Below are 72,089 nucleotides of genomic sequence, written 5' to 3'. Positions count from 1 at the left end.
CTCCTTACATGGCAAGGAACATGCTTCAATATTTAGAGACACATGTTGATATTGCTCATTTTGTTGTTGCTTCACACTCTTGGAGGTAATTTGGTACGTTGCATTAATGTCTGAAACTTATCAGCAATGGTGAAGGAGGTTGGTCCAATTCTAATTTGATTTCTTGATGATGGTTTCTAAAGTCTGATGTCATACATGGAATAACCTTGTGTACAAAATATGGCACTCTTAACTGCTAATTCTGCTTTTTTAGAAAACAAACTATTGATTCAAAATGATAAAACTATCAGATGACTTGAATCCCAAGTTTGGATCACTTGAATGAATTGTTTATCACAATGATTGAGATTTTTAGATCCTTGAAACATATAAGGCTATACTAGTAGAAAGATGTCTACCTTTTCTTTTTTTCTTTTTTTTTCAAATAGTTCTTATTTGGTTTTCTGAGCTCATTACCTTGCTCCCACTTATAAGGTTACAATTAATCAACCTTTATCAACACTCAATAGTATGCTTGTGTGTATGTGTGAGGAATTCTGATATGTGGTTTATTCTCAATTGCTTGAACAGGGGAAACGTTACTCTAAAACATCAACATTTGAATAACTTGCAAACCACAGATGGCACATGTACCATGGGAAACATCTAAACTTAATTGGTTAGTTATATGTCATGAAATGATTGTTATTATCAAGCAGCCTTCAACTCGATTCCACCCATAGACATAATTCGTAGTAGAAATTCCACCCATATTTACAATAATGATTAATAACAACCTTTCTATCACTGGAAACATTTCTTTAATGGAGTTCACATATCAACAGATTTATTGGAATCAATTGATAGAAATAAGAACAGAGAAATAAACACACACAGAGTACAAGTACCTAACTCTTATTGTGAATGTTTCCACTAAGGTCCACATCAGTTGCAGAGGAGTGATTCATCCCTAAACACAGGAATATGCCATATAATCCACCCTCAAGTTGGGATGTGAGGCCACAAGGTTGAACAATGGCTATTGGTTGTGTCTCTCAACAATCCCTGATCCAAAATGGATCTGATAATAAATACAAATGGTTTATAAAAGTTCAGTACATGCAAGTAGTTGGAAAATAATTGAGGGTTGAAGAAAAAAAGAAAAAGAAAAAGAAAGGAGACCTTAGATTCCATTCCCAAGACAATACATTGGGAATCGACTTTTCAAAGTAACCACCTCACTTTATGAGGGTGATAAGGAGGGGGTGTGTTACATAGGGGGTGGCCTATTGTAGAAAGACCAAGTGCGATAAAGCCTGCAATTGGGTGGAAAATTGTTTTTCCTTAATCAATTAGCTAGTTTGCAATATTCAATCAAATAATTCTTTCATCAAAGTTCTAGAAATTATTTATATACTCTATTTATAAAATATGCATTGATGTGAAGGAACAATAAATGTTTCAATCTCTATTTTTGAGGTTCTTTGTATTTCCTATTAGTTATAAATATTAGCCTATGTTTACTATCTTTCCTTCAAGAACTATGGTTTGGTGAGAATTAGGTGATTGATTAAGATCAAGAGTTTACCAATTTCCTTGTGAATATGCTAGCATCTTGTTTAAACCATACTAGGTTACACTTGTAATATTAAACATGAGGAGGATTGAATGCTTCACATTGATTATTTTGTGTGCAATCCAAGGTATTAATCTTTGAAAGCCTATGAAATATTGAACCCATAATGAATTTGTTATAGACATTTTTGTGCCTTACAGCTATAAGCATGAAATGTCCATAATCCAAGGGATCCAAAGTCCCTAAACATGTTGTGCCTACCCCTAGAGGAACAAGGCTAACAAACCACAGCAATTCACAGAAGTTCTCCACCAGAAACTGCTCAAAAACAAGTCAATTCAGGATCAATTCAGAGGCTCCACTAGCTGCCTGCGTTGAAATGCAGAGGCTACACTGGCTAGTTGCATTGCAACGCAGGTGGAAGCACTACCAGGGTGCGCTGAGCGGGAAATGACAAATGGCAGGGATCCTTTGTGTGAGGTGTAAAGACTGTGGAAGCTTCCAGAATCTTCCTCCATGAAACTTGCCTTGATGAGTTCGACTAAGTGATGAGTAAGAGGCTCTTAGTCTCCAAGTGGAAGCAAGAACTGACAGAGGGAGAGGACACTAGTCAGATCTCAAGCTGACTCATCCTCTCTCCAAACATCTATATATGGATCTCTCCTCCATGAGATCCAGGAGGCTGGAATTTTGTGATTGCAAAGAATTGTTGTTGGTTTGAGATTGGAATCATTGGGTGCTTAATGCTTTGAAGGGAGGTGAAGAAAGGATTTCATTCGCTGGGAGGTAGATGCTGGATTGGAACTCTCTGGGTTGTATCTCCTCCTGAACCTTGTTATTCATCAATAAAGCTATCTTGGTTTCTCCTGTATACTGATGTATCTTTGATGTATGATTGCATTAGTATGTTTAGTTTATTTCTAATCCTGAACTAGTTATGAATATGAATCTATGTCTTTGTGTAGTGTTCCCTTCTTGTGATCTTGCAGGAACCTGTTGAAGGTGGGCGAGCGAGAAGGCAGGTAGCTGGGAACTCTCAAGGAGAAGAGAAACCGGATCGAGGGACAAACGGAAGACACCAGTTAGTCCATCCATCTCTCTTCATTCTTAATTCATAAAGGAAGAATACTAGAATAGTTGTTTCTGTTTGTTGCTAAGGCGTTGTCACACCTTAGGTGGATAGGATCGTCCTGCATAGGCATTATGCTGGTATGCAAAGACCAACTGCTCAGGCGATCCCATCGTATCCTGGGTATGCTTCACCTAACCTGAGCCAGCAGTTACCATTCATGGAAACTCTAGAGTTACCTGATTTACACCGGTTAACGAACGATCCAATTGCTTATGCCCCTTGGTGGCCAGCGATTCCACACAAACTTCCATCAGACATTCCTAAATTTAATGGAAATCCGGGTGAAGATCCATCGAATCACGTGATGACCTTTCATCTATGGTGTTCGTCAAACACCTTAAATGATGATTCGATAAGGCTTCACCTTTTTCAAAGGACGTTAACGGGTCCAGCGGCTAAATGGTATATTGAATTACCTAGAGCTTCGTTCGACAATTTCAGCACCTTAGCCACTACCTTTTTAACCCATTTTCAATTACCTATAAGGTATGAAACAGGAACGGAAATCCTTACCAACTTCAAACAGACAACGGCCACTCACATATCTGATCATATACATGAGTGGCGATGTCGTCGTAGGATGGTAAAAACATACGTTCCCGATCAGCTGTTAGCTGAATGGTTTATAAAGTCATTACTTCCTACCATTACGGAAGATGTGGCAAAGGGGGGGGTCGTAACGGAAGAGCAAGTTATCGCTCGTGCGCAATATCTGGACTTAGTCTATACTCAGTCTGGCACGCTCTATGACAAAATACCTGACGCCCCTAGACCGGAATTCTCAATTCCTCCTCCTCCTAAATCAAACAATGACTCTCACGCCGGTGATGGCGTGATTGGCACGACAAACGCGAAATCGACAAAGGCTACATCCAAGAAAGCCCGTAAGGTTTCAAATCAAAATGCAAAAGACGAAATTCTTGCTTCGGAAGTAAATGCCGTATCGACAGATAAGGGCAAAGAAACCAAACAACCAGGAAGCAAGAAGAAACAAAACAAAGGGAAGAAGAAGAAACAGGATGAGCCATCACCTGAAGAACCTTCTTCAAACCCTCCTGGAAATAGGAAATATCCATGCAGTATATGCGATGAGGATCATTGGACAAGGGAGTGTCCTTACAAAGCTGAGCTGAAGAAATTCTTTAAGAGTTCGAAAACCTCAGCAGTGTTAACTGATCCGTTTCCAAATCTAGGAACAAATCTGGTTGATAGTGGAGATGCTTCCCCGTCTCAAGTGCTAATGTTGTCGGTTTCAAAACAGCAAAATGATGCTTTGATCTCGACAAGGAACAAAGATTACGGGAATCCACAGCTATCGAACAACAAGTATAAAGATCAACCAAGTAGTTCGACAACAACCTCGACAGAAGTTGTAACGCCACCAATAATACCTGAATTAACAATAAAACCGCCAAAGGGAGTAGTACACAAGTCGACATTTAATCCTCGCGCTAGGGCAGCGCAGCATTATAACATAGTGGAAGATTTGGCCCAATTGCCATCCGCTATGTCGACTCTTGAAGTACTACAGAATTGCCCATCCCAAAGGCAGGCTTTGTTATCAGCTATCGGTGGGGTGGACCCAAGGGATTCCAATCTTGTATCCTTCGATCATAAAGGATACGATCCTCAGCTACCAGCTCAACTAGCTTTCCTTATTCAAGTGAAATCCCTCAACAAAACCATTCATCGAACGATTATTGATGAGGGGGCATCCACATGTATTATGTCGATGAGTTGCTGGAAAACATTAGGATCTCCAACCTTGTCGCGATCTTCAACAACATTAAAAGCATTTGATGGACGATCGTATACCCCATATAGTATCCTGAATAACTTAAAAATTGAACTAGGAGGGAAAACAGTAGAAATAGATGTCGAAGTCATTGATGGGAACCTTGACTACAACATCCTACTAGGAAGACCATGGATCTATGCCGTGGCAGCTGTCGTGTCGACCTATTTTAGAAAGATTGCATTCCCTTTCCAAGGAGGGATTATAATCGTCGACCAGCAAAACTTCCTCCCCAATGGTTCTCAAGTTACGGGAAGCATTCCAATGATCCATGGCAGCAACCATTTGCTTCAAAATATCGGAGTAGGCCTACTGAAAGACCCCACATTAATGGGAACTTTCACACTTCCACCTCCAATCTATATAGGAGAAGTAGCGTTGGTAGGAGCCTGCAACATGATATCTTCCGCACAAAAGATTTCAGAAGACGATATTGACATGGATCATGCAATGGTCTTACCCCCAAGCCCAACGGAGATATTGTAGCAGTCAATGTTCCTAGCTTGGGAGGCGAACCCAAATCAACGCTCATCGTGCGTTTGGGTAGATAGGTCTAGAGATTATGGTACCCCATTAGATCCTTGGTCGTGAGTGCATGGAACCGACGAAGGAATCATACAATCAATGTTGATTGAGGGGGCACCATGGAATGATAGCCACCATCGTTCCTTTCTTCCGGATTGTGAAGAAGATACTCATGATGACCTTTCTCACCCTTCAGTCTTTGAATTCCTATCAAATACTGTAAATACGGTGGATTCCGAGCGGAACCTATCCAATGTTGAAGAGAGTATAGCCATAAATATCTCAACCAAAACAGATGTTGTAGAGAATATTTATGTTGGCAAATGTTGTTCTCCTTCAGAACTGGAAATATATAACGCTCTTTTTCGCGAATTCAGAGATGTCTTTGCTTGGTCATATGATGAAATTCCAGGCATCGACTCGAGTATCGTTGAACATGAAATTAAGATGTATCCTGATGTCAAACCAGTAAGACAACGGCTTCGGCAAGTGCACCCCAAGAAAGCCGCTGCAATTAAGGTAGAAGTTGAAAAACTTCTCCATGCTGGTTTCATCTACCCGATTCCTCTAACCGATTGGGTATCGAATATTGTCCCTGTTATGAAAAAACAAGGGACAATTAGAGTGTGCGTCGATTATAGGGACGTAAATCAAGCTTGTCCAAAAGACAACTACCCTACACCCTTCATCGACCAGATAATTGATGAATGCGCCGGATGTGAAATCTTTTCATTTATGGATGGATTCTCCGGGTATAATCAAATAAATATCCGCCCACAGGACCAGTCAAAGACTGCATTCATTTTTCCGTGGGGCACATTCGCATATCGAAAATTACCCTTTGGTTTAAAGAACGTTGGGGCGACGTTTCAGAGGGAAATGAATTATGCCTTCCATGACATCAAGAACATCGTTCAACCATACCTAGATGACCTTCCGGCTCATTTGCGAAAGCGGACTGATCATCCGCAGCATTTAAGAGCGATATTTCTACGTTGCCGACACTACAAGATACGACTCAATCCACACAAATGTGTATTTTGCGTCAGCTCTGGTCGTTTACTTGGCTTTGTAGTCTCCAAGGATGGGATTTGTCTCGACCCCTGTAAGGTTCAGGCAATCATAAATTTGCCTCCACCTTCAAATTTGCTTCAGATTCAGAAACTCCAAGGGAAAGCAAACTTTCTGAGGAGGTTCATTCCAAATTACGCAGAGCTTGCTAAAGGTTATACTCGTCTTTTGAAAAAGGATGTACCTTTTGTCTGGGATCAGGTGGCGCAAGATTCCTTTGACGCTCTGAAAGATTCTCTATAAAAGCATCATTAATGTATGCCTCGGACTATCAAAGAGATTTTAACCTGTATCTGGCTGCAGCAGATACGACCATTGCGATGGTTTTAGTTCAAGAAGTTGATGGAATTGAACATCCTATATATTATTTAAGTAAAAACTTAAATGATACAGAAAGCAAATATTCGTACGTTGAAAAGCTAGCACTTGTTGTTGTTCAAGCGATACAAAGGTTTCGACATTATGTCCTCTTTCGGAAAACTACCGTTCTATCAGATTGCAACCCCATGACTTATATATTGTCGCGACAGTTGCTAGGGGGAAAATATTCAAAATGGATAGCAATCCTTCAAGAGTTTGATCTGGAATTTGTAAAATCCAAATCAAAGAAAGCTTTGGTTTTCGCAGAATTATTATGCGATCTCCCATCGTCGTCCAATGATGAAACATCCCAAGAATCAATCGTGGACGAAAGTTTGTTTCTGATATCCACAAGCGATGAGTGGTATTGAGATATAATCGTTTATCTCCAAACCCAAAAGTTCAGGCCTAACACCTCTCACTCAGAACAGAAACGTATCTGATACCAAGCAAAAGACTACATGATCGTCGGTGATACACTTTACCGTCGTGGTGTCGATACGGTTCTGAGAAGGTGCCTCACCCATGAGGAAGTCGAAAAAGCCCTGAATGAGTGTCATTCAGGCGCCTGTGGGGGGCATCAATCTGGATATGCTACAGCACAAAAAATATTACGAGCAGGATACTTCTGGCCAACCATGTTCAAAGATTGCATAACCGCAGTCAGAAGTTGCCATGCTTGTCAGATTTTTGATAGCAAAACCAAAAGACCTCCCGCTCCGCTACAGCTAATAATAGCTGTGGGGCCTTTCTCCAAATGGGGCATCGATTTCATGACATGTAACCCCACCTCGACCGGGGGGCATGGGTATATCATAGTCGCGGTTGACTATTTTACCAAATGGGCCAAGGCGATGCCTACATTAGATAATACTGGTGAAACAGCTGCCCTTTTCTTCTTCAATCATGTAGTCGCCAGATTCGGCGTACCACAGGCTATAGTCACAAATCATGGATCGCATTTTCGCAATCACATGATGGTCGAATTAGCTACCAAACTAGGGTTGTCTCACGACAGCTCTACCCCATATTATCCGCAAGCTAACGGACAAGTTGAAGCAATCAACAAAGTCCTGAAGCGCATGCTGCAAAGGATGATTGGGGTTCACAAAAGAAGATGGCACCTAATCATGTACTCAGCTTTGTGGGCCTACTGAACATCGGCAAGGAATGCAACTGGATTCACACCTTTCCAACTGGTGTATGGCCTGGAAGCAATCCTACCAATCCAGTGTGAAATCTCGTCTCTTAAACTCGCAATTGATCTCCTCCCCGGAACTTCAGAAGAAGAGGCTCGTTTCTTGGAGTTAATCCAATTGGATGAAACTCGTCGTGACGCCACGTTGGCTAACGAAGCCCACAAGAAACGAGTCAAGGCGCAGTTCGACAAGAATGTCAAACCCCGTGTCTTCTCAGAAGGTGATTTGGTCTTGCTTTACGACCAAGAATCCGATAAATTGGGAGTTGGTAAATTTAATTCTTTATGGATGGGCCCCTATATTTTTAAAAGGGTATTAGCAAAAGGAGCCTACGAGTTAATGGATTATGATGGAATTCCACTGGCGCAACCTCGTAACGGGTTGTACCTCAAGCGTTACTATGCCTAATAGTAACCTGTATGCTTTTGTTACATTTTTGCTTTCGCTAAAGTGTTTATTTTGGTTAAGTAATCCACTTTTTACATTTATTGCAGATGTCAAATCCATTGGAACCGTGTGTTGGATATGCTGACGGAGCGATTCGTAGTTCGCGGAACCTATCCTCCGCAGCCTGGGCCATTTTTGATCCAAGTGGCGAGTTAGTAAGTTTCAGAGGTGTATGTATTGGTCAATCAACGAATAACATCACTGAGTATAGCACGTTGATAGAACTACTCTCTGATGCCATCACCCATGGTATACGCCGACTAATCGTCAGGCTAGACTCACAACTCGTAATACTGCAACTCACTGGTATCTACTCTGTCCGAAATCCAGCTATTTATCGCATGTTCCTAAGGGTTAAAATTTTGGAAAGACAATTTGATCTTATTCAGTATCAACACATTTCTAGAAACTTAAACACATTAACCGACTCATTAGCAAACTATGTGTTGGATAGACATTTGCAAAATTGATAAAAAGAAAAGCATCATCAATGTTTCACATATGGATCACATAAACCAAAATAAAACTCCGAAAATAAAAAATATATATAGCTGTTTATGGTTTACATATAATGTTCTGTAACCAAGACAAAATCGGTCATATGACCCAAAAACTCAAAATGCTAGGGGGCACCCTAGTCTAATGATGCTCGTGATAGCAAGTCACGGCCTGTGCAATCATGCATAAGAGACGAGTCCATCGTCTGGGCACACCAGTAGTATGTCGCTGTAGCTGCAACGGCAACTCGTCAATCCTCACATCTGGAATACCGAGAGTAAGGCTCTCGACCTGCTCCTGCACAGTTGAAAGAGTCTCAGCCACATCAAGATCATGAAGAATAACTCTTCCGGCAGCCTCTCCTGTTGGGGCGACAGCTGGCACTCTCGGACGGGCTACTGGGCTAACAGGACCAACATCTGCATGTACACATGAGTTTGATTAAAGTCTTGATAGGATAAAGCACAAGAACATTATAAACAAAAACAATAAACAGTGATATGGTCAGAGATTTTACCAATAGCACCCCACTGCTCGCCAGCCGGCAGTACTAAATCTGGGTCACCCCGGAAATCCATGCCAGCATATGGATACTCGGCATAAGCCATCTCCTGACGATCGAACCACCTGAAGAAGGTAACAGAAAACGAAATCTGAGACTGGCTGGCATGCCTAGACATGTGGTCAACCCATCTCTGCATACGTGGTTCAGAAGGAGTAGGCAAGTCAAGTGCAATGTACTGAGGCTGCATCAGTGGTATCTTCTCCAAGGCAAAGGCGGTCAAAATAGAACCGAACCCAAAGTTCTTCAATCTTCCAGTCTTTACCTTGGTCAGCTGTTCTTTCATCACCACAAGTACTGCATCACACCAGTTGAACAATTTCGGTTGGAGGCATTCCAAGGCATGCTGCATATAGGACCTGTTGGCTACATGAAGAGACGCGCTCCCGGCCATCCTACCAAAAGTAAACAAGATAGCCCTGAGGGGCCTGTCGGTGACATCGCGGATGACGATCTTGCCATCTTTACTCGGCTGAGATCCTTCCCTACAATACTGGCGGACATAATCTCTCACAGAATCGCTCCCCCGGACTGAACCTGACAAAGAGATGGGGGCACCTCGCCTTGATAAACCAGTCAAGAAATAGATGTCCACCACTGTCAAGGGGATGGACTTGCCCCTAATCTGAAAAACTTGGTGGTCGGGATCCCAAGCATCGAGCAAATATTGCAGTAGGGTGATATGCTGTCTCATGCTAGAGATGCGGAAGAACTTCAGCAAGCCACAGTTCCTCAGCGCGTTCACGGTAATTGGATCATGTAGGGAAATCATGTCCTCTTCTTCATGCTCTCATTCTCACCATGTAAGGGTCATTTTGCTCAATGGTCCCTGCAAAACAAACAAGAGAAGGAGTAAGATCCTAATTTTGATGCAAAACAGGCAAAATTTTCATCAAAAAATGTGCAACAAGTTCCTCTTTTTCGCCCAACACACCTGCAGGAGTGATTCACCTGCGTTGAATGTCAAACTGCCTTCATACTGGCTGACATTCAGCGCAGGTTTCGCTAGGCACAGGGTGCGTTGATAGGAAAACGAGCCCATCAAACCCCAGGGGCTCAGAAAAACAGGTAAAGAGGCACAGAATGCAAAAAGGAAACCATGAAATGAAAGAGCTCGGGTTTAGCTCCTACCTAGTCCAGACGGTGCCGAGAATCGTCCACAGAATCTCCTGAAATCAGCTGATGAAAATCGAAGAGGAAGAGGCACCTCCAAAGCTCCAATAAACCAAGTGCAAATGAAATGGTAAAATGAGAGGTAAAAACACTTTTTAATTGTTTTTCACGTAGTTCAAAGTAAAATATTAGTGTTTTCAATCTCATTTTCAAGCAAATATTGTTTATTTCTAACTCGTTTGATGAAGCAGTCAAAGATACAATACTATCTGTTGAAAGAACAAAGCTATTTATGGTAAAAATCAAAAACAAGACCATCATCGAGCAGTTTTAGCACACAGTTCATGCTCGTTAAAAAATAAACGCAAGATTCGAGCAGTTTTAGCACACAGTTCATGCTCGTTAAAAAATAAACGCAAGATCCGAGCAGTTTTAGCACATAGTTCATGCTCGTTAAAAAATAAACATAAGATCGAGCAAATGTTTCCACCCGCGTTTAAGCTCGTTAAAAAATGAACTATTCCGGTAAATAACCACCGTGAATGTAATATCATCAGCCATTAAAGCCTTGGTCGTGTTTGCCCATCACCTCCACTTTTCCATTGGCCAATCATTCACCTCCATATGATTGTTTACCCATTTTGAGGAACAGCTGCGAAGAGTGATTTCACTAGCCATCCTTGTGACACTGCCATGATTTGGAAATTCCAATCCTTCCCTGGAATCAGCTGCTACCCTTTTTATCACTCGTTCCTCAAAAGACGAGTCTTCTTTAAGCTCTTTTCATCTGACTCGTGAAATATGAAAAGATTGCCGAGTTTTGGCCTTCCAGCTCGATAAAGTGACCGGAAGAGCTATCCCTCCTCTAGATTTTAATCTTTTTGGACCTGAGGGATTATTGCACAAAAAGATCGAGTGCTTGTTTTATTCGGCTCGTTAAAGATATCGAAAATCCATCCCTTCTGTATTGTTTTATACTTTTCCGGACTTAAGGGATTAGATGACGAAAAAGGACTTTTGGAGTTAACTTTACGTACCTTTTCAGACTCTCTAAAGATGAAAAGGACCGAGTTATCCTTGTCGTTAGACTCGTTAAATGCATGAAATAGCGACAAACTTGTCTTTAGACGAGAACGAGTTTCACTATCGCTAGGCTCGTTAAAACATAGCGATGGGCTTGCCCGAAGGGCAAGTTATAGAACAAGCATATGTTATCCTCCTCAAGCTTGACAAAAATAAAGAGGTACTGGTCAGCAATGACTGGGGAAAAATTGGGAGAAACTCAAGAAAACTTTGATGGTAGCAAGTCACTCTTGAACATGACACTTTTCCTCCGTACCACAATCGGGTTGGGTTGTTTCATTCACCAGTCACATCGCCATGGTCTCGCCATGCCATCCATATTTGGGGTAATGCTACCGATCCATCACATAAGTGTCGCCATATGTTCAAGAGAAGTCGTTCAGAGAAGTTACCTGTGTCCCATCCACTACCATACATTATACTCTTTCATGACCGCCACCCTGAATCATATGTCATCAGATCGTTTTCACCTCCATCAAAATCATTAACTCCGTTCCGTGTCATTGATGTGGGATTCATTAAGGCCCTCCTTTGACGGATCACTTCTTGTCGACATCAGCTCATTATCCAAGAAGTTGATCTAGGAACACCCCCTTCAGTACTTTGAAGCTTGCAATGCCTCAATGGCAAGTTTCTCACTTCCGGCGACGGGTACACATCAATGACCTTCGACCAAAAGATTTTGCGTGGTGTTCGACGCCAAGTCCTCTATTCACACCACGTGAATTGTACTGCAGTACCTTGAGGGTCATCTTCATTATCGGTGATTCCTCTCGTGCTTGTTAACAGTTTACATCATTGACTGGTAATCAAGCGATGTCTTTCCATGTTCGACTTCAGAGCAATTCTCACATGGATCGACTTGTACTTAGAGTGAAGATCGGATGAGATTGAAGACCCTGGATCTAGTTTCATCCATCCGAGCTGCGATATATATTCAGAAAATAAAGACATAGAAATGTACAGCTTTACAGCACAGATAATCATCCTACCAAAAGGATGATGGCTCTATCAGAATCATCAGTCTATCATCAGACGATTGTCTGTTATATGTACATGAAAATGAATTTATAAAGTTGAGCATGGGAATGCCCGCCTCAGCTAGATCGTGAAAAAAGTATGAAAATAATGTATTGTATTGTATTGTATTACAGGTCTCCTCCCAGCATTGAAAAAACTTCGGATCCTCCTAATAAAGCATTTCACCCGATAAACGGCCTCATACTTTAGGGGGCAACTGTTATAGACATTTTTGTGCCTTACAGCTATAAGCATGAAATGTCCATAATCCAAGGGATCCAAAGTCCCTAAACATGTTGTTCCTACCCCTAGAGGAACAAGGCTAACAAACCACAGCAATTCACAGAAGTTCTCCACCAGAAACTGCTCAAAAACAAGTCAATTCAGGATCAATTCAGAGGCTCCACTAGCTGCCTGCGTTGAAATGCAGAGGCTACACTGGCTAGTTGCATTGCAATGCAGGTGGAAGCACTACCAGGGTGCGCTGAGCGGGAAATGACAAATGGCAGGGTCCTTTGTGCAAGGTGTAAAGACTGTGGAAGCTTCCAGAATCTTCCTCCATGACACTTGCCTTGATGAGTTCGACTAAGTGATGAGTAAGAGGCTCTTAGTCTCCAAGTGGAAGCAAGAACTGACAGAGGGAGAGGACACTAGTCAGATCTCAAGCTGACTCATCCTCTCTCCAAACATCTATATATGGATCTCTCCTCCATGAGATCTAGGAGGCTGGAATTTTGTGATTGCAAATAATTGTTGTTGGTTTGAGATTGGAATCATTGGGTGCTTAATGCTTTGAAGGGAGGTGAAGAAAGGATTTCATTCGCTGGGAGGTAGATGCTGGATTGGAACTCTCTGGGTTGTATCTCCTCCTGAACCTTGTTATTCATCAATAAAGCTATCTTGGTTTCTCCTGTATACTGATGTATCTTTGATGTATTATTGCATTAGTATGTTTAGTTTATTTCTAATCCTGAACTAGTTATGAATATGAATCTATGTCTTTGTGTAGTGTTCCCTTCTTGTGATCTTGCAGGAACCTGTTGAAGCTGGGCGAGCGAGAAGGCAGGTAGCTGGGAACTCTCAAGGAGAAGAGAAACTGGATCGAGGGACAAACGGAAGACACCGGTTAGTCCATCAATCTCTCTTCATTCTTAATTCATAAAGGAAGAATACTAGAATAGTTGTTTCTGTTTGTTGCTAAGGCACTGTCACACCTTAGGTGGATAGGATCGTCCTGCATAGGCATTTTTCCCCACAACAGAATTCACTCTAATCTTGTAGACTCTTTAAATGTTTCCATAATACTAGAAATATGACAAATTTGTAGTGAAGAATAGCTCATAATGGCATTTCTAGGAGCCAAAAGGCCTATAATTCCATCATGGCTATGGTTATAGTGTTTCCTCGCAAGTATGGTTATTAAGTCCCTATAATACTAGTGATTCACCCAGTACTATTGTCATTTTAGCCCCTTATTGTTATTGTTGTGCCATTGTTGTCCCCACATTGTTATTATTGTGCCCCATAGAAGCCCACTATTGTTATTTTTGTGCCCTTATATTATTATTGTTATGTCGGCTTTGATTATATTGTGACCCCTTAGACTCTTATATATAGAAATGAGGTTTTTTCATTTGAATCATCCAAGAATTGTTCATTTGTGTAACATAAAGGAGGTTTTCCCCTCAAAGAGGCTTATTTTGAATTTGTTGATCTATCTATTCTTCTATTTTGTGAGCTGGTTGCATAACATTTGGTATCAGAGCTTTGGATTCTAGGGTTTCGCTGCTCCAAACAGGGCATCGTGGAATTTTCGCTATAACGTTTTTATAAGACGTTTCAGAAGCTAAAACAAAAACCCATTTGCACTGAACTATTTATGACCCTTGGGTCAAATTTTCAGAGCTTCTCTCGCTATAGTTTTGGAGATATGATTGAAGGAAGTTAGGGTTTTTTTAAGGATCTTGAATTACATCCCAAACAGGTGACCGTGGGAAAATCATCATAACTTTCTCTTTGAGTATAAGATTGAATTTTGTAAGAAGTTACAAAACGAGGACGGACCATAGTTTTCTGTGAATTGCTTTCAAGTCTGAAGGTTGAAATAGTGACATGTGGAACTTCATACAACTTTGCTATCCTAAAAAAGTGTATAATCGGATCATCTTGGGATATTCGCATAACTCTTTCTTGGAGAATCTAATTGTGATCCAACTGGTGGCGTTGGAAAGAGGACTTAGAGGGCTACCATAATTTATAATTGCAGACCTTAGAGATCCGAAATTTTAGAGATACATCAAATTCAATATCGAGCTCCTACAAATAAAATAAAGGTGTGTAGTGTTTTTTAAAATTTGCATAAGTTTTGTTTGAAAAATTAGTTTGAAGTGATTACAAGGGAATAGTGAAGAAAATTATCATTATTTTATGCCCCGAAGAAAGAAAATGAAAACACCTATTAAGAAACCAGAAAGCTCTATTATGACACATGAAGAAGAGGAAGAAATAGAACATGATATATCAAAATTACGAAACCAAGTGCAACAAATTTCTCTCTCACAAAAAGTAACAGAAGCTAATATGTATGGTTTGAAGAATGGCATCAATGGCATGAAAGACAACATTGAATATTGGAAGAAAGACATGGAAGGGTGGAAGGAATTTTTGACAAAGTTGCTACAAGAAAGGCTTCCTAATGGCAAAAAGGTAGTAGAGCAAAGTCATAATGAGAACAAAAGAAATTCTAATCATGATTCAAAGAATGACAACATTGAAGATTTGAAGAAAGACGTGGAAGGTTTGACAAATTTTCTATAAGAAAGTCTTCCTAATGGTGAAAAGGTAGTAGAGGAAATCCCTGATGAGAAAAAAAGAAATGGTAATCATTGTTTCATAGACTCTAACATTGGAATAAATACCCACCATGTTCCAAAGATCGATATGAGGAATTTTGATGGCAAGGATCCCATAACATGGATACTACATATGGAACAATATTTCGATCTCCATAATGTGAAAAACACACAAAAGGTATGCATTGCAAATTTATATTTGGAACTCAATCAGTTTGTATGGTATCAATGGCTTTTCTCTCGTAAACAAATTGTCACTTGGTCAACTTTTACGGACAAAATGATAGCACATTATGAGGATACAAAGAGAAACACCTTCTTTAGCCAATTGATAAATCGCAAACAAAAGGGTTCAACGGTGGAGCACATTGCGGACTTCCAAAAATTGAATGTAAGGGTAAATGATATTCCAGAGGATCATAGGATTGATGTTTTCATACGGACTTTAAAGGATAACATCCAACATGAGGTTCACCTTTGGGAACCTGATTCATTGGAGAGGCCATTCAGGTTGGCAAGAAAAATTGAAAGCAAAATTATGGAAACAAGGAAGCCTACCACTCACAACTACAAATATGGAAGCATTGTTACCCCTGGCCTTCCACAACCTACAAGGTTGACACCACAAAAATTGGAAGAAAAAAGAGCAAAGGGGCTTTGTTACAGTTGTGATAGAAAATACACTAAAGGTCATAAGTGTGTTGAGAAGAAATTATTTTACATAGATTGTGAAGAGGAGGAAGAAAAGGAACAACAAATGTCAAAAGAAGAGGATATACATTGTTGGCTTGTTGGGGCCTGACCCAGGTTTGGAGGTGATTTAGCCAAACAAATCCCGGTACTACTGGTCCTTTCGGTAACAGTCCGTGGAGCATGGACTGAGGTCTCACCCAAAGTAGTATGGGAGGGTGCTAGAACCAGGTTTCTGCACCATGGGGATGTTTGATGGGTTTGTTGGCTTATTGGGGCCTGACCCAAGTTTAGAAGTGTTTTAGCCAAATAAATCCCGAAACTACTGGCCCTTTCAGCAACAGTCCACGGAGCGTGGATTGAGGTCTCACCTAAGGTAGTATGGGAGGGTGTTGGAACCAAGTTTCCACACCCTTGGTATGTCTTGATGAGGTCTGGAGAGTTTGTGAACCGACCTTTTGCACTTGTACTGTTTCGCACAGCTATCCGACCTTCGCGTAGCCCTTTGTTGTGGCCAGCAACACCCCCCCCTTGTTCATTTAAGTTTTGTCCAAAATACTAAATGAATGGGGACCCTTAGTTAAAATTTAGGAAAAAAGTAAGAGTTTCCTTTCTTCAAAATAAGGTTACCATCGTAAGCTTAGAAAGGTCCTTTGAATATTTTTTAACCTAAGTCTATGATAAGGGAAATATCTTTAAAGCCGCGCTGCAAAAAAGATAGGAAATGCCTCCATTTCTCTATAATATTGGTATGCGCAAGACTCTCGTGTTAAGCATAATATCGCATCGCAATATAAGTAGTTCTCATAAATAAAAACTTCAAGATTTACCGATCTGCGATAACACCGATCGCAAGATCGCATATCGCAGAAATGAGTTGACAAGATTCAACCAACATTAAACTTCTGCGACCTGCGATGTTGCGATCGCTGCGATATTATGTTCGCGCAATCTGCGATGGTGCGATTTGCGATGGCGCGATCTGCGATGTTACGTAAGCAAATCATAAATCACTTCATCACGAATCCTTCGGGCACGCCATTCAAAGAAAAGCCACTTACCATAATCTGACTCAAGATCATGCATTTTTAATGATAGTAAATGAATTAGTTGTCAGCTATTAATTGAAATGAGGACGCGTGCTTTTGTAAAGGATTATTTCACGTAAGGTGGCATATTTGATATATCTGTTGCATTTAAAACTCGCCCATCACCTTTATTGATCAGTCATTTCCATTTCACTCGTAATCTGCAGGAACGAAGAGCTAAGACGATTCAAAGCCAAACGCAGGAAGAAATGGGAAAGAAAAATAAAGCTCAAGGCTGTGAGGCGAAGGAAAAGATGAAGGAGATGGCGCCTTTGTATACAGACACAGCCTGTAACAGAAACCCAGGGATATCGACATGGGAAAGCATGTACAGGCTGCTTGAAGAAGAAAATCCTAGAATAATGAAGGTTGATGCTGTCGCGGGCTCACAACGCTCTTCCGAGGCGTCCTTAGAGGAGCTAGCATGTTCATTTCTTCACCGGATAGCAGCAAGGCCCAAAATTCTACCATATACGGATATGATCAAGTGGATACTTGACAATGCAGAGATGAACAACAGACAATTCAAGGTTCAAGGACATGGGCTCATCGGATCATTCGCGGCGCAAGATTTAAAGCTCATGTATCATCTTCCTGAACCGCAGGCGACTTACAATGCACAATTTGTTAAGAAATTTGCGGCAGAAAACCCAAGCCTAGTAGAGACCACCAAAGATTAGTCCAGAAAAGAGGAGCCGCTCAAAAAAGATAAAAACGGTATGTACAGCACTGGTTCCCTCACCTCTCCATATTGTTTTGCTGCGGCCATGCTTTGTAGATTGTTTGGGATGCCAGATATCAATAAGTTTTCGTCTGAATGGCTACCACTAATAGATGTTGCCACAAATGTCGATATTATGTATTTTGCTAAAATCTTTTCTGATAATCTATACACGGCTATTATCAATTACCGGTCTAAAAGATCCTTGTCTCAAAGGATCTATCCTCCTTTTTATCTGTCTACTTATGTTATGGATTCTATTTGTTATGTGTCTAAATTTCCCACTATGGGGTGGAAATGGACTACCCAGGACCCATTACCTATCCATGTTTATCATAAGGTGTTATGGGATTCTCAGTTCGTCCCGCACTTCTACCAGATTTGTCACGGGCTTATCTTACCCTTGTATAGAATGATGTATGAAGAGACCACCCCGGGGTACCTACCAAATAAGCTACGACTGGAAGCAGAATGGAAGCAGAAAGCACAGGAAAAGGGAAAAGCGATCCAAGCATTAAACAGGTTGAATTGGGAGTATTACTGGGCATACTTGGTCAAGCCGCATAGTCAATGGATGACTGTGAAATGCATCATAAACGCGGCCGAAAAAGTAGTGCCAGCTCTCATAGATTCTGTTTTCGCAGCCCAGCTCAGCGCAGAAGTCAGCCAGCCGACTCTCCTCAAGCCCATGATGAACACTTGCAGCTTTAAAGACCAAGTTCAGAAGTAGCCTTATTTTAGAATGTTGTTTTTTCTTTTAAATTAGATTAGAAAAAGGAAGGTCATTTGAAAACCGCATCCTAAATTTTTTAAAAACACTATTATTAGAATTAGGAAGTAGTATTTTAACCCTTCTCATTGCATTTGGAGAAGGGTCCAGAAATTTGTCAAAAACTTGTCCTCGGAACATGCACTTCTGCACCCTCGAGATTTATTAATGTTTGCATTTTAATGTCTGCTACTGATGTTGCACTTTTGTACTCTTAGTAGATGTTAGAACAAGTAGAGATAAATCATTTTTTGCTTGAAGCTTATGAGTAGGATTAGTCATAAATGGTACTTTTATCTCTTGGCCATTTCTGCTTATATTCTTAAAGTGATATACAGTTTTCAGTTTATTCAAGGAGTTTCAAGTTCGGATATTCAAAGAATTGATGAAGGTGTTTTATGCAGAATTTTTACTCTTACATTCACGGCGGAAGCTAGAAAATGTGCAGAACCCTCCCAGTTGCATCAATTCACAGCTGGGACCAATTCGGCAAGATTTTCATTTTTGAATTTGATTGTTATGACTATGACCAGGTATATGATGAAATTGATTATCTACGGAAACAAGATGAATCTGTTAGGGATTTTAATATGCGATTTCATCTTAATTGTCTAAAGTATGATCTTGAAAGTGAACTCATGGATGAAGAATCTTCGGATTATGCTGAGTATTCCCTGCCTCCTATGTCTGATCAAGTAGAAATTAGTACAAGCTTTGTCTCATTTTCTTCTAACGTGAATGAGGATTCCAATTTGAATATACAAATCATCCATGATGAAGAAAGTCCCCAAAGCCTAGAGACATGCATGCTCTAATGCAAGAAGACAAAAGCGAGAATGCTGGAGGAAAGCCTGCCTTGCAACTAGGAGATGACTTCGATACAAGGTCATATGATATCGTTGCAAACCAAATGCAGATGCCAAGGTTAGAACAGCAAACTATTTCTCTTTCAAAAAGTATCAGTACACAAAGGTATGATCTAAAGCCCGATGTCTATGATGAATCTGATGAACAAAGATTTTTCCATGATGATATTTTCAAATGCATTGTTCCATAATTGCATTTTTCTCTTTATCCTGATGTTTTTAGTGATGATAATTTTTCCCCTCTCAATATTAAAGATATCTCAAAAAGTACAAAGGATTATTCAAAGGAGTCATCATTAGGTTTTCAAGATAAAAAGACAGCTATAGAACATCCTTTGATCATTTTCAAACAAGAACCACTTGACCTTCCTTGTCTGAAAATATATGACGAAAAAGAGAAATCTAGGGAAACCTGTAAAATCATTTATGATAGCTACTTTGACAACGATGATGTTGTTGATTTATCCCATGTAACTCAACAAAGCTCAGATAATGAGAGATATTCTAACGCAGAAATCATATCAGACAATCCTCATTTCAAAGTAAAAGATCATTTGCATGATTTTACTATCCAAGACAATACCCCGATCTATGATTCATATCATGAGGAAACCTCCATGCATGTTCACAATCATAACTTGTCTTCTGATTCACAAGACGGAATTCGAAATTGCTCGGATCCCATAATTCTGGCCAGTTCTTGTGAAAAACAAGATATTTCAAGTCAATCCCAGTTGTGTTGTAACATTATTTGTACAAATAATCATTTCTTTCTTTCTCACTTGCACTCATTGTGTACAAAATCAGATTGTGTTTTAAATTTTCAGACTTTTGATAAATTACTGTGGTATGTTGAGCACCTTATCAAAAAACATTCGAAAGATGTGCTACCATTTTGGAAAGCTAAACTGTGTCAAGGAAGTATAGAACTTTCTCAATTCCAAGATCAATCAATATCAGACTTCCTTAGAAAACTTATTTGGCATCCAAAACACTATCAACGAAGGAAAGTACCTTTCGAAACTTACCGGCAATTCGCGCCAATTGATAAATCTCTTTCCAGAAATTTCCATCTATTCTTCATTGATTTATTTAGTGATTCATATATGGAAACTTTCCTTTTACAAGAAATTGCTAAAAGCTCAACTTCAACCCACAGTAGGTTACAGGCCATTAAAACTAAAAAATCATATTCACAACCTGGCTTGTCATCTTTCGTATTACGAGATCATCAATCCATAACAGAAGTTCATCCTGATTTTTATGATCCAATAGGTATCGAGTTGGAAAGAAGTTTTCATGAGAAAGAGATTTCAGACAGAATTCCAACTGAAGTTACACATTCTTATTCCACATCCAACATTAACAGTTCAAGGAAAATTTTGTTCTTAACACTGATGTTTGAAAGTTACATACATGTAGGAATAAAAATGAAAAGATGGCTCCACTGGAAATATCATTTCACCTAATTAATTTTCTGTATATAGTTAGAATAGGAGTAAGAGTAATTTAGCTAGGTTATTTAGTTTACTTTTAATAGTTGGTAGGCAAAAATAAGAGAAGAGATTATCCCTATTCTGTACATACCCTAGGGAATGTCTACCTCTCATTTCGTTAAATATTTTTCTCCATAATAAAATTTGCTATGGTTAACAGCATTTGACATTTACTAAAGACACCTTTTCTCTATCAAAGATTTTGAACTTCTGCTTCTATAACAGCAAATCTTTTGGAAACTTGATCCTTATTATCAATAGAACTTTAACTCAGATATGATACTAGTTTCAACTCCAAGAAATTTGAAGAAAGTTATCTTAGTGAAGAAATTGTTTTATGTCAGTACAATGAAAGGTATCAATACTGAAATAAAGATTCTCTGTAGAAACAGCCATTTCCAAAAAACTTTATTATTGTCGCCCAGAACTTTATTAAGGAAAGAAAATTTGACTTCCTCCGTGCTAAAGGAAATCGCAGCATTCAGAGGAACAATCCAAAAAAAACACTATATCTCAAAGAATAAGAGGTCTCATCATGAGCCGGCTTATCATGATCACAGATATTATAACTTGCTGACTTTGCCAATACTGTCCACCAAAACAGGGCAACGACTCAAGATTGTTGCAATCAAAAGACAAGGGGTCTCATCACGAGCCAGCTTGTTCAGCAAAAGTGTAAATCAAGTGAATGACTGTGTCATAATTTTGCCACCAAACCAAGACATTGTTCTTTAGAGAATAAAAAGGAAAAAAGTGTCAAAATGGGTTTTTCTCTGAAAAGTTGTAAATAGCCTTAAGCAGGATAAAGGATCATTACTGGGTAATAGGTAACCCTGTCGAGGCTATGGACACCTGCTGGCAGCAAAGGCTCTACCTGCGACAAAGGAGCATATTTAAAAGGCTGCTACACAGGGGAAGCTTTATTTTATGTTTTACAAGACCAAGTAATGGCTGATGTAAATGCAAGGACAAGCTGAGGATACTAGTAATTAAAATAGAAAGAGGTTGAAACGAAATATCATTGAAAGTTTGAAGTATAATATGCTTTATCTTTTTATAATAAAGTTTAAGTTCTCTGAAAAAAAAAAAATTGGTTCGGAAGTTTGAAAACGTCAATAGAAGATCAAAGATAACTGGTTCTCCCAAGTGAATCGTCAATTGTTGTGGCCAGCAACACCCCCCCCCCCTTGTTCATTTAAGTGTTGTCCAAAATACTAAATGAATGGGGACCCTTAGTTAAAATTTAGGAAAAAAGTAAGAGTTTCCTTTCTTCAAAATAAGGTTACCATCGTAAGCTTAGAAAGGTCCTTTGAATATTTTTTAACCTAAGTCTATGATAAGGGAAATATCTTTAAAGCCGCGCTGCAAAAAAGATAGGAAATGCCTCCATTTCTCTATAATATCGGTATGCGCAAGACTCTCGTGTTAAGCATAATATCGCATCGCAATATAAGTAATTCTCATAAAGAAAAACTTCAAGATTTACCGATCTGCGATAACGTCGATCGCAAGATCGCATATCGCAGAAATGAGCTGACAAGATTCAACCAACATTAAACTTCTGCGACCTGCGATGTTGCGATCGCTGCGATATTATGTTCGCGCGATCTGCGATGGTGCGATTTGTGATGGCGCGATCTGCGATGTTACGTAAGCAAATCATAAATCACTTCATCACGAATCCTTCGGGCACGCCATTCAAAGAAAAGCCACTTACCATAATCTGACTCAAGATCATGTGTTTTTAATGATAGTAAATGAATTAGTTGTCAGCTATTAATTGAAATGAGGATGCGTGCTTTTGTAAAGGATTATTTCACGTAAGGTGGCATATTTGATATATTTGTTGCATTTAAAACTCTCCCATCACCTTTATTGATCAGTCATTTCCATTTCACTCGTAATCTGCAGGAACGAAGAGCTAAGACGATTCAAAGCCAAACGCAGGAAGAAATGGGAAAGAAAAATAAAGCTCAAGGTTGTGAGGCGAAGGAAAAGACGAAGGAGATGGCGCCTTTGTATACAGACACAGCCTGTAACAGAGACGCAGGGATATCGACATGGGAAAGCATGTATAGGCTGCTTGAAGAAGAAAATCCTAGAATAATGAAGGTTGATGTTGTCGCAGGCTCACAACGCTCTTCCGAGGCGTCCTTAGAGGCTAGCATGTTCATTTCTTCACCGGATAGCAGCAAGGCCCAAAATTCTACCATATACGGATATGATCAAGTGGATACTTGACAATGCAGAGATGAACAACAGACAATTCAAGGTTCAAGGACATGGGCTCATCGGATCATTCGCGGCGCAAGATTTAAAGCTCATGTATCATCTTCCTGAACCGCAGGCGACTTACAATGCACAATTCGTTAAGAAATTTGCGGCAGAAAACCCAAGCCTAGAAGAGACCACCAAAGATTGGTCCAGAAAAGAGGAGCCGCTCAAAAAAGATAAAAACGGTATGTACAGCACTGGTTCCCTCACCTCTTTGTATTGTTTTGCTGCGGCCATGCTTTGTAGATTGTTTGGGATGCCGGATATCAATAAGTTTTCGTCTGAATGGCTACCACTAATAGATGCTGCCACAAATGCCGATATTATGGATTGGGCTAAAATCTTTTTTGATAATCTATACACGGCTATTATCAATTACCAGTCTAAAAGATCCTTGTCTCAAAGGATCTATCCTCCTTTTTATCTGTTTGCTTATGTTATGGATTCTATTTTTTATGTGTCTAAATTTCCCACTATGGGGTGGAAATGGACTACCCAGGACCCATTACCTATCCATGTTTATCATAAGGTGTTATGGGATTCTCAGTTCATCCCGCACTTCTACCAGATTTGTCACGAGCTTATCTTACCCTTGTATAGAATGGTGTATGAAGAGACCACCCCGGGGTACCTACCAAATAAGCTACGACTGGAAGCAGAATGGAAGCAGAAAGCACAGGAAAAGGGAAAAGCGATCCAAGCATTAAACAAGTTGAATTGGGAGTATTACTGGGCATACTCGGTCAAGCAGCATAGTCAATGGATGACTGTGAAATGCATCATAAACGTGGCCGAAAAAGTAGTGCCAGCTCTTATAGATTCTGTTTTCGCAGCCCAGCTCAGCGCAGAAGTTAGCCAGCCGACTCTCCTCAAGCCCATGATGAACACTTGCAGCTTTAAAGACCAAGTTCATAAGTAGCCTTATTTTAGAATGTTGTTTTTTCTTTTAAATTAGATTAGAAAAAGGACGGTCATTTGAAAACCGCATCCTAAATTTTGTAAAAACACTATTATTAGAATTAGGAAGTAGTATTTTAACCCTTCTCATTGCATTTGGAGAAGGGTCCAGAAATTTGTCAAAAACTTGTCCTCGGAACATGCACTTCTGCACCCTCAGAGGAGGTTTTGATGAATGGATGGATCGAGATTTATTAATGTTTGCATTTTAATGTCTGCTACTGATGTTGCACTTTTGTACTCTTAGTAGATGTTAGAACAAGTAGAGATAAATCGTTTTTGCTTGAAGCTTATGGGTAGGATTAGTCATAAATGGTACTTTTATCTCTTGGCCATTTCTGCTTATATTCTTAAAGTGATATACAGTTTTTAGTTGTTTATATATTACTGCATGAATCTATGAGTTACCATTTGGCACTTTTGTACGGTGGAGCCATTTATTTATTTCTGATATATGAATAACTTATTATGCAATATGCTGTTCACAAGTGTTTTGCCTAACTTTTTATGCAAAGTGGTTTATCTTAATTGATTTCTATTCTTATTATAGTTGAATGATCTTTATTACCAGTTATTGTTTGAAATCTCTTTAGATCACATAATAGAAGAAATTCGCCCCAGGTTAGCGTAGATTAGATGTGTTGTTTCTCATTATATTACAATAGCATAGAGTTAGTTTAAAAGTTTGAATTAAATTAGCTTTAAGTACTCTTAGATCAGCATCATCCAACTCTACACACACACACACACCCTTAGATTGGGAAACTTGTCCCATTATCCCCAGTCAGACCCGCTATACCAAACGGGTAAGGAGCTGCCAACCAAGGTCCGGACCGGGTGGGTATCTCCCTTGTTGTCGACCTGATTTTCGGGGCTTCAACACCCTTATACCAAGTGCGAATAGGTGTTGTCTAGATCCCTTACCCTTAGTATGTTTTTATTATAGGTATGACTTAATTCATTAGTATTTATCAATCATTCAATATTCATAACAAGTGCGCGCAAACATAAACCTTAAAGAGATGCATAAAACCATAACAGAAGAATAAACACATAGATCTACGAGCAGATGCAAAATATTTCAGAAACATTTATCTTTTATTAATCTTCTATTCCAATACAATCTAATTCCTCCATGCGCACTTAGCTGCAGGGGTCCGCACACAGAGCTACGGACTCTACCAGGCCTCTGCACACATAGCAGCAAAGCCTACTTTTACTACTACCACCTGTGACTCAGACTTACAAACTCAGATCGAATTATCACTTTTAGAAACCCATACACTTAAGATCTGAACAAAAGCTACCTTCTACACTTAGAGCCTCGCTCTATTTATACATTCCCATGGTCCGTGGACCATGGGTAGGCTGACACCTTCTAGATTAAATTACAATATTTTAGGGCGGACTACCCTTTGACTTGACTTATTACAATTCGCACTCTGCGCACTTCGCGGAGCCTTTACAATACCATTACCCAAAATTGTGGGCTTTAAGCCCCAAAACCATTACGTGGGGGATCCGCTACCCAACAGGCCCCCAACACAATCATCGTGACTCATCCCGAGTCACTCATCGGTGTGGCGAGGCACGCTACCAAGGCTTCGTGGTCCACCATCCCTGTGAGTGACGCACTACAATCTGTTGCTCCATCCTTGCCTCCTGCAACGCTTCTTCAAGCTCCTGCTCCATTGCCCCTACTAATTCGCTTAACTGATGATGCTCATTCTGCTCTACTAGGTTAACAAAAAGCGACCCCTCATAGGATTTTAGCTCTAGCTAAGATGTCAAATGCATGAACTTTTTATGCAAGAGCAACAAGCTTGTGATCTTTGGTCTAGTATACTCAATGTATGTTGACACTTGTGTTGCACTTTTGCAAGAGATTTGTTGCTGTCCGCGAGGTCTCAATCTTCACGTTTCGTCGTGGGCATGTGGCCCGGGGACGCACTTTTCAACGGAATTCTGTCTTTTATCCCCAGATTCATTGTCTTGCCCTTATCTTTCATAGATCGCTTACCAGATCGCGGGTTTAGTAGCGACATCTGGATCGGTCCTACTATATGTCGGGGAATTTTCGATACATCCCTCACTGTTGTCGTTGGGCTCGGCATGGTGGCCTTAGCTGTCGACATTACGCTATCCCGAAGGCCCTGCATCTCTTTTGGCAATGTCACAATCACTGGGCTTACTCTCAAAGCGTCAAAGATCGACGGGTCCATACCTATTGGATAGTGCAATAACTTAAGTCTCAAGATGCCACGGTTTGTTTAGTTGATGACCAGCCATGATTTATAGGCTTGTTGAAATTCAAATTCAACAGTTCCCCCCTTTTCTGGCTCATTAATACGATACTGGTGGTAGATCGTTTAAAATCCAATTTTGACTCCATGCCTTAATTGCCCACCGTCTGCTACTCATTGTCTTAAATTGATCATCTTGTCATGAACAGTGACCTCAATGGTCACTTTCTAGCCTGTTCGCGCAACAGCGCAGCCCCTTATGCGTGACCGTGATTCCTGCGATAGACTTGGCCTACGCGGAACCCTCTTTCCGTGTAGCTCTCCTGTAGACTCATTTATAGTCCTGTGCCTTCTTTCAATTGCTTGGAGCGTTGAGACTGTGCTTCGGTCAATTAGTTAGACAGCTAGCCCAGTTGTGTAGGGCTTCAGGTGATTGCCATTTACTCTTCCTGAGAAGGGTTCTACATTAAGCTTGACAAGCTGGACCGCACCTCCATCTGTGACCTCTTTCACCACATATGGTCCCAACTAATTCATTCGGAGTTTTCCAGGAATTTTTTGAACTTGCTATCATACAGCAATACTAAATCGTTTAATTTGAATGTGCGCAACTTGATATGGCAATCGTGCCAAGATTTCTCGCTCTATTTTTGTACCTGCTGATGGAATCCCGTCAGAAACTGTTCTTCCTCAAGTTCTTCCAGTTGCGTGAGCCTCTCTTCTGAGGCTTTGCAGTCTACCATGCCTATCATTGCTGCTATTCGCAAATTGGGTACAATATATTCCATTGGCATGACGGCTTCTGTGCCGTAGACTAACCTGAAAGGTGTCGGACCTGTCAATTTCTTGCATGTGTTTCTGTATGCCCATAAGATGGTAGGTATGTGCAAGTCCCAATCATTTCGTTGTGCGTTGCATGCTTTGGTCAATGCAGTCTCCATAATCTTGTTGAATGCTTCTACTGTCCCATTAGCTTGCGGGTGGTACGGCGTACTTTGCTGATGATACACATGGAACTCCTCAGCGAGTGCGCTGATAGTTTCATTTAGGAAGTGCATTCCGTGGTCACTCATTAGAATTTTCGAGCATCCAAACCATGTCAACACATTTTCGAACAAAAATTTCACAGTTGTAGTGGTCGTGCAGTCCTTAACTGGCTGTGCTTCCGCCCATCGAGTCAAGTACTCTGTCACAGTGATCATATAGTGCGCACTCGTCTTCCCTTGAGGTTTGATGGGCCCCACAAAGTCTATCACCCACTTTTCGAATGGCTGCAGCATCATTTATGGATTGAGTGGCATCTCATCCCTTCACGATGGTTTCTGAATCCGTTGACATACGTCGCAGGCCCAACAGTAGGCTTTTGAATCTTGATGTAGAGTTGGCCACCTTAGTTCGGTGTGAAGAATCTTTTGTGTCGTCGGCCGTCCCGCATAGTGTCCTCCTGCAGCCCCCCCATGTGCTTCTGCGAGGATCTGCCCTCGTTCAAATTCAGGTACATATCTTCGTAATATCTCGTCGTTTCCCATTTTGTAGAGGTGCCCCGTGATAACAGAAAAATCCGTCGTGCGTACCACCAATTCTTTCTTCTGCTGGACTGAATATCCCTACGGCACGGTCCCTGTGGTTAAGAAATGGATTATATCTTCGAAGTGGCCATCCACGATGCGCACTCCATAGAGCTATTCATCAGGTAGTCCCTCCTCAAAATTTGTTGGCTCATCACCATTCTCAATTCGTGATAGGTGATTTGGTCCTGCATTTAGGCGTCCCAGCTTTACGATGACCTCGAAGTCATACTCTTGAAATAGTAACAACCATATACATATGCGCCCCCCCAACACAAGCTTGTTCACCAGGTATTTCAACGCGAAATGATCTATATACATCTTGAAGTGCCCACCTAGTAGATAGTGGTCGTATTTCTAGAGTGCGTATACCATCGCCAGTCCCTCGCGCTCAGTACTAGAGTAGTCCTTTTCGCTTTGGACAACCGCCAACTTGCGAATGCGATCGAGTGATCGATGCCTTCCGCACCTTCCTGCGTGAGTACAGTGCCCAGCATGATACACGACGCATCAACATGTACATGAAATTCGATGTCCCATTTTGGGAAAACCAAAATGGGAGCGGATGCCATTTTTTCCTTGAGAACCTCCAGACTTTTCTTACAATCATCATTCCAACAATATGTAGCATCCTTTTTCAACAATTGTTCCATTGGTGTCGTGATTTGTGCATAGCTCTTAATAAACTTTTGATAGTAGCCAGTGTGCCCCAACGTGGTGCGTAGTTGTTTGACACTTTGCGGTGCTTCCAGATTGAGAATGATAGCAATCTTCACAGGGTCCACCATCAGACCTTGTTTGCAGACCACATGGCCGAGCAAATTTCCAAAGGGGGTGAGGAAGGTGAAATTCTTAAGATTCAGTGCAATGTGGTGTCATCGACAAGTATCCAGCATCAACCATAAGCTCGCTATATGGTTTTAAACTAACCCAAATATTGTCCAATCATCGAGATAGACCTCTAAAAACTTGTGGATGAATTCCTTGAACGTGACCACCACTACGCGCGAAAATATCGCTAGCACATTCTTCAATCCAAAGGGCATAATAGTGTACTGCAAACAACCCCATTCGGTTGCGAAGGTTGTCATGATCCTATCTTCTGGTGCGATCTTGATCTGACAGTACTGTGAGAACCCATCCGTGAATGAGTAAGCTTCCTATCCGCCAACATTCTCCAATACTTCATCTGTAAACGATGTCGGGAATGGATTGTGAACACAGGTGTCATTAAGCTTCCTGAGGTCCACGCAGATTTGAATTTTGCCCTTCTGTTTTTTCTCCTGCACTATCATAGGACTCACCCAGTCAGATTCTTCCACTGGCTCAATAATTCCTGCTGCAAGCATTTTGTCCAACTCTTCGTGGACCTTTTCCTTATACTTCGGATTCAAACGGTAAGGCCGCTGCTTAACTGGCTTTGCATCCAGTTTCAGAGTAATCTTCATCATTCCTAAGTCGCCAAGGATCCCTTTTAACTCCGTGATTTTGGTTGGGAACAAGTCTTGATATTCGCAAAGTAACTTGACAACCTTATCCACCGTGGCATCATCCCAATAATCCCTAAGCATCACGTACTTCGGCTCTGCATCTGTACCAATGTTTACCTGCTTTGTTTTTAGTGGCGCAGTGATGTCATGGTCCTCGATTGATGGTCCTCAAACTTTTCAACTCCCTTCAATTTCTGGAATATTAATGTTTTTGGGGTCGTCATCATCATCCTCCACTTGTACGTTGTAACATTTGGTCATGGCTTAACTGAGGTGACCATACTAGTTGAGCTATTTCCCGTGGTTCCTGTGGTATTTTGGAAATGGCAGCTTTCATGGCTTGCAATGCATCGTCAACAATATCCACCCATGGGTCTTTAAATGAGAATGTTAACAAAAATCCTTCACGCAAGACATCCCATTCACCTGTACCATGTCGGAGTTCTATCTCGATATACTAGTTCCTTGGTATGACATCCAGGGTATGATAGAATAAGTGTACCCATTCAGGCTGAGGTTCTTCTCCATAGGCCTTGGTCCATTTTGTGAGGTGCGTGCGTGGGTCATCGCATCCATCATATTTCTCGATTATTCATAGTTCTAGTTTCCCAAACCGTAGCTGCATCATCCTCCTGCAGCCGTGCCAGTTTTCAAAGTTTCCTTGATGTGTTCCCCACCAACACGCAGGTGTTGCACGCAGTGCCCACTTCAATGCATCGAACCGTTGGTGCTTTGGTACTGCGCTCTCAAACTTGTTCAAGAATTCATCCACCGCTGTCAACCCATCATATTTCGGTAGATCTTGAACCTGGGTTGTTACGCAATGTAGTGATTTAGTCATCATATTACAATTTAGTGTTTTCACTTCACTCAACCGATTGTGCCAACATTCATCTTCTTCATCTGAATCCAAAGGGCAGGAACCTACGCGCTCCCTCGAGACCCTTCCATCTGTAGTTGGATTCAGCCAAGCCTGGTCTCGCGTAGCTATCTTGTAGATACAATCTAGCTCATCGTCGCTTCTATTGGCTTATTTAGGCTTGACCCAGGTTCAGAAGAATTATTTAGCCAAACAAATCCTGCAACTACCGGCCCTTTCGACAACAGCTCTCGAAGCGCGGACTGTGGTCTCACCTGAGGTAGTAGGGGAGGGTGCTGGAACCAGGTTTCCGCACCCTGGGGATGTCTTGGATGTGCGTTGGGGCTCGCATGCTATTCTGCAACCTCATGTTGCGCCAGATCCATGCAGATCAGACTATCCTAATCGCGCTTAGTACAGATTGAGTCACTTATTACTGGTTTGATCTAGTCAAAGCGATCTTTAAAAAAACATTTATTACTTTTGATTACTTCATGCATCAAGATTAACCCAGTTCACATGTATTTAATCATATCAAATGTAGAAATCAAAATAGTTCATTTATCATAAAACAGTGAAGACGCAATTAGCACAGAATTCTGAAGAAACTTTTCTGTATTATCAATTTTCACCAATACATCCAGATCCACCCTACGCACTCAGCTGCAGGGGTCCATGCACACAGCTGCGGACTTACCAGGCCTCTGCACACACAGTTGCAGAGCCTTTACCTTCTACCCTACTCCCTTGACTCAGACTTACAGACGCTTTCAAGCTATTTTCTTTCAGAACTCATTACATTCCATCTTCCAAAAGAACTACTTTTCCCTCATAGAGCCACGCTCTATTTATACTCTCCCTTGGCCCATGATCCCTATGCGGGCTGACTCTATTACTATTTCTTTACATTATTTTGGGTGGACTACCCTTTGACTCAACCTATCGCGCTCCGCACTTTCCGCGAAGTCTTTTACCCTAATATTACCCCACATTCCGGGCTTCGCACACCATACTCGTTCCACGGGGCTTGCGCTACCCAACAGCCCCCCAACACAATCATCATGACTCATCCTGAGTCACTTACTGGTGTGGCTAGACACTTTGTCTTGGCTTCACGTTTCACCTTTCATTGAGTGGCTCTCATCATCCGACTACTCCTACTTTGTCTCCTGCAACGCTTTTCCTTCTTCAGTGTTTCGACCATGTCTCGCAACCGATGATGCTCATTTTGCTTTGCTTGGTTAACACAGAAAACCCCCACAAGGATCTTAGCGCAAGAGAGGGAGCCGCATACAAGACCTCCTGGTACCACTATAGCCCTTTTTGACCATCGTATCTTCTCTTCGCACCGTCCGCTCCAACCTGTGTTGCAATTTTGCAAGACCCTGGGTGTTGTCTGCATGATCCCAATCATCAGGAACCATCAGAGGTGACTTATTGACTGCATCTCCACCCATGGTCGTCATCTGTCCTTCCTTCTGTTGTTTTGTTGTAGTGCACCATCCTGTCCCTAGGTGGGATGACGGCATCCAGACCAATTCTACTTCGTATTCCCTTTTTTCCTATACATCCCCTGCTAGTGATGCTGCAACTTGCGGGATACCCACAGCTGTCAATACTGGACTCCTTAAAGAGTCCTGCTCCTCCCTCGACTAGATTACTACCTCCGGGCGCATGCCTGGTGCAGAGATGACGAACAGCTCCATCTATATTTCCGAAGCGTAGGCTGCCCAACAGATTCCCCATGGTGATTTATAAGCCATGTGAACTTCACTTTCCTGAATAGCCACTCTTTCCCTCTCGTGTAACCTTCTTGTGTGAAATATGTGGCTGATCATTTCATATCTGGCTCGTACTGTTACTCTTAATTTCCTGCCGCCCGCTCCTTTTTTCCATAATGCAGCCATCTTGTCAGGAACAGTGGTATTAACGGTCATCATTCCTTGGAGTGGCACACCTATGTGGCTCTATCTGTAGAACCATGCCTCTGATTGTTGGCCAAATGTACGTGCACCCTGATACCCGCGCATCTATCCCCCAGACTTCTTTATTGTCCCTCACTCTCTTTCAACTGGTCGGAGCGATGAGACTCTCCTTGGAACAGTTAGTCAGGCAGTCAGCCTGCCCATATAGAGCTTCAGGCAACTGCCATTCACTCCTCCCGGGAAGGGGTCTCCATTAAGCTTAGCCAGTTGAACTGCGCCCCCATCAGTTACTTCTTTAAGGACATAAGATCCCAACCAATGCATGCAAAGTTTACCTGGGAATTTCTTGAACTTACTGTCATATAACAATACGAGATCATCCTTCTTGAATGTATGCACCTTGATATGGTGATCATGCCATGCTTTCTCGTGTTGTTTTTGTACCTGCTGATGAAACCCTGCCAAAAATCATTCTTCGTCCAGTTCGTTGAGTTGTGCGATCCTTTCCTCCAAGGCCCCATGATCTGCCATTCCTGTGGCTGCTGCAATCCGCAGGCTGGGCACGATATATTCCATAGGCATCACAGCCTCCTTACCATAGACTAGTCGAAATGGTGCCTGGCCTGTCAACTTTTTGCACGTAGTTCAGTATGCCCATAACATAGCAGGGATGCACAAGTCCTGATCGTTTCGTCACGCATTGCAGATCTTAGTCAGCGCGGTTTCCAAAATTTCGTTAAATGCTTCAACCGTCCCATTTGCTCGTAGATGGTATGGCGTGCTATGTTGGTGATATATTTGGAATTCCTAAGTGAGCATGCTGATGGTTTCGTTCAAAAAATGCATTCCTCGATCACTCATGAGAATCTTAGGACACCCAAACCTGGTCAACACATTTTCGAACAAGATATTTGCTGCCATCGTGGCTGTGCAATCTTTCACTGGCTGTGCTTCTTCCCATCGGGTCAAGTACTTGGTCGCAATGATAATATAGCATGCGCCCATCTTCCCTCGCGATTCAATAGGCCCGATGAAGTTGATTGCCCATTTCTCAAATGGTTGTAGTGTTACCTATGACTGAAGTGGCATTTCATCCCTTCGCGATGGCTTGCCTGTTCGTTGGCATACATCGCAGGCTCGACAGTGTGCTTTTGAATCTTGATGTAGGGTGGGCCACCATAATCCGGCGTGAAGAACCTTCTAGGCTGTGGCGCGACCTGCATAATGTCCGCCAGCAACCCCTCCATGTGCTTCGGCAAGGATCTGTTCTCACTCAAACTCTGGTACATATCTGCATAATATCTCATCATGGCCCATCTTGTAGAGATGGCTGGAAATCATAGTGAAATTTGTTGCTCGTGTCACCAATTCCTTCTTTTGTTGCACAAAATACCCCTGCGGCGCAATGTCGTAGTCAAAAAATAGATTATATCTTCAAAGTGGCCATCATCAATGTGCACTGCATACAACTGGGCATCCGAGAGTCCTTCTTCTAGATTCATTGGTTCCTTGTCCATCTCAATCCGGGATAAGTGGTCTGGACCCACATTCAGATGTCCTGGCTTTACAACAACCTCAAAATCATATTCCTGAAACAACAGCAACCATCAATAGATGCGCCCCCCCAACACAGGCTTATTCACTAGGTATTTTAGTGCAAAGTGATCAATATGCATCTTAAAATGTCCTCCAAGCAAATAGTGACGATACTTATGGAGTGCGTACACCATCGCCAATCCCTCTCACTCAGTAGTAGAGTAATTCTTTTCGACTTTTGACAACCTTCGACTTGCAAATGCAATCGGGTGGTCAATTCCCTCCGCGCCTTCCTGAGTAAGTACTACTCGTAACACGATACACAATGCGTCGACATGCACATGGAACTCCATGTCCCATTTTGGAAAGATCAAAATAGGGACAGATGCCATTTTTTCCTTCATCAATTCCAGGCTTTTGTTACATTCCTCGTTCCAGCAATACATGGCATCCTTTTTTAACAATTGTTCCATTGGAGCCGTGATCTGGGTGTAACCTTTTATGAATTTCCGATAGTACCCCATGTGTCCTAGTGTAGCACGGAGCTATTTGACACTACACAGTGCTTGCAAACCTAGTATGACAATGATCTTTGCTGGATCCACCATCAGGCCTTGCCTACAAACTACGTGACCCAACAAGTTCCCGAAGGGAACAAGGAACGTACACTTCTTTAGATTGAGCGCAATCTGGTGTCAACGGCAAGTATCCAGCATTAATCGTAAGCTCTCAGTATGTTTCTTAACCAGGCCAAAGATGGTCCAATCGTCAAGATAGACTTCCAAGAATTTATGTATAAATTCCTTGAATGCAGCTACCACAATGCGGGAAAATATTGCCGGCGCGTTCTTCAGCCCAAATGGCATCACCGTATACTAAAAACAACCCCATTCCATAGCAAACGTTGTCTTGCTTCAATCTTCCAGCGTGATCTTGATCTGATGGTATCCAGAGAACCCATCCGTAAAGGAATATGCTTCCTATCTGCCCACATATTCTAAGACTTCATCAGTAAAAGGTGTGGGAAATGGATCGTTAACACAAGCATCATTGAGTTTCCGTAAATCCACGCAGATGTGGATCTCACCCTTCTATTTCTTCTCCTGTACCACCATCAGACTTACCTAATTGGACTCCTCAACTAGTTCAATAATCCCAGCTGCCAGCATCTTGTCCAGCTCTTCTCATACTTTTGCTTTGTATTTTGGATTCAATTGGTAAGGTCGCTGCTTTACTGGCTTCGCGCCAGGCTTCAAAGTTATCTCCATCATTCCTAGTTTGCCCCGAATTCCTTTCAGCTCTGTAATCTTAGTAGGGAAGAGGTCTCGATATTCCCTGAGCAGCTCGACGACCTTTTCCACTGTAGCGTCATCCCAGTAATCCCCAAGCGTAGCATACTTCGGTTCTTCCTCTGTTTCGATATTCACTTGCTTCATTTTTAATGGCGTTGCGATGTCTGGATCTTCTATTTCGGGGTCGCGCACTTCCTAACTTCCTTCAGATTCTAGTATATGGATGTCGCACGGATCATCCTCGTCCCCTTCTGCTTTCACATTGTAACATTCCAAGGCCTGGCTCAGCTGTCGCAACCAGTCTGGTTGCACGACTTCTTCCAGTTCCAGTGGCAACATGAAAATTGTGGTATTTACTAGCTTTAAGGCATCGTCCACTGTATCCATCCATTGATCCTCAAAAAGAAATGTTGACAGAATCCTTTCGCGCAAGATATCCCACTCACTTGTGCCACGTCGGAGCTATGTTTTAGTATACCAATTCCTTGGAATGACATCTAGGGTATGAAAAAAGAGGTGTACCCATTCTGGTTGCAGCTCCTTGCCATAGGCTTTGGTCCATTTGCTCAGGTGTATGTGCAGATTCTCTTGTTCGTCATATTTGTCCATTAGTTGGAGTACTGGGTTCCCAAATCATATCTGCATCATGCAATTACAGCTTCGCCAATCTACGAAAGTTCCTTCATGGGTACCCCACCATCGCGCCGGTGTCATGCGCAATGCCCATTTGAGAGCATCAAATCACTGGTACTCTGGTACTGCTCTCTCAAACTTCGTCAGGAATTCATTTACTATTGTTAGCCCGTCATACACCAGCAGCTCGCAGTCCTGAGCTTTAACGTAGTATACGGATTTTGTCAGCATATTGCAGCTTAAAGTAGTTGCCCCGTTCATTTTGTTCCACCATTGCTCGTCTTCTTCCTCCGAATCATTGGTGTATGGTTCCACGTAACCCTGTGAAATTCTCCATTCCTCCATTACCTTACCCTTTATTGGCCTTTGTGCAGCAATTTGGTAGATGCAATCCAATGCTTCGTCATGCTTATCGTCGCGCATAGGTTCTGTGTAGCGGGGTCCCTCGATTGGATCTAGTGGAACCACTACGTGGTGCGACTTTTTCTCAAATATCATCTTCCTGTGCTTGAAATTAATAATCCCATTCATGTCGATGGCCCAGTCTATTCCTAACAACGCGGGGTATGGGATCTCAATAACTTCAAAGTCCATTCTAGTGCTTGCACCATCCAGTTCTACGGTGATTCCTTGCAGCCTACCCATGGCCAAGATCTTATGTTGATTTTCCATCCATAATTGGATCGGTGACCATTGGAGTGGGGGCTTGCCGATACGCTCCCATGTCTTCTTGGGCAAGACGTTTGCATCCAAACCGAGGTCTAGAATGAACTGATCCATCTCATAGTCACCAATCCACATTGTTAACTGCATTTCTTGTCCGGTTTGCGATGTATGGCTCCCCATTCGTCGGACTACGCGAGGTTCTTCCCATACTGCGTATTTGTTAATTACCTCTTGCAATCCTTTCACTACCCTATTATTGTAAAGTAACTTCATGCAAGTTTCTATGAAAGTTGTTAACATCGAGGGACCTTTATACGGCTCAGACTGATCTCCTTCTAAGGTTGCACCACTCCTTAGTACCATATTTACTTTAGGTTCTTCATCGCGTGGTTCGGCCCTTATCATCTAGACATTTGTGTCGGCGCAGGAGGTGTTGTTATTTTTTCACGAATCTATGCTAGCAACATAGGGCAATCTAGTAGTTCATGGTCGAATTGTTTGCAATAGGGACATGATACTCGAGTTGGATTTGTGCAATCCTGCGCATAGTATCCTAGTCCTCCACAATTGTAACAAATTAGTTGTCCTCGACCCCTTCCTGGTCCCATTCCGCTCCTTCCTTGGAATCCCCCGTGCGTAAATGTTGCAATTGGATTTTTACCTCGTCCCGCAGTCTGTATTCAGTAGGCAGATGCCTGATCCACCAACATTCAGCAATCTCTATCCTCGTGACCCACCGATCTACAAAAGTTGCAAAAGAGTTGCTGGGGGGTTTGATTGTATTTCGGAAACAGGTGGCAATTATCCGTGTTGTGTTTTCCTCCTACTTGACAAATTGCGCACCAGAGCAGGGCGATCATGCTCGGCCCTACCTGTGCCTCTGGTCGAAATGCTGCTGGTCCCCCCCCCGTGACCACAAGGTTTACTTCGACTAGACAATGGTCTTTATCATGTCCCTAGCCCCTACACTTGATGCACCAAAATTCTTCCCGAACTTCCGGCGCTTGGTCCTGTTTTAACTTTTGTATTTCCAAACACAAATTTTGGACCTATCTTTGGATTTACTAAACTCCCAACCCTGGGTCCTGTATCGAGGTTTCATGCAGCCGCATTGCTGCCTCCAGTGCTTCTGCTTGGGTTGAGATCTTCTGTTGTGACAAAGCCAATTTCAGATATGGTGTTAATGATGTAGTAAACCAAGCGCAACGTTGTGCATCTATTAGGGTCATGTTGGCTTCGTGAATAGTGCTTTTTAACCTCTGATCCAGATCCCACAAGGTCTCACTAGGCATCATCGTGATTTCTTTGAATCCTATGACCGACTGTGACTCCGATTTTCGGCGGCTGAACTCCTTTTTTAACTGCATGTAGATGTCCGCTATCCCCGCCATTGGGTTGATGCCCGAATACTTCATATACCATGTTAGCACTCGGTCCTACAGTGTGCTGACTAAGACGACTTTCTTGATATTATCATCTATGATCTGCTGCGCATTCCATACTGAATTCAATACATACCAAAACTTTTTTGGATCTTCACTTCCTGCTCCCTTGAATATTGGTAAATGGATGGCACTCACCATTGCTACCGTCCTGATCCTTCGTCGCTCTTTCCTCTAGCATCTCCGCCTTTCACACCATACACCCCTTAGGCAGATCCCGGTCCTGGCAATGGAACCATTTGTTGGATTATTTGGGCTTCACCCAAGTTCGGAAGAATTATCCCATAGCTACCGACCCTTTCGGCAACAGCCCGCGAAGCGCGAACTGTGGTCTCACCCGAGGTAGCAGGGGAGGGCGTTGGAACTAGGTTTCTGCACCCTGGGGATGTCTTTGATGTGGGTTGGGGCTCACACACTGTTTTGCAGCCTCACGTTGCGCCAGATCCGTGCAGATCAGACTACCCTAATCGCGCTTAGTACAGATTGAGTCACTTATTACTGGTTTGATCTAGTCAAAGCGGTCTTTAAGCAAACATTTATTACTTTTGATTACGTCACACATCAAGATTAACTCAATTCATATTTATTTAATCATAGCAAATGCAGAAATCACAATAGTTCATTTATCATAAAACAATGAAGACGCAATTAGCACAGAATTCAGAAGAAACTTATCTTTATTATCAATTTTCACCAATACATCCAGATCCACCCTACGCACTCAGCTGCAGGGGTCCACGCACACAGTTGTGGACTTACCAGGCCTCTGTGCACACAGCTGCAGAGCCTCTACCTTCTACCCTACTCCCTTGACTCGGACTTACAGATGCTTTCAAGCTATTTTCTTTCAAAATCTATTACATTCCATCTTCCAAAAGAACTACTTTTCCCTCATAGAGCCACACTCTATTTATACTCTCCCTTGGCCCACGATCCCTCCGTGGGCCGACTCTATTACTATTTCTTTACATTATTTTTGGGTGGACTACCCTTTGACTCAACCTACTATAGTTCGTGCTCTGCGCTTTCCGTGGAGTCTTTTACCCTAATATTACCCCACATTCCAGGCTTCGCACCCCATACTCGTTCCGCGGGGCTTGCGCTACCCAACAGCTTCCATCATCACGCACAGGTTCAGTGTAGCGCTCTCCTTCAGCTGGATCCAGCAGAACTACTATGCGTAGGGACTTTTTCTCGAATATCATCTTCCATTTTTTTAGGTTGATGACTCCATTCATATCCGTGGCCCAGTCTATTCCTAGCAACGTGGGGTAAGGGTTACTGTCATCCACAATCTCTATTACCTCAAAGTCTGTCTGCGTGCTCGCACCTTCGATATCCACTGTTACCCCTTGCAATCTCCCCATGGGCAAGATATTTTGTTGGTTCGCCATCCGTAATTGAATAGGAGACCACTGTAATGTGGGCCTACCCATGCATTCCCATGTCTGCTTTGGTAACACATTCACGTCCGAACCCAAGTCTAAGATTACCTAATCCATTTCATACTCGCCAATCTACGCCGTCAATCTCATTTCCCTCCCGGTGCACAGTGCATGCCTTCCCAGTTTCTGGACTACACGCGGTTCACCCGACCCTGCGCACCTAGCGATCAGCTCTTGTAGTCCTTTAACTGCCTTATTGTCACGCAGCAGTTTCATGCATGTCTCTAAAAAGGTAGTTAGCATAGAAGGATCCATTTCTGTCTTTGGTTAATCTGCACTACCTAAAGTAGAAGCCTCCGCGAAGCTCTTCTTAGCTTCCATAAACGTCTCCTTTGCGTGTTCCAAGTCAAACTCAGGTTCCTTTGTAGGAGCCTTGTGAACCCATGTATCTTCCTAAGGCTTCTTTTCCTTATCTTCCATTGTGGTCGTGCCACTTCTGAGCATCATGTTCATGTTGGGGTCTTCTTCACGCGGTTCAGACCTCATCATTTGGATATTTTGAGTCGGAGTAGGCTGTAGTACCCCTTTCTCGTGCATTTGTGCAATCAGCGTCAGACAATCTACCATTTCATGATCAAACTGCTCATAGTACAGACAAGATATTCTTGTTGGGTTGGTACAATCGCGAGCGTAGTGCCCTGGTCCTCAACAATTGTAACAGATTAGCTGTCTGCGGCCCCTTCTGGGCCCCATTCCTCCTCGTCCTTGACCTCGCCCTTGAAATCCCCCACACGCTATTTCTGCAGCTGGATTGAGGCCTCGCGTTTCTGTCTGCATTCAATAAGTTGGGGTCATGTCCATCATTAGCTCATAGCTTCGAAAAGTTAGCTCATCGTGGCCCACTAATCTACAGAAATTACAAAATAGTTGATACAGAGTCTATGTATACTGCTGAAACAGGTGACAATTGTCCATTGTGTGCTTTCCTCCCACCTGACAGATCGCGCACTAGAGCGCGGGTGCTGCACTTGGCCCTGCCTGTGCCTCTAGTCTCAATGGCATTGGTCCCCCTCCTGCCAAGTAGTTCGTGAATACCAAACAGTGATCCTTATCGTGGCCCTAGCCCTTACATTTTATGCACCACACTTCTTCGCACGCTTTTGGCCAGGGTTCCCTATCTTGCTTCAAGCTCTACATCTCCAAGCATAGGTTCTGTAGCTACGCATGGATTTGTTGTACTCCCAGCCCTAGATCTTGTATCGGTGTTTCATGAAACCTCATCGCCATTTCGAATGCTTCTGCCTAGGTTGTGAGCTTCTGTTGTGATAGTGTTGTCCTCAAGTGTGGTGTCAAAGCTACCACAAACCACGCGTGTTGTTGTGCCTATGTCAATGTCATATTAGCCTCGCAGATCATACTTTTCAGCCTCTGATCCAGATCCCAGGGGGTTTCACCTCTAAGCATCACGATCTCTTTAAATCCAATGATTGACTATGTCTCTGACTTCGGTCGGCTAAACTCTCTGTTCAGCACATTCTGAATCTCCGCTATTCCTACATTTGGGTGATCATTCAAGTGCTTGATATACCATGTCAATGCACGATCCTGCAGTGCGCTTACCAATGTGGCCTTCTTAATGTTGTCATCCGTAACCCCATGTGCTTCCCACACTACTCTTACTACAAACCAAAACTAATATGGATCTTCATTCCCTACTCCTCTGAATACAGGTAGCTTGATCGTGCTTGCCATGCTGAACTGCGGGTTTGGTGGAGGTGGGGTGGATGAAGATGGAGGTGAAGTAGGTGAAGTGGGTGATGGCGTAAGTGGAGGTGATAGCTGCAGAATGCACTGCCTTATCAAACTGACCGCACTCCTCGAAGAAACCCAAGCGCGCTCTTCCTCACTCTCTCGCGAAGGTGAAATTAAAGGACTGTTCCCTAACCCTTCGATCCCTTTGTAGATCTTTCCACTCTGCATTGCTCCACTCATTAATATATCTGCATAACTCGCTTTTCACATAACAGCATCTTAATCCAGGTATTCAGGAATTTTATGTACCTACCTCATGGTCCCTTGAGGAAACGTCGTTCTACTTTGCTATAACTCACAGTTGTGTCTATCACAAACTCAGTAATAAACTCTCCTATTATTCGATCGAGCCAATGGTCCATGGCCCGCATGATCTTATCTTATGATGCCTCTAGCCTGACTACTAACTCCGGAGTCCACACTATCAGTTGATCAAGCTTGCACCTTCCTTGCCTATCGGCTAACCTCGCAATCCAATCATACAGCTTTGAAGAGAAGGTCATGAAGAAGATCTCATGGATTTCCATATATATGTAGCGATCCAGCCACCTCTTTTCAAATATCTGTGGAGTTTTTTTTCCTGTATCACAAACTCTGAAGCTTCTAATCCAACCAATCTTCAATTTCCTTCTTTGAAGGGTTCCAGTGTTCCAAAATCAGACATCCCTTAGGTAGATCTCGGTCTCGGCAACGGAACCATTTGTTGGTTTATTGGGGCCTGACCCAGGTTCAGAAGTGTTTTAGCCAAACAAATCCCGAAACTACCAGCCCTTTCAGCAACAGTCCGCGGAGCATGGACTGAGGTCTCACCCGAGGTATTATGGGAGGGTGTTGGAACCAAGTTTCCGCACCCTTGGGATGTCTTAATGAGGTCTGGAGAGTTCGCGAACTGATCTTTCGCACTTGTACTATTTCGCGCAGCTATCCAACCTTCGCATAGCCCTTGTACCGAGCACGAAGAGGCGCTATCTAGATCCCTTACCCTTAGTATGTTTTTATTATAGATCTGACTTAATTTAGTAATCTTTATCAATCATTCAATATTCATAACAAGTGCGCGCAACACATAAACTGTAAAGAGATTCATAAAGCCATAAAAAAATAATAAACACACAAATCTACGAGCAGATGCACAATATTTCAGAAACACTTATCTTTTATTAATCTTCTATTCCAGTACAATCCAATTCCTCCCTGCGCACTCAGCTGCAGGGGTCCGTGCACACAGTTGTGGACTCTACCAGGCCTCTGTGCACACAGCTGCAGAGCCTACTTTTACTACTACCACCTATGACTCGAACTTACAGACTTAGAGCGAATATCACTTTCAGAAACCCATACACTTAAGATCTGAACAAAAGCTACCTTCTACACTTAGAGCCTCGCTCTATTTATACATTCCCATGGTCTGCAGACCATGGGTAGGCTAACACCTTCTAGATTAAATTACAATATTTTAGGGCGGACTACCCTTTCACTTGACTTATTACAATTCACGCTCCGTGCACTTTGCAGAGCCTGTACAATACCATTACCCAAAATTGTGGGCTTTAAGCCCCAAAATCGTTACGCGGGGGATCCGCTACCCAACAGGGTTCCAAGTGGTCCACGGATTGACCCTGCGTGCACATCGCTACACGCACGTATTAGTACCTCGCAACGTGGGATGCTACCTTTGCGCAGCCCTACTCGAGGGGCCAAACAGTGTTATTACCCAAATCCTTACTAGTAACCCGATATTAGTTAATTAACTTAGCTTATCTGTATGCTTTCAGTTATACTTAACAATATTCACCATTCATACAAATTCACCCAGTAAATAAACAATATAATTGTAAATGATATCAAACAGGAAATAACACAAGAACAAATACATGGAATTCAGATAAAACTTCTCTTTATTATTCTTCTCCCTTGGTTACAGACTCGACTCCGCCCTGTGCACTCAGCTGCAGTGGTCCTCGCACTCAACTGTGGACTCTACTAGGCCTCTATGCACTCACCTGCAAAGCCTCTTCCTACTACTACAACCCAAGATACTTAGACTCTTACTCTATGCTCGCTATCTTATTCTATTCATCAGATTCCATCCCTTCATTCCTTCTTTACAACTTAGAGCCTCGCTCTATTTATACAATCCCATGGTCCGCGGACCATGGATAGGCCAACACTACATTCAAAACTTAGGGCAGACAACCCTATGACTCTAATATACAATTCACGCTTCGCGCCTGTAATTCGCAGAGTCTTTACAACAATATTACTCAAAACTTGGGCTTTGAGCCCCAAAACATGTTGTGGGGGGATTCCATGCCCAACAGTCCCCCAACACAAACATCGTGACTCACCCTCGAGTCACTCTATTGGCGCAGCGATCTTGGCACGAAGTCCCTCCAACTGTTCCCGAACGGCCTTGATGTCTACAACGCATTGAGCTACTACTTGTTGTACCTACTGCATTCTCTCTTATGAGACCTCTATTTCCGGTGTGCTATGTTGCATTTGTGCATGCATCCCTTGAATCTGCGCGAGCTTCCCTTCAATATCTGCCATGATTGTGAAGGCTTTGTCAATCCATGGTTGGACATGTGCTTTGAGAACTACTTCCTTATGGCGTACCGCATCCACCTACTCCTTTAGTACCTTGGCTTGCTGCATCCTTGCAAGCTGCTGAGTAAGGACTATTGTCTACACAGTCCCTTTGATGTTTTCGTACTATTGTTGGAGTTCGCGTTCCTCTGTCTCTAACTGCTGGATGTTGGGGTCCTCTTGCAACATCATGAGGACCTCAAGCACTTGTTCCAACATGTTGGTACAGTCATGCACTACACCTTCAATCTCTTCCAACCCTGTTGTAATAGCGTTGGCACGTTATTCTTAGATTTCTGGGGGAGTGGAAGGCTACGCCTTCTACTACAGCTCGGCAATATGGAGATTTAGCTCTAGCTGCACCCTTGTTGTCTCTTCTCTAGTGTCGCGGACTCCACTAGCCAAACTGTGGATCTGCACTTCCACCAATAGATCTGCTATAATAACCAGCTTTAGGACGCGTCGGCAAGCGTCATCTACCATCTACACCAACCTTTGGTTCTGCGACACCAAATCATCGTGCTGCAAGCTAAGCTACTCCATATTGATCTTCTATTCACTAAGAACTTGGATCGCACGGTTCTCCCTAGAACGCAACTCTGTTGTTATTCCATCCTGTATCTAATAGAGTGTTTCCCGAGGAAGGGCATATAGATTAAGGCCAAGGCCTTTCATCATGCTAATCGTCATTCGGTCCATTGCATCTGATGATACTAACGCTCCCTCTAGCAACACTATTGTGTTGGCCATCCTTGCGCGTAGCATCTGCTCTACTGCTGAAGTGTCTGCTGCGCGTGGGTAGACAAGGTACCTTCCTGAAAGGGTTGCACCTATAAATCCTGCAACTGTGCCCTAAGGGCCCCCAACACAGTTTGGTGCTCCGTCATAAATTCTTGAAGCGCTTCATTGATGACATCTTGAACTGTCTCGCTGATGTCATGGAGATCACCTTCAGTTAAGGTGATTGGGTCAATGGCCAGCTTCGAGGCCTTGACCTTCTTTCTTGGGCCTGATCTCTCTGCGATGCGTGGCCATTTGAGCTGTGTGGACGTGGTCCCTGGGTCTGCGCTCCCTTTTGCTATTTCTGTGTCCTCTACCTCCTACCCTAAAGATGTTGCTTAGCCCTCCTCTGCCTGTACCGTTGCGGCCTCTGCTGTCTACGCTGTTGCTGCTACTTCTACGGCCTTCTTCTGCTCTGCGACTTCCTGTTCCGCTTCGCAGACTGCTCTTACCTCAGCTATCGCTTTTTCGTTCTGCCTTCTCACGGCCAGTTGGTTGACGTGCAGCTTGGCATCATCCTTCGTTTTTTGTACTACCGCTTTCTCCAGTTCCACCAAATCTAGGGCGCGCCACTTGGGAGGCCATGTCTCCAATACAATGAAGATTGCATTGTCAGTGGCTGCAAATGGTAGCTTTTTCCATTGCTTCGTTGGGTCCTTTCGCACCCTGATGTATATGTTGTGCATATCCACCTTGAAGTCTACAAAACTTTACAGACTATTGTGCACCATAGGTGACAAGCACGGCTCACATTCGGATGCTCACCTCCATGAGCACCCAGAAAATTTTTGTATTATGAATCTGTTTTGCATCCTTGGTGGCCTAGAGCGAATCGTACTTCATGGTCTCTGGTAAGTCTCGGTCAATGTTGAGGAACTGACTATCCTCCAACAGTTCTCCCGCTACCAGCAAGATGGATAAGAACAACCACGCATAGTGGAAGGTCTTACCTTGATTCTGGGCTTTGTGACAATTCAACAAGAATTCCTCGCAGAGGAATTCAACCCAGTTGAACTAGACCCCCTCCATGCACTGCTCGGCTAGCACGATCACTGGCATCGTTATCTCATTGGTGAGGCACTTGCTCATCACTTTGTGGCCATGAGTTGGGTGGCTACACACAACCCTTTTTCCTTGACGCTGGTGATAGCATAGTCCCTCTTTTTCTTCTCCAGCTTATACTTTTCCTTCATGGCCTCTGTGAGAGCCAAATCGCTACTTTTCATGGCTATCGTCGCGGGGTCCTTTCCCTAGCCTTTTCCACACCGCACAGCCATTTTCGTGGCTCTAACGTTATTATCACCCCCTCTGTATTCTGCTTCATCATATTTGTCGTCTCTAAGTGCGAGAACTTCTCATTGTCCGCGAGGTCTCAGTCTTCAAATTTCATGGTGGGAATGCAGCCTAGGTGCGAGCCCTCAAATACAATGCCATCAGGGAGGAGCGGGATCTGGATTGAACCCTTTGTTGCATCCAGATCCTTTGGTACTTTGGCTTTCCCTTTCCGCAGAGGGACATACGCGGGTAGTTTCACTGTAGAGCGCAACAGTTGGATGTCCTCCTCCATGTCTTCTTCTTCTTCTGCGGCAGAAATCAGGGCCTGCAAATCTTCTTCCTCCTCATCTATTTCAATCATGACTGCCTTCCCTTTCTCTTCCATTGATAACTTGTTGTGCTGCGGATTCCTCGGGGACGTGCGCACTGGTCCCATTGCATGCTTATCCTTCTTCGGCCTCGACATCCGTAGTGATTTAGGGATTTATGTCACAACCCTAGCACCTTTGGGAACATCCTATACCATGGGGGTCTGCGTGGCCTTGCCGATGGTTCCTTCTTCAATTCCTAACCCATACTTAGTGGTTGTCATCATCTCTACACTGTATGTTGTCTATCGCGAGCTCAGGGGCTCTATTATTGCTCGACTGTCAACACTCTATGCTCTGCTCAACCACTCAATGCTCAAATGACCAAGTGTTGTCCGCTGTCTAGCCCTTTGAGTTTTATAACACCTTTTGAATTCAAATTTGACTGTTCCCCCCAATTCTGGGCCAATAATTCTTTCTTGGTGGTAGATTTTCCCAAATCTTGTCCATAACTCGTGTCTTGAATGCCTGCCGCCCGCTCCATTTGGCCTCAAATCAGACATCCCATCATGAATAGTGACACCAATGGTCACTTCCCAGCCCAACCCGTGCGGCAGCATAGCCCTCCATGAGCGGTCGCAAACCTTGTGACGTCATACTCCTACGTGCATCTCTCATATCGCGCAGCCCCCTGGCAGAATACTTTATAGTCCTGCACTCCCTTTCAACTGCCTCGAGCGCTAAGACTGTCCTTCCTATGGCTAGTTAGGCGGGCGCACCACCCGTGGAAGGCTTCATTTCGTCCTCCACCATGGTTCGCGAAGAATCCCCATCTTCCATTGTAGGGATCGGCATCACGCACTCTACTATTTGCACTATGCTGCCCTGGTCACTACGTTTGGCGAGATACAGTCTCAACCACAGCAGCAGACTAACTAATTCACGATGATAGCTTTCCAATTTGTCAGTATGACTGTACGCACCTTGCCTTTCCATGCTCAGTTTTTTGACAAGAAATCTTCCTTTATTTCATTTTTCAACTTCTTGACCTCTATGTCCATTAAAGTGCTTTTCTCCCTTAGCCATACCTAGTCTTTTTCAAGCTAGCGAAGTCTAAATTTTCCCCATCGGATTTCTTCCTCAAGTCTTATATGTTCTGTTTCATGCAACTGTGTGATTTCTTCATTCCGGTCTATGTGAACCATCGTATCTACAGGTACTATTATGCGCGGACTCGTCTTCACATGCTCCACAGGGACTACAACCCTTTCTTCATACTTAAGCTTCGGAAGCACTTGCACGGTCAAAGTTTTGCACATGGTCCTATAAGCCCATACAACTGCTGGTACGTGCAGGTCCCAGTCGGTGCATCTCACATGGTGGACCCTATTCAGCACTTCGCACACCTTTTTAAAGGCTTCCCCGTGTATGATTTTTGGCATGCTAGGTTTTATCATGCTTCGTCATTTGTGCACTTGCCTTGCCTGCTTCTGCTTGTTGTTCTTGTTTCCTATGATAGCAGTGTGCGTTCGTGCGGGCTGCATACCATACACCTGTACCCATCTAGAAAAGTAGGTGCGCAAGATGTTTTGCCCCCATAACCAGCTCTCATCCATGGCTGAGGTTTTCCAAATCATATAAGTATCCCCCTTCTGCATTCGTGCCAGCTCTCAATACTTCTCTGATGCGTACCCCACCACCTTGCGGGCATCGCACGTAGTGCCCATTTTAGAGGATTGAACCGCTACTATTCTGGCACTGCGCTTTCAAATTTGTTCAGGGATTCATCCACCGATGTCAACCCTTGTCACACAATGCAGTGATCTTACCATCGTGTTGCAATTAAGCGTGGTTACCTCATGTAACTGGTTCTGCCATTGTTCTGTTTCTGCATTCGAATCTGATGTGCAGGAGCATTCGCACTCCCACGAAATCCGACCATCCGCTGTAGGATTCACCCAATCCTCTTCCCGAGTGGTTATCTTGTAGATACAATCTAGGTCGTTGTCACTCTCGTCGTCATGCACTGGTTTTGTGTAGCGCAATGGTTCCACAAGGTCCAAAGGTACCACTGCGCGTAGTGACATTTTCTCAAAGATCATTTTGTGCTTCTTTAGATTTATCACTCCATTCATATCAGTGGCCCAATCTATTCCTAGTAGCATGGGATAGGGATTTTTGTCATCGACAATCTCTATCACCTCAAAATCTGCAAGGGCGCTCACACCTTCGATGTCTATTGTTATCCCCTATAATCTTCCCATTGGTAGGATCTTCTGCCGGTTTGCCATCCGTAATTGAACAGGGGACCATTGCAATGCGGGCGTACCCATGTGCTCCCATGTCTATTTTGGCAGCACATTCACGTTTGATCCTAGATCCAGAATTACTTGATCCATTTCATACTCCCTGATTTGCACAGTCAATCTCATTTCCCTTCCTGTTCGTGATGTGTTCTTTCTAAGATTCCAGACTACGCATGGTTCTGCTGACCCAGTGCACCTAGTGATAAGTTCCTACAGTCCTTTCACAGCCTTGTTGTCGCGCAGAAGCTTCATACATGTCTCCAAAAAGGTAGTGATCATTGAAGGATCCATCTCCAGCTCTAGTTGATCCTTACTACCTGAAGTGGAGGCCTCTGTGAAGCTCTTCTTAGCTTCCATGAATGTCTCCTTCACGCGCTCCAAATCAAATTCAGGTTCCTTTGTAGGAGCCTTGCGAACCCACACACTTTCTTCAGGCTGCTTACCTTTGTCATCTCCTATCGTGATACCGCTTTTAAGCACTATGTTTACATTCGGGTCCTCTTCGTGCAGCTCAGACCTCATCATTTGCAAATTATGAGTCGGGGGATGCTAGAGTATCCCTTTATCACACACCCTCGCTATCAGTGTAAGGCAGCCCTCTGTCTTATGATAAAATTGAGTATGGTATAAACATGATGCTCTCGTCGGATTCATACAACCGCGGACATAGTGCCCTGGCCCTCCACAATTGTAACAAATTAGTGGTCTGCGACCCCTTCCTGGTCCCATTCCACCTTGACCTCATATGTGCCCCTGAAATCCAGCGTGTGTCATTCTCGCATTTGGTTGAGGGCTCGTGTTTCAGCCTGCACTCTGTAGGTAGGAGTCTGATCCATCATTAGTTCATAACTTCTGCAGGTGCACTCATCATGGCCTACCAACCTGCAGAAATTACAGAACAATTGTTGGGACGTCTACGTATACTTCTGTAATAGATGAAAATTATCCGTAGCGTGTTTTCCTCATATCTGACAAATCACGCACCACAATGTAGGTGCGTCGCTCGGTCCTGCTTGTGCCTCTGGTCTTAATGGCATCGGCCCTCCTCCCGACAAGTAATTCGTGAAGACTAGACAATGGTCATTGTCATACCCCTGGCCTTTGCACTTTATGCACCATACCTCCTCGCGTGCCTCTGGCTGAGTTGTCCTGTCCTGTTTCAAACTCTGCATTTCTAGACACAAATTTTGCAATTGCGCGTGGATTTGTTGGACTCCCAGGTTGGGATCTTGTATTGGGGTTTCATGCAGTCTCTTTGCTATCTCCAAAGCTTCGGCCTGGGTGGATAACTTTTGTTGTGACAGTGTCATCCTTAGATGTGGTGTTAGTGATGCTACAAATGATGTGCGGTGCTGCCCATCTATCAAGGTCATGTTGGCTTTGTGAATCATACTCTTCAGTCTCTGATCTAGATCCCATGGGGTCTTGCTTGGAAGCATTTCGATCTCCTTAAATCTGATAATCGACTGCATCTTCGACTTTGGCCTGCTAAATTCCCTGTTTAGTGTGGCCTGGATATCTGCGATTCTCGCGTTCGGATGGTCATTAGAATGCTTAATGTACCATGTCAGCGCACGATCCTGCAACATGCTCACCAATGTTGCCTTATTTATATTGTCATCCATGACTCCTTGTGCTTCCCATACGACCCTTACCACAAACCAAAATTGGTCCTGATCTTCGTTCCCTACTCCCTTGAATACCGGAAATTTTATCGCGCTCGCCATATTGAACTGTGGTGGTGGCAAAGGTGGTGTGGGCGGAGATGGAGGTGAAGATGGTGAGACTGGTGGTGGTGTAGGTGGGGGTGGTAGGCGCGGAATTCGCTGCCTTATCAGACTGGTCGTGCTTCTCGGAGAAACTTTCGCGAGCTCTTCCTTGCTTTCCTGCCGAGGTGAAATCAAGGGGCTATTTTCTATCTTTGCGCTACCTTCCTTTCTATAGATCCTCCCACTTTGAGTAGCCCCAAACATCAATTTATTTTCATAACCCATTTTTCACACAATAACATCTTAATCCAAGTGTTCAAAGATTTAATGTACTTACCTTGCTGTTACCGGGAATAGTGTCTATGCAGAGCTGCTAATCCCACTAAGGCTGGTAGCTACCTTAGAAACAAACAAACTTAAAACTACTTTCATTTTCCTTTATGAAAGATAGATGAGAGAAGAATAAAGGAGTCCAACCTCTGTCTTGCGCTTGGTTCCTTGCTTGATTCCTCTCTCTTCTGATAGTCTTTTGCTACTTGCTTTCTTGTGTACCCAGCTTCACAGAGTACCTGTAGAATCAAAGCAGCATAACACTATACGACAACATAGATCTATTATCATAAGCAATATAGGATCAGATGTATATTAACCATACAAATGCATAAAACATAAATCATACAAGAGTATGGAGGAAAACTTGAATAGCTTTATTGATAATCAAGAAAGAGCCAAGAGAATTATAACCAATTGTTCTGACCCAGCATCATCCTCTCAGCAAGAATCCCTTCTTCACCTCATGAAAAGCTTAGATCACCCAACACTATGATGTTGCACCAATAAACCAGTAGCACTTCCTTACAAGATACAAAATTCCAGCCTCTGGATCTCTGGGATGAGGGATCCATATATAGATGTCTGCAAGGGAGGTGAGTCAGCTTTTGAGATTTGATTAGTGTCTCCCCTCTGATAGTTCTTGATTCCACTTGGAGACTGGTGATCTCTTACTCATCCCTGGTCAAATTCAGAGAGGCAAGTGTCACAGGAGAAGTTTCTGGAAGATTCCATGCTTCTCCACCTTGCGGATTGACCCTGCCATTTGTCCCTTCTCACCCATCGCACCCCATAGAAGGGCTTTTTGACATGCAATGCACCTACTATGTGTATTTAGGTGGGATGCAATGCACTTTGCCTATGGAGCAGGTGAAATGGTCGAGTTTTGACCAGTTCTGAGTAGTTTTTCATGGAGAACTTCTGGGAGATGCTGTAATCAGTTGACCTTGTTCTTTTAGGGGTTGGAACAACACCTTTAGGGACTTAGGAGCCCTTAGTTTATGGACATTTATGCTTGGGGTTACAGTTCCCAAAAATGTCTATAACACTCGCGGTTCTTTGAGGAAGCGTCGTTCCACCTTGTTGTAGCCTCTGTTGTGTCCACCGTGAACTCGGTGATAAACCCCCCTATAATTCGATTGAGCCAATGGTCCACAGTGCGTGTGATCTTATCTTTTGATGCTTCTAGTATGTGCACTAATTTTGGAATCCACACAATCGTTTGTCGAGCCTACACCTTCCCTGACTATCTGCTAGATTCGTGATCCACTCATACAACTCAGAGCGAAAGGATGCAAATAAAATTTCATGGATTTCTGTTTATAAGTAGCGCTCCAACCACTATTCCTTTGATACTTGTGGATTCTTATTTTCCTGCGCCGCAAACTCGTGAATCTTTCTGTCTAACCACCCTTCAATTTCTTTCTTCGTTGGATTCCAGTGACACGACATTAGACATCCCTTATGCAGATCTTGATCTAGGCAACGGAACCATTTGTTGGCTTGTTGGGGCCTAACCTAGCTTCGGCGCTGATTTAGCCAAACAAATCCCGGTACTACTAGCCCTTTCGACAATAGTCCGTGGAGCCCGAACTGAGGTCTCACCTGAAGTAGTATGGGAGGGTGCTAGAACCAGGTTTCCGCACCCTGGGGATGTTTGATGGGTTCCAAGTGGTCTGCAGATTGACCTTGTGCACACGTCGCTACATGCATTTAGTACCTCGAGCCTAGGATGCTGCCCTCGCGCAGCCCTACTCGGGGGCCGAACAGTGTTATTACCCAAATCCTTACTAGTAACCTGATATTAGTTGATTAACTTAGCTTATCTGTATGCTTTCAGTTATACTTAACAATATTCACCATTCATACAAATGCGCACAGTAAATAAACAGTATAATTGCAAATGATATCAAACAGGTAATAACACAAGAACAAATACACGGAATTCAGATACAACTTCTCTTTATTATTCTTCTCCCTTGGTTACAGACTCAACTTCGCCCTGCACACTCAGTTGCAAGGGTCCGCGCACTCAGCTACGAACTCTACTAGGCCTCTGCACACTCAGCTACAGAGCCTCTTCCTACTACTATGACCCAATATACTTAGACTCTTACTCTATGCTTGCTATCTTATTCTATTCATCAGATTCCATCCCTTCATTCCTTCTTTACAACTTAGAGCCTCACTCTATTTATACAATCCATGGTTCATGGACCATGGGTAGGCCAACACTACATTCAAAACTTAGGGCGATCAGCTCTATGACTCTAACATACAATTCGTGCTCCGCGCCCACAATTTGCGGAGTCTTTACAACAATATTACTCAAAACTTGGGCTTTGAGCCCCAAAACATGCTGTGGGGGGATTCCATGCCCAACATACATCAGGAATCAACCCTAGAGAAAGAAGAAATGAATCCAACCATATCTTGTAATGCATTGGCAGGAATTACTACTCCTCAAACTCTCAAGATGGAAGGACATATCAAGAAGAAAAAGGTAATAGTGTTGATTGATTCGGGTAGTACCCATAATTTTATTCATTATAAGATACCTAAGGAATTGAATTCCTTCATATATCCAACACCAGAGTTTCAAGTGATGGTTGCAAATGGAGGAACCATAAATTGCTCTGGAAAGTTCCATGATATCAAGCTATCCATGGGAGAATATGTATTGAATAGTCCCATGCTTTCTATTCCAACGGGTGGTGTTGATGTTGTACTAGGAGTCCAATTGCTACAATATTTGGGTATGATAGCTTTTAATTTTCAAGAAATTTTCATGAAATTTTGTTGGGAAGGAAAGAAAGTTGAATTAAGGGGTATCACAGGGAAACTGGGAAAGATAATTAGCTCAAACAGCATGACAAAGCTTCTGAAGAAAGAACAATGAGGCGTAATTGCATAATTATGTTCACTAGAAGTTCCCACATTGAAATCATCTATTTCTCCAAATCTCCAAAAATTCTTGGATGATCATTCCAAGGTGTTTGAGACTCCCAAAGTCCTCCCACCTATTCGTGATCATGATCATGCTATTCATTTGATTCCAAGAAGTGTTTCTCCAAACATCAGCCCTTACAGATATCCCTATGCCCAAAAGAGTGAAATTAAACATATGGTTGCAGAAATGCTAGAGGCTAGGATAATTCAACCTAGTCAAAGTTCTTTCTCTGCTCTAATAGTGTTGGTGCAAAAGAAGGATGGATCATGGTGCATGTGTCTGGATTATAGGGAGCTCAACAAGCTCACTATTAAATATAAATTTCCCATTCTTGTCATTGATGAATTATTGGATGAATTACATGGAGCAATTTATTTCACCAAGTTGGATCTTCGTTCAAGATATCATCAAATTAGAACAAAGATTGAAGACATTCTGAAAACATCATTTAGAACTCATGAGGGTCATTATGAATTTTTGGTCATGCCTTTTGGCCTTACCAATGCACCTTCTACATTTCAAGGTTTGATGAATTCCATTTTCAAACCCTTCAATTTGTGTTAGTACTTTTTGATGATATACTAATCTAAAGCAAGTCTTGGAAGGATCATGTTTAACATGTTGACAGGGTGCTCAAACTATTGGAGGAGAAACAATTATATGAAAAAACCCCCAAATGTTTCTATGGAGTATAGGAGGTGGAATATCTGGGTCATATTGTATCTCATGAAGATGTTAATCTAGACCCTAGCAAAATTAAAACCATTAATGAATGGAAAATCCCCACATCCATAAAACATCTGCGAGGATTTCTCGGGTTGACAGGGTATTATTGCAAGTTTTTTAATAGTTGTGGGAAAATAGCAGCACCTATAACAACATTACTGAAGAAAGATTAATTTTCTTGGACTCCTAAAGAAACGAAGGCCTTTGAATATCCTAAAGATGCAATATGCCAAGCACCGGTCTTAGCTACGCCACACTTCACAAAAACCTTTATTGTGGAATGTGATGCCTCAAGAAATGGAATTGGCATTGTATTAATCCAAGAAGGAAGACCCATTGATTTTGAAAGTTGTCCAATCAAAGGAAAGTATTTACACAAAGATATTTATGAGAAGGAAATGTTGGCAATACTACATGCACTTAAGAAATGGTGATCTTACCTAATGGGAAGACACTTCAAGGTAAAAATGGATCATGATAGTATTAAATACTTTTTAGAACAAAGATTATCTTCAGAAGAGTAGCAAAAATGTGTCATAAAGGTGTTGGGTTATGACTTTGAAATCATATACAAAATAGGGATGAAAATGTTGTTGCAGATGCACACTCAAGAAAGGATGAGGATGTGAAAGCATTTCTTTGTGCCATCTCTATCATCCAACCAGATTCGATAAATGAAGGGATGAATGAAAGAATGACAAAGAAGTGTGGGCACTCATTCAAAAGTTACAGAAATATCCCAATACATCTGATACATTTAGCTAGAAATATGATCATTATGGTACAAAGATCGCTTATACCTCTGTAAGAATTCCCAACTCAAACAAAATATTCTTTTGGAATTGCATAGCTCTCCCTTAGGAGGGCACTCAGGATTTTTAAAAAATTACCATAGGGTTAAGAAGGAATTTTTTTGGGTGCCTTAAATCTGATATTCAAAGGTTTGTGGCAAAATGTTTGGTTTGCCAACAAAATAAAGTTCAGACAATTAAGACCGCGGGTCTGTTACAACCTTTATCCATTCCAAGTCAACATTGGGAGGAGGTTTCAATTGATTTTATCACAGGTTTACCCAAGTCCGAAGGAAACATTGTCATCATGGTGGTAGTTGATAGACTTACCAAGTATGCACACTTCTGTGAATTACCTCATCCATTTAAAGCTCGTATAGTTTCTACTGCATTTATGGAAGCAATTCAAAAGCTACATGGAAACCCAAAGATTATTGTAAGTGACAGAGATCCCATTTTCATTGGAAATTTTTGAACTGAATTATTTTCTTGTCTGGGTACTCAGTTAGCTCATAATTCATCTTATCATCCTCAATCTAATGGGAAAACTAAGATATTGAACAAATGTTTGGGAGGATATCTTTGTTGCTTTGAATCTAATAAACAAACACAATGGGTCAAGTGGTTGGTTATGGCTGAATGGTGGTATAACACTTCCTTCCATACTGGATCAAAAATGACCCCATTTATGGCACTTTACGGATATCATCCACCGTCCATGACAACATCTTTAAGAGAAAATTTTAAGGTTCAAGCAGTGGAAGATCACATCGACCATCACCAATACGTTCTCCAACTCTTAAAGGATAACCCCACTTTGGCGTAGAATAGAATGAAACAACAGGCAGATCAACATCGCAGCAAAAGAAGTTTTGATGTAGGTGACTGGGTATTTCTATGGCTACAACCATACAAACAATTGTCCCTCAATCAAGCTAAGAAGGATAATAAATTATCACCAAAGTATTATGGTCCATACAAGGTGTTGCAAAAGATTGGTACTATGGCATACAAATTGGAGCTTCCTACATCTTCCCAAGTGCACCCAGTTTTCCATGTTTCATGCTTAAAGAAGGTTAGAGGTGACACACTCCCAGTTCAAACAATATTGCCAAAACTTCATGACGAAGGAAAAATCATAATAGAACATGAAGCAGTCACATAAACAAGAACTCGAAAGCTACGAAATCGATCAATTTTAGAATATCTCATCAAGTGGAAGAACTTACCCGCTGAAGATTCCACATGGGAGGATGAGAATTTTATACAGAAGCATCCAGAACTACTCAAGCATTGAGGACAATGCTTTTTTGAAGGAGCAGGGCATGTTAGGTCCCTATAATACTAGTGATTCCCCCATTACCATTGTCATTGTAGCCCCTTATTGTTATTGTTGTGCCCCTGTTGTCCCCACATTGTTATTATTGTGCCCCATAGAAGTCCACTATTGTTATTTTTGTGCCCTTATATTATTATTGTTATGTCGGCTTTGATATATTGTGACCCCTTAGACTCCTTTATATAGAAAGGATGTTTTGTCATTTGAATCATCCAAGAATTTTTCATTTGTGTAATGTAAAGGAGGTTGCCCCCTCGAAGAGGCTTATTTTGACGTCGTTGTTGCATAACAATGGCAGTTTCATTGGTCCATGGAATGTGTTAGACATCTAATATTGTGTAATATATGAAAAAGAAAGTCAATGTTGTTGATAAAGAAACCTTTGACTCATATTGTCAACAGATTTTTTGGCTATTGTAGCTAACTTAGATAATGATTATGGACTTGTGAGTCATGCAAAATAAACATTAAAAAGGGAAATTAAACTTAGCTTTTCAAGACCTTACCTACTCATCTCTATGATGAATTTGACTATCTCTTGAGAATAATATTGTTTCATGAGATAATACTATTTATTGGTCGTACAGATTGTGCATCATGTAGTCATGGAATCTGGGTGTACAGTAGAGGAGAAGATTATAGATTCATGCCTAATGTTCAGTACTATTTATGGCTGCAATTCTACAAACTGAACATATTAATGAGGCTTACCATAATTTTGTTCCTAGTGTAATTCTACACATATTTTGTTGAGAGATTGTACACAATTGGGGCATATTACTTATGAATTTGTCCTAATGTAGCCATGTACATACTCTATTGACATATGTGGTTCCATTCTTGAGCCCGATTGTTATCACTGCCAAATTCCAGCATTTAAATTTTATATGCCCTCTCTAACAACAACAATAAAAGTGAGTGATTGTATGCCATTTTTGTAGGGCCTTTGCTCTATTTGTTGGCTAATATAGTTTGACTGCTAGCAAGATGAGATTAAGAAAAATGGTTTACAGCCTAGACTATGTGTACCAATGGCTCACTCAGATGAGTTGGTTAGTTGTAGAATAGCTTTACTACCACACCCATAGATCATACCAAACTCAAAGGTTGCTTGCAATATGTTTCTCAACACTTTTACAGGGTTTGCAAACAGATTTCAAGGTTTGTTAATCTGAGATTTCCCCATGTCCTTACAACCTCCAAAAGTAAAAAATTGGACACTTAGATATATGAAGAGTAAACATTTGGGCTTCCTACTATCTACCATGTAAAGAGTAAGAGCCTTAACCTACAAGCTTCCATGGTTATATTTACTAACCTATGGTGTTGTAGCTTCTGCGGCCCTCGTGACACAGTTCATGCATTCCAAATTCTAGATTCTCCTACCCTTGTGACCAGCTCTCTGAATTTCTCTCCTCAAGTATGGAATCCCACGTTATCCTCCTCTCTGTATCCCTAAGTCTTCCTTATTGCACTCCTTTATTTCTACTTCTCCTTCCTATTCACTTCTTTTGATTCTTGTTTGTCCTCTCCTAGTCCAATTCCTCCCTTTTTCTATTCCCCCCTTCTCCTCCCCCGCCTCTAGTTACTTAGGGCTTGGTTAATTGAGTTTCCATCTCCTTCCATTTGGCCTCCCTGGTTCTCCCCCGCCTGCCATTTTCCCTTTTTCCATGCTTCTTCTAGAATTGGCTAGGTGTGAAAAAATTTCTTTCAAATTCATTGAGGTGAAATGAATACTGATAGTTGGCCAGTGGCAAGAGGGAAAAGAAAAACCTGAAGAAAGAAAAAATAAATAAATAAATAAAATAAAAAATATTAAAATTGCGGTACTGGAAAATGCAGATAGGAAATGTGGAAATGTTGCATTTACTCCAATGTACCTCATGATTGACCTCCAAATTCGACCTGGCCACTGAAACAAAGGCCTATGGGTAGCATTTGCAATGTAAAAGAGATAAATATATTGAAATATATATAGATTCCAACTATTATGTTTTAGGCAGGGATAATGGATTGATCGTTGGTTTAACAACTGGTTTTTAATGGAATTATTTGCCCATGATGTCGACGCTTTTAATCGTAACCTTCATGTTGCTACCACGATCTCTAAACTCCAAGTGCAAGGTGTCCAAACATTGCTTTACCTCAAGTGCCAATAACTGAATATCTTGAAAATCCTCACGAATACTTACAGAATCAAACTCTAAAACATTGTGTCTCACCTACACTATGTAAAGTGTAAAAAGATATTGATGATAAACTAAAAAAGGTTCATCAAAGGAAAAATTATTCTTTTTACTTTAAAGAAAAGATAAAGGTAAAGGTATATAATTATAAAGAAGGTTCATTAATGTAATTTCAATAAAATAATTTAATATTAATAATAATATTTTTTTAATTTCGAAAAATATAAAGCATAATTAATAAAAAGATTATATATGAATGAGATAATGAGATAAGATTATTAGAGTTGGTTAATTTATGATTGATGGTTTATTGTTAATGTTGAGTACTTCTTAGATAATTTAAAATTTTAAAATTTATGTTTATTTGAAGATGAGAGAATACACTTGTGAAATAAAAAAATTAGTCAATTTAATGATAATAATAATATTTTTGTTGCAATAGTTTTTTATTATTATTATTTCTATTGTTATATATTTATCAATGGTAGATACAAATGAAGCCTTCACCTATATCAACCACATTAATATTTTTAATGTGATTTTATAAATTATTTGATAAACTCTTTCAAAATTTTATGACAATTGTAATATGTCTATAAATTAATACATAAAATAATATATTACATTTATTGTATTATATTATTTGATTTTTATATGGTTTATTTTTTTTCTATATAATACTACCTAAGCACCCACGGGGGATTTGAACAGGTGACCTATTGCAAGGAGTGCCTTAACAGTACACCCATTCACCGTCAATCGAAAGCCCCGTGGGCGTTTTTATATGGTATATTACTTACATGTTATTATTATGTTATTATATAATTTAACTGTATAATTTAAATAATATAAGTTTTAATTAATAATATATTATACAATTAAGAATTTATGGATTTATATTTATAATATATTTTAGGTTATTATACATGTGGCAGGCATTGAGTTTTTCATTGACTTGTTATTAGTTTTTATTTAACTATAAAATTTTAAAACTTATCCAAAGTTTCACATTATGAAATTAAATTTATTATTTTTAAATAAATTTATTTCTATTTATCTCAAATATGATTGGTTGAAATGTCTCCCCTCTTATTGTGTAATGATGACAAGAATTGATTTTTGTGTACTCTATTATTAATTACTATGTACTATATCACTAATTACTATTTACAATAAATATAAATAATTTGAAAATTAATATATAATTTATATATTAATTACTATGTACCATAAACAAAAAATGGTTTCTAATTAAATTCAAAATTTTCATTTTCTCCTTGGTATAAAGTATTGAATAGAAAATTTTTATGGGTTTTATTTTTTAATTTACAAATATATATATATATATGAAAAAAATATATAAAAATAACATGTGTACAATTTGTACAACTCTCATTATATCAATCTATACTCTAATGACATGACATGTGTACTATAATATGAGCATTATATAAAAAAAATTGTCATCATTCAATATTAAATAAATAATTATTAACTTGTTATCATTTTCTTCAATGCAAATTATATATATAAAAAAACAAAGTTAAACAAATATTCATATAACTCATTTTACAATTTTATTATTCTTTGGAGTAAATACAACACATCATGACATTAAAATATTTTATTAAACTAAGCGGCAAGGAACACTAGCTATGCCGCCTTGTTTAAGTACAAAGGACAAATGCATTAGTTGTTCAATGATAATGGCTTTTTCTTGAAAATCTCATTCTTGTTTATAGTCACATCAATACAATTCTTTTATTAATTTTATTTTGGTACAACTTTTCAATTGAATTTGGTCATGGTTACATGGATTGTAGTGCAAAAAGTGAATTGTAAATTCATAAATATTATTTTATTAGTTTAGCTATTGTTTTATTATTTCTTTAGGAGGCCCATTTTAGACTTCAAAATTCCCCTAATTGAATTGAATGCAATCACGTTGTCATTTGAAAATCACATCCCTCCATAAACTGGTAATGTGGAGAGGGAAGTTGGTGGTGAGGGGAAATTTATCTAGAGATGTAGAATATTACGAATTAAAGTTTTTGTTCCTTTCTCCGCACCCTCATTCTCCCGCAAAACACTCATTTATCACATGCACCTAAAAATAACTTCATTTAATATTGGATACTAAGTTTTTGCTTAAAGTTAAAATAATTTCATATCTACGGAATAAAGTTCCCTCTATACCCCCATTGCTCATTAATTGATTAATATGCATTGGCATGCGGGAAGGAGGTGTGCGGAAGGAGGACAAGGACGTTGAGGAAGAAAGTTTTTCTTCCTTGCTCTGCACATTCAGTCATCCACACAACACATATTCTTCACATAAATTAAAAATACACTTAATTTAATATTGCATAATAATAAGTATTTAATTCACAAGTGCATGTGTAGTATTTGGAAACTTGAATACCAAGATTCGATGTTTCTAATTTTTAAATGATCAAAGCCATTGAACATAGTTTTGAAAACCGCACATCCAATATCAAATAAAACAAGCCCACGCCAATCCACCCTTAAGGGGAAATGTATTCCGAAATGCAGAACATTATGAATTAAAGTTTATGTTCCTTTCTCCATACACTTGTTGTCCCGCACAACACTCCTTTCTCATACACATTTAAAAAATACTTCATTCAATATTGGATAGTAAGTTTTTGTTTAAAGTTAAAATAGTTTTTTGTATGCAAAATAATTTTCCCTCTGCACCCACGTTCTACTACACATACCCCCTCTTCCGCACATCCTTCATTCCACATAGATTCACAACTATATGTAATTGTTCTCCTGCACATTTAAATCTATAAAATTTTAAAATGAAATAAGAGATAAAAGCACTAGCAATATATTTCTTACTATCAATGTCATAGCACTAGCTGAGGAAATGCCCCCCACTCCTAGTCTCTATTCAAATTGCTTACCTGCCTCTCAATTTCTATAGCCTCCCTAAACTTCCTATAATCTTGACAATGACTTGGGAATTTTCAAAAATATCAAAAATTATACATACAATATAGAATGAGAATCTATATTGACATCAAATAACAATTAAAAAAAAAACATTTTCTTGAAAAAAAGAATTAAAGCAAGTTTTGAGAGTTTTATTATTAATTAATATTTTCTTTTTCCTTATAGGGAAATTGAAAGGGCTTTGAGTTCATCTTATAAACATACTCCACTAGTAATGATCTTCATCAAGGAAATTGCTAATATGATATTTGATAATTAATATAAAGAAATAAGTTAAGTTACTTCTTGTTAAGATTTTTTTTTTTCCAAGGAAAAAATGGTGTATTTGAGGTGGAACTCTACTCATTATCGAGAATGAGAAAACTATTTTTTTTATAAAGAAAAATTGTTAAATTTTGATTTTTTGAAAAGATATATAAAATTCAACTTCAACTTCTACTGGATTTATTTATTTTATTTAAATTCTGCTTTTTATATCCATCATTCTATTATTTCAATACGTTGCAAAATCATTTTAAAAAATGTTGCAGCTAAACTCTTTAACTATTTCTTTATACTATTTTCATCATAGGTAAAGGAGCACATGCTAAACACTTTTAATGATACTTAAGTAGAAAAATTGTGAGATGCACACACAAAGGAACAATTTTATTACTCACTGCAAATAACATGGATACATCACATATTTATGGTGCTTGTGTGATCCAACAAATTCTAAATATGCATAAGAAGGTTGAGATATTCTCTCAACATCCACCTACAAATCTGCAACCAATTCTAAACTGAGCATGGAAGAATTATCTTCCAAGTCTCTCCCTTAATTCTTACATGCACAATTACAATACATATTATAACAATAAAATTGATCTTTGTCTGACTAGTCTTCATCAGCAACTCTACCCACTCTGCAGTGTTCTGGACTCCGCTCTTTCTTTCTCCACATCTTCAAGCTTACCTTTCGACTCATTTAAAGTACACTTGCTTCTGACCATCAATGATGAACTTCGCAAGATCAACAATATTGACAACTCGGCTCATCAGGGATTATGTGATAAGAGCTCTCAAGTAATCAACCATCCTATGGACCAATCACCATATGTCCGGTATTTCGCTTTCAACTATCCATCATTTGCTAGGCAAATGGTTTGAATATTGAATGTGTTCAAAATCTTATCTAACAACTTAACCTACTTCACACACATGGATCTCATAATGTCACCTGTAGTCATGTTTTAGGGATTTTCGAGCGCCAAGAATAACAAACCATAACAGTATAAACACAATCAAACTAGTGATGTGTTCAAGGGTTTCTGAGCACCAAGAACCACTAATTTGAATTATGCAACATTGTTCAATAGTTGATTCTACACCAAATATAACTTAGATACAACATACATCATTGATAGCTTAAAAAAGTTTGAGAGGTTCTGCATTGAACTCATCTTCACTACCATAATCTGAGAAGTCCTCAAAGTTTTCTTCTAGCAAGTCTTCAATAGTAGCTATGTTAGTAGATTCTTTTAATTTCCCATTTAAGAGATCTTTGGCATGAGTCTTACAATACAATGTTGTGTGACCATGTTTTTGGCAATAAAAACATTTCACTGAGTTCTTGTTTTTATGAACCCTGCCCCTGGAGAATAATGCCATCTCAAGTTGTAAGTTGTCCTTTGCATCACTTATTTTTATTCTCTTTTCTTTTGTTAAAAGAGTTGTTTCCATTTCATCAAATGATTTGGAATAAAATTGAATGAGGGTAAAAATAGCATTATCATAATTGGAAGGTAAATTGTTTAACAGAATAACCTTAGCATCTTCATCTTCTATTTTCGTTCCAGTTTCCCCCAACTATCTTATGAGTGATTTTAAATCATTTATATGTGTAGACAATGATACTCCCTCATGCATCTTAAATTTGAATAACTGTAATTTCAAGGTGAATTTTTCATTCATAACCTTTTCCCCAAATATTTGGCTTAACTTTTCCCATATTTGAGTAGAAGATTTTTCTAGGTCTATAAGATGAAGTTGCAAGTATGACAAAGAGAGGCCTATAATAGATTTAGCTTTTTCTTCCCTTCTCAGCCATTCAACTAATTGTTTTGGATCATGGGGTGTTGGTTCTTGTCCTTTTACTAAACTCCACAATTTTTTATGCATTAAATTCATTTGGACTTTAACTTTCCAGGTATAAAAGTTTGACCCATTGAATTTCTCAACCACTATTTGCTCCATATTTTAAAAAAAATAATTACTGCAAAAGTTATTACCTCATGCATTGGCTGGCTCCACTGCTTAAGGCTCTTGTGGTGGAAACTCCATTGGCATTACTTTGTTGACTTGGTTTTTCCCTAGTTCGATCACTTAAAGCGTTGTGCAATTGGAGAGGGAAGCGTTTTAGCTATGTATATCTTTCCTCTGTTTGTTGGAAACGCACTCATGGGAAGCAACTTCAAAGTTGGCTCTAAATTGAAAGGATCCCAATTCATACAGTCATTTGACACGTGATATCTTTAACAATGAGAACAATTTAAAAATTACTAAAAGGATTATTACATAGAGAAAAATTTGAGAAAACTCATGGGATATCCATGGTTTCCAAGATCGCAGACTTAGGATTGGATGTGGGCGGTTCTTTGCTCTGTTCCAAGTCCTCAAGCTTGAAAGTCACCAACTTACTCAGATTCCCACAATGGAGCTACTCCAGGCTATCAAGCGAACATCGTTTCCTCATTTATGTGAGGGAGAGAGCGTTTCATAGGCCTCCATCACATTGCAATTAATGCAAGCACATGGACATAGGGTTGAAGCATCGCGCTCGACAAGTGGACAACCATTCATCTGGTATCAGCCTCAACAACAACCACAAGTGTTCCAGTCAAGTTTGATTTCAATGTATCTCAAAACTATAGCAAAAGGCAAAGAATCAAGACACATATGGCCTGGAAAACCTCGAAATGCAAAAATCTGTAGGGAGCCACGAACTACGTTTGAAAACGATTATAGCAACATTTTGGGGTTCAATGAGACTTGTTGTTAACAAGTGGGGTCGTTTATTAACCAATTAAACTGATGATATTAAATGCATTCTTCTCAGAGAGCCGAGGAGTTGTTAGCGTCAACATTCAAATTAATGAAATGAAAGGTCGAGATTCCTCTCATCTATAAGGCCTACTAAATCAAACTCCAGTGCCAAGTCAAATTCAAATCCAATCCTCTCATTCTCCTGGTTTCTTCTGAATGGAATAAACCCAAAGCTACCAACTTTGATACTAAGTAGAAAAACTGTGAGATGCACACACAAAGGAAGATTCTATTACTCACTGCAAATCACACTGATACATCACATATTTACGGTACTTGTGAGATCTAACCAATTCCAAATATGAATAGGGAGGTTGAGATATTCTCTCAATATCCACCTACAAATTTGCAACCAACTCTAAACTGGCCATGGAAGAATTATCTTCCAATTACTTATACTTGTATTATGTCACGTAATCCTAGGTTTCCTCATTGATGGAAATTATTCCCTTGGTGGGGGCATTGCTAATCATTAGAACCTATATTTAATAAAATTGCGAAGTAGCTTTGGGGGATGGACTCTCGTCTTAGCTAAGATGGTTAGCACAACTAACGAACATGCTAAGGCCATGGTAAGTGGTGAACAATGCTTATTGCGCCGAGAGGCGCTCTATAGCCCAGTATGGGGATAGATCTCACATAAAAACGTAAACGTAAATGTAAATGTAAACAACTAGATCTCACATAAAAACATAAACGTAAATGTAAATGTAAACAACTAGATCTCACATAAAAACGTAAACATGTAAATGTAAACGTAAACGTAATGCTTAACATTTAACATTTCTAATCTAATGTTGACCCTATTGAAAAATCAATCTAATTATTAGTATGTATAAACACAATATAAATTTAAATATAAAGAGGTTTACCAACACTCAAAAAAGATGTAGGGTAAATAAATAAAAATATAAATAAACTAGAGGTATGGTAAATAAATAAAACATTTTTTATATCTACTCCAGAAGTATGGTAAATAAATAAAAATATAAATAAACTAGAGGTATGACAAATAAATAAAACCTCATTTTATATTTATTCCATAAACCTCTTTATATTTAAAGAAAACTCAAAAACTATGTTTTATTTAGGTGAAGCCTATGGGCCAAATACCATGGGACAAATAATTAATAATACCATGGGCCAAATACCATATTTATAAAAGAGGTATGGTAAATAATTAAATATAAAAAAGGTATAAAGAGGTATGCTAAATAAATCAAAATATATCAAATAAGATTAGAAATCAAAATCTAATTATATACCAAGCCTATGGGCAAAATACCATGGTAAATAAAAGAGTTATGATAAACAAATAAAAATATAAAAAACGAGAGGTATGGTAAAAATATAAAACATCTTTTTATATTCACTCCATAAACCTCTTTATACTTACTAACACTTAAAAGAGGTTTTATTTAGGTGAAGCCTATGGGCCAAATATTTATTAATGTCATTGATCTAGGTGGATATTGGTGGCCACCCGCCAAGTCCACTTGGACCCCCACCATTGTTTCTTTCATCTTTTCAGTTTCATGGGCTTACCGACCACATCACATCCACAACCGTACACCATCATGTGGCTTCACCAAGGACGGGATCTTCACGTGATCCAGTAGTGTTGCCTTCCATACAACATCAAGCCCTTCACGGATGAGGTATTGTGTGACATTGATCCCCTTGAAGTTTGTGATGTATTATTAGGACAACCATACTTGTCGAACCGACATGCTGTGTATGAATCAAGGCCCTGTGTTGTTATTATTACTTTGGGAAATAAGTTGTACAGGATACCGGAGGTAGCACCGCTTACAGCCATATCTTTGGTTACTGCAAAACAATGCAGTAAGCTCATTTCCAAAACCAGGAAATTTGTTTTCCTGATGATACGCCCTCAAGGAAAGAAGAAGACAGTGGCCACGACCTCCACACAGGGCCCCTTCGCATGACAACTACAGATGGACAAGGTCGTGAAGGAGTATGAGGACATCTTCACCTCCCCCGCAGGGGTTCCTCTGCACTGTCAGGTCAAGCACTCCATTGATCTGACCCCAGGTGTGCTGCTACCTAATGGGCCAATCTATCGGCGCTCTGTTCTGGAGAACGATGAAATCAAGAGGCAGATTCAGGAGCTGCTGCAGAAAGGATGGGACTTGGAGACTCTATATTGACTATCGGGCGCTGAACAAGATCACTGTTCGTAATAGGTACCCAATCCCACGGATTGATGACCTCCTGGACCAACTGAAAGGGGCAAAATATTTCAGCAAGATCGATTTGAAGTCAAGATATCACCAGGTACCAATCGAACCCTAGGATGTGTGGAACTCTGCCTTCAAAGCCAAGGAGGGCCTTTTTGAATGGTTAGTTATGCCTTTTGGATTAACGAATGCTCCTGTAACCTTCATGAGGCTAATGGATGACATCTTACGGCCATTCACCAACTCATTTGTAGTGGTATACTTGGATGATATCCTGATCTTTAGCTAGAGTTGGGAAGAGCACCTCCACCACATCCGGCAGGTTCTCCAAACACCACATTAACACAAGTTATGTGCCAATTTGGAGAAATGCACTTTTGGCATGACCCAAGTTCAGTATCTGGGATACATTATTGATGAACAGGGGGTGCATGTGGATCCAGCCAAGATCCAAGTCATTCGGGATTGGCCATCTCCAACCACTTTGACAGAGCTCCGCAGCTTTCTAGGTCTTGCCAACTTCTACCGCAGGTTCGTGTTGGGATTTTCTCATATCACTTGGCCCTTAAGTCAAGTCACCAAGGGAGGAGCGAAAGCAAAATTATTTTGGTCTAAATCTCAATAGAAGGCATTCACAGAGTTGAAGGATCGCCTCTGCTCGGCACCAGTGCTCACATTACCAGACTTGCAGCAACCATTTGAGGTTGAGACAAATGCCTCTGACTATGCTATTGGGGCAGTCCTTACTCAACATGGGCATCCAGTGGCATACCACAGTGAGACACTTTCAGACACAGTCTGGAAGTATCCCACTTATGACAAAGAGATGTATTCCATTGTGCAGGCTTGCTAACAATGGAAACATTACCTTTTGGGGAAGGAAACAGTCATCCACACAGACCACCAACCCCTGCAGTTCATACAGACCCAAGGGAAATTGCAGAATGATCGCCATCAAAAGTGGTCCGCGTACCTGCAACAGTTCCATTTAAATATCAAGTATAAGAAGGGCAGCACCAATAATGTTGCAGATTTCCTCAGTCGACCACTGATCATGGCATTAACTATTGTGCTCAACTCTTATGGGCACGAGACTTCTGATTGGCCACTTCTCTACAAAAGTGACCCAGAATTCGGCCACACATACTAGATACTCTTGGAGGGTCAACATGTTCCAGATTTTCACCCCAGGATGCCCTGTTATGCCACCTAGGTCACCTTTGTGTTCCTTCAAGCGAGCGTGCCAAGATGATTTGGGAAGCACACTACAGTCGGGTTGCTGGGCATTTTGGGGTCGAGAAAACGGTGGCAGTATTGCAGAAGCATTTTTATTGGCCGAATATTCGATAGGATGTCGAGAAGTACATCAGATCATGCATTACCTACGCCATTTCCAAACTGACCATCAAGAGCAAGGCCTCAATACCTCGTTGCCTACCCCGAGTCGACCTTGGGAATCCATCTCCATGGATTACATGTCTGGCCTTCCTTCCACTAAGCATGGAAACTACTATGTTTTTGTGGTCATCGACAGATTCTCGAAGATGGCCATTATGGCGGCATGCAAGAAGAATATCACAGCATAAGCCACTGCTAAACTCTTATTTGAGCAAGTGTGGGTACACTTTTGGATCCCATAGTCTATCATATCAGATCGGGACAGCAGGTTCCTCAGTACATTTTGGTCCAGTCTCTGGTCGATGCTAGAGACCAAGCTTACTAAGTCCACAGCCTTCCACCCTCAAACTGATGGCTAGACAGAGGTTGTCAGCAGGATGATCGTACACATTATGCGCATGTACAACTCAAAGCATCCATGCACATGGGACGAGATCCTCCCCTATGTTCAGCACAACTACAATCGGGCTCTCCACAGCTCAACTGGCCACAGCCCTTTTCAAGTGGGCTTGGGATTCCAGCCACTATGTTCCATTGATGTGGCCATGCCATTTGCAGCTACTCACGCAGATTCGACTCATGTCCAGTCCGAAACAGATAAGGAAAACAGCTTCATTGAGCACATCCAACATATTCGCCAGTAGGTCCATGACATTTTGGAGAAATCAAATGCCAAGTACAAGCAATGACATGATCAACATCGGGTGCCACACAAGTTTCAGGTGGGCGACAAAGTTGGTTTCATTTGAAAAAGGAATGCCTTACCGGAGCCTATCGGAAACTCAGGCCACTCCAATATGGTCCTTACACCATTACCAAGGCTGTGGGAGACAATGCATTTGAGCTCAACATTCCCCCATTCCTTGGCTTGCACCCAGTGTTCAATGTGGACCGCCTTTGGCCATACTTTCCACCATTACTAGACACATCCAACATTGCAAAACAGCTCACACCCACAAAGTTAAATCCAGATTGCATGGAACAAGCTGTAACTGATCAGATCATGGACACACAGATCAAGCACAATCGTCAGCAGAATATCCAGCTGTATCGAGTTGTCAAAGTAGGCCTCCTTCACCAGGGCAAGTGGCTCACCAGGACCAAGTTCAGCAGAATTTTCCTCATCTCATGGAGGAACTTAACACAATGGGGACCATTACTTCCTAAGGGGGGAGGAATGATCCAGGTGGATATTGGTGGCCACCCAACAAGTCCACTTGGACCCCCACCATTGTTTCTTTCAGCTTTTCACTTTCCTTAATTGTAGCACAGTTTACTATTTTTAGCAGTTTTTCGGGTCCTGAACTTCCGGAGCTGTTTTGAGGCCCTAAATGACGTTTTTTGGGAAAACTGGGAGCAACATGGACACATGTTTCTCTTCTAAAAGTTGTAGTTCTCAGATAGATCTTTCTAACGAGATATTTTGCACATCAAATGAAGATCGTATGCCAAAGTTACGACCCCGAGAAGTTGATGTACAAATTTACCCAAACGGGGCCCACAGTTTGGCGTTTCATCTTCTAGGGTTAGGTTTTTGGATGTTTAGGGTTTTCCATTATTTCTCAACAATAAATAGGCCTTCGAGCCTCATTTTAACACAGTTAAGAGGAATGTAGCAGCCACATCTCTTCTCAGAGATAAGCTACCATCGCCCTAGCTAGTTTATTTCTATTTCTGTTTGTAAGCATATTTCAGTATTTTACATTAATGAAATGAAGTATTATTTTCGCTGCATCTTTGTGTTTAGGGTTATCTTTGTAATTTGTTGCGTTCATATTTAAATCTGGATCAATCATACAAAAAAACATTATTAACCCTAATATTAATATTAAAAGATTATTATTATTATTATTATTAATTAAAAAAATCTAATATTTATATTAATATATTATAATATTAATATTATTAAATTTAATAACTTTGGATTAATACAATATTAAATTTGTTATATTATAATATATATTAATATATCATGATATATATTAACTCTAGATATATATGGGAGGGAAGAACAAAGACATAGAGTGATAGAGGTGGAGAGATAAGGGGAGTGACAAGGGAGAAATGGAGATAAACTTAAGGATAGGGGAGAGGAGGAATGAAGAGAGAGAGAGAGGGAGATGAGTGTGAGAGGTAGAGAAGGGTAAGTGTGGGAGAGGGAGATAGAAAGATGGGTTGTGGCGGGGGAGGAGAGAGGGAGGAAGATAGTGAGAGGATTGGAGGGGGGAGAGAGAGAGATGGGGGAAGAGAGATGAAGGTAATAGAGGAAGAGGATGAGACAGAGGACTTGAAAGAGAGGAGGAGAGAGGGATGGAAGAAGAAAGACATAGAGAGTGAGAAGTGGAGAGAGAGGGAGTTGTAAGGGAGAGATGGAGAGAGAGAGTGTGTTGTTTAGGGGTGAGATAAAGAAACAAAGAAAGAGAGATAGAGAGAAGGGGGAAGAGAAGGAGAGAGGGAGGGATATAGTAACATAGTTGTAGAGAGAGAGAGAGAGAGAGAGAGAGAGGGGGGGGGGGGGGAGATAGAGGAAGATAGAGACAAGACTGAGAGAGAAGACTTGAGAGAGAGGATTGGAGGGAAAAGAGAGAGAGAGAGAGAGAGGGAGGTAGGAGAGAAAGGGAGAGAGAGGAAGAAAGACAGAGTGGACTTTAGAGAGAGGAGAAGAGAGGGAGGGAGAGAGAAGGGGAGAGGGAGGGAAGAAGAAATGCATAGAGAGTGAGAAGTGGAGATAGAGAGAGAGGGAGTGACAAGGGAGAGATGGAGAGAGAGTGTGTATGTTTGGGGGTGAGATAAAGAGACAAAGAAGGAGAGATGGAGAGAATGGGAGAGAGAAGGAGAGAGGAGAGAGGGAAGGATATAGTAACAAAGTTGGAGGGTGGAGAGAGAGAGGGGGGGGGTAAAGAGAGATGGAGTTGGAGTGGGAGAGAGGGAGGTAAGAAGAAAGAATTATAGAGCTAAAGGTGGAGAGAGAGAGAGAGGGAGCGATAAGGAAGATGGAGAAAGAGGGAGAGAGGACAACAAGAGGGAAGAGAGATAGAAGCAGGGGAGAGGGAGATAAGGGGAAGAGAGAGAGAGAGAGAGAGAGAGAGATAGGTAGAGGAGGAGGGAGGGATAGATAGATATACTGAAGAAAGACAGTGTATGTTTTGGGGGTGATATAGAGAGACAATGGGAGACAAAGATATAGATGGAAGAAGAGAGAGAGGGAGGGACAAAGAGATTGATAGATATGGAGTGAGAGAGTGTGTGTGTTTGGGGGGTTGAGATAGAGAGACAAAGAAGGAGAGATGGAGGGAGATATATATATAGACGGGGAGAGAGGAAAGAATATTTATTGGACTAGATGCATTGATTTCAGTTTAGATGGTGATTTTTAATCCTATTTCATTGCTTGCACTAGATGCATTGATTTTAGTGTAGATGTTGATTTCTAATGATATTTTATTGCTTGCACTAAATGCATTGATTTCAATGTAGATGATTTCTAATCATATTTTATTGCTTTCATTAAATGCATTGATTTCAGTGTAGATGGTGATTTCTAATCCTATTTGATTTCTTCCACTAGATGCATTGATTTCAATGTAAATGTTGATTTCTAATAATATTTGATTGCTTGCACTAGATGCATTGATTTAAATGTAGATGATTTCTAATCCTATTTTATTGCTTGCACTAAATGCATTGATTTCAGTGTAGATGGTGATTTCTAATCCTATTTGATTGCTTGCACTAGATGCATTGATTTTAGTGTAGATGTTGGTTTATAATCCTATTTGCTTACTTGCACTAGATGCATTGATTTTAATGTAGATGTTGGTTTATAAACCTATTTTCTTACTTGCACTAGATGCATTTATTTGAGTGTAAATGTTGATTTCTAATCATATTTGATTGCTTGCATTAGATGCATTGATTTCAGTGTAAATGTTGTTTTCTAATCTTATTTGATTTCTTGCATTAGATGCATTGATTTCAGTGTAGATGTTGATTTCTAATTTGATGTAATTGGATGTATGATGGTGCATTAATTTTAAAGTGATTGGATTAATATTGTGCATTGATTTCAGTGTAAGCATAAAACTTATTGACAATGTACATTGATTTTTGTGTTATAGTAATTCAACCTATTAATATTGGAGAGAAAGAGAGACAAGGTATGATGTTTACTACAATATCTCGAGCTAAAGATTTAAATGGTTTACGGTTTAACC

The sequence above is a fragment of the Pinus tabuliformis genome, chromosome 8 (genome assembly GCF_031772625.1).
Source record: "Pinus tabuliformis cultivar Carrire ecotype Pingquan chromosome 8, CPIR1, whole genome shotgun sequence".
Classification (NCBI taxonomy): domain Eukaryota; kingdom Viridiplantae; phylum Streptophyta; class Pinopsida; order Pinales; family Pinaceae; genus Pinus; species Pinus tabuliformis.
The sequence above is the reverse complement of the archived record's forward strand: the minus strand, read 5'-3'. Positions refer to the sequence as shown.